The sequence below is a fragment of the Sinocyclocheilus rhinocerous genome, unplaced genomic scaffold (assembly GCF_001515625.1).
Source record: "Sinocyclocheilus rhinocerous isolate Xijiao unplaced genomic scaffold, SAMN03320098_v1.1 scaffold1243, whole genome shotgun sequence".
In the NCBI taxonomy this organism is placed as follows: Eukaryota; Metazoa; Chordata; class Actinopteri; order Cypriniformes; family Cyprinidae; genus Sinocyclocheilus; species Sinocyclocheilus rhinocerous.
This window is the reverse complement of record NW_015626033.1, coordinates 2941047-3013135: the sequence shown is the minus strand read 5'-3', so window position 1 is coordinate 3013135 and position 72089 is coordinate 2941047. Positions and strand designations below refer to the sequence as shown.

The following is a 72089-nucleotide window of genomic DNA, read 5'->3' as shown; positions in this document are numbered from 1 at the left end:
ACAATTCAGCCACACAGGACTCTTTATGAGACTCTTTAGAAAGTTGGACTACAGTAATCGAAGGGAATCTGAGCAAATCTCAGCCTGATAAGGTGCATTTCCTGCTTCTGAATGAACAGCGGGAAGCAGACAGCACTTGTTCAGGTGCCATTTAAGAGGGCCTCCATTGAGGCTGATAATCATCTGGACTCTTAGAGCACCTCAAAAACCTGCCATACGATAACCTTGACTAACAACCCGTCTCGGTCTGTGTAACAAGTGGAGCCATCTAGGGTCAGAGCAGCACAGTAAAAGCTCTGGCTTTGCTCTCCTAATTCTTCTTTATTCACAATTTCATACATTCCTCACCGAAATGTTCTTTAAGTCCCGAGTTTAAGAGTTGGGGGTGTGTCAATGAGAAACATGGCGGAATCGATGGATGCAACGTCTGTAGTTGATGGTAAATTTTTGTTTAAATTGATCGTTTAGTTGTCCTATAAACTTAAATTGGTCATGTTCTTGTTACGCAGCTAGTTAATGAAATCCAAGTAAAAAAATGCTAGCATTTTTGCACCTGTAGGTGAAAAATATTTTGATTTGCCATATTGCATGTTGCATTTAGCTAACAGCTTTTTTTAATCTCTGTATTTTAGCGTTTGTTGATGCTGAAAATCAGTTATACTGGGATCCTGGTCTAAAAAAAATATTAAAAACGCAAAACACACCTGATGCGAATTCTTTGCTCTTCATTTTCTATAAGCAGAGTTAACAGACCCTGTTGTATTTTCTTGTAGTTTATTAAAAGAGAAGGTACACCGCCATCTTGTGCCGACTAAACGGACTTGAACGCACCTGACGTCGTAATTACGACTTGTCAACTCGTAAGTACGAACGTCCCAGGAGGACTTGAACGCAGCATAAGCTTAAGCTTTCACTTTAAATACTTCCTACTTTATCTATGAACAACTCCTCACCCAAGATGCCCTAATTCAGAGGTTTTCAATCTTTTCGATGCTACAGACCCTCAAATATGACCATCCTTGTGTGAGGAACCCCAATCTTAAAATCTAAAAGGTAGTTATATAATATATTTGTATGTAATTTATTTTTATGGTAAATTTTTGTTTAAATTGATAGTTTAGTTGTCCTATAAACTTAAATTGGTCATGTTCTTGTTACGCAGCCAGTTAATGAAATCCAAGTAAAAAAATGCTACCATTTTTGCACCTATAGGTGAAAAATATTTTGATTTGCCATATTACATGTTGCATTTAGCTAACAGCTTTTTTTAATCTCTGTATTTTAGCGTTTGTTGATGCTGAAAATCAGTTATACTGGGATCCTGGTCTAAAAAAAAATATTAAAAACGCAAAACACACCTGATGCGAATTCTTTGCTCATCATTTTCTATAAGCAGAGTTAACAGACCCTGTTGTATTTTCTTGTAATTTATTAAAAGAAGGTACACCGCCATCTTGTGCCGACTAAACGGACTTGAACGCACCTGACGTCGTAATTACGACTTGTCAACTCGTAAGTACGAACGTCCCAGGAGGACTTGAACGCAGCATAAGCTTAAGCTTTCACTTTAATTACTTCCTACTTTATCTATGAACAACTCCTCACCCAAGATGCCCTAATTCAGAGGTTTTCAATCTTTTGGATGCTACAGACCCTCAAATATGACCATCCTTGTGTGAGGATCCCCAATCTTAAAATCTAAAAGGTAGTTATATAATATATTTTTATGTAATTTATTTTTATTTGATGTACATTTTTTTATATAAATTTGTATTTAAATTGGATCAATTTCAATATTTTTTCTCTTACCCATTCCACACTCTCCATGCAGGCCCCTGAGGACCCCAGTTTGAAAACCTCTACCTTAACTATTAACTAAATAGTCTTTTTTATTAGGCCACAAACAAGTCAAAGCTAAAAAACATTCTACAGTTTCATGCATAGCAACCCACAGTGCCAATAACCTTTGAGTCACTATAAATGCACTGAAAACCATTTAATCAAATCAATATCTTTTTGAGTTGCAGGCTACATCAGCTTTCATACTGTTGTATGATATTTTAAACACGCTAAATATATTTATTTGGCACTGCAGAGCTTAAAAGGCAATGCTTGTTAATGGACAAGACACAGGTGTATGCAGCTGCTTGATCCCTATGCAGGGAGCAAATGACCTGAGCAACACTAGACACTTCTATAATCACGAGTGACAGTAAATGAGAAGAGAAGATGAGGATGAAAGGACACAGCATTTAGGTGCCTCCTCCTGAGATCCTTATTTAGCTCACTTATTAGCCTAGTCATTTGTGACAATAATTCATTTGTATAGATTTTGTCACGCATCAATCATTATGGAGAAAACATCATTTTAAGACATCTAGAGTCATATAAATCATTGGTATGTTATGAGAAATTGTTTCAATGTATTTATTACTAGAAGCATCATTGGCTAACATTATATTAATTCATTAACAAAGGGAACGACGTCACTCACGTAGCCGAGAATTGCAGTTGGTTCATTTGTATTATCCTGTAATCTTTTGATTCCATATTAAGCGTAATTTAGATATAATATGCATATTACATTCTTTTATGCATGTTAGTGTAAATTCGATTACACCCAAATTTAATCGAATAAAATTGTTTGCAGTTTTTTTTCCCCATTGTCGCACAATGTTTATATGCAACAAGCCTAAATATTTTCTAGACGTTTTTAGAGAATTGCAGTTGGTTCATTTGTATTATCCTGTAATCTTTTGATTCCATATTAAGCGTAATTTAGATATAATGTGCATATTACATTATTTTATGCATGTTAGTGTAAATTCGATTACACCCAAATTTAATCGAATAAAATTGTTTGGAGTTTTTTTCCCCATTGTCGCACAATGTTTATATGCAACAAGCCTAAATATTTTCTAGACGTTTTTGATTTAAGCAACGAGGTCGATTTAATGCAGAGAACGTGAATCAAACATGTTTCGTTACATTAATCTCCGAAAGCGTGAAATGAAATGACGCGGTTAAACTTTGCTATTACACAATACATTGTAGTACAGTAATAACGCGCGAGACGGCGCAGAAAAATAAAATATCACTCTTGTAATATATTAATGTCCAATGCCGCTGCACCGAAGGTTTTGCATTTAAGGTTTCGGAATAAGACTTTAGCTCAGAGAAATCTTCAAACATTTCTATTTAAAGTTACACTTTAAAAACGCATAGTTCAGGAGTAAATGTCTCACCTCAATGACACTACCGTCCTGTTCTCGCCGCAGGTACTGAAGTGTCCCGAGTCTCTCTAATGCTGTACCTCAGAGAGGGTGCTCTGCTACTTCCGTACTGACTTCATCCTCCAACTTGTCTTGCATTAACTACAGGCATAATTCACCCAAAAATTTAAATTCCCAGAGGTTTCAAAATCAAAGGTCTTTCTTTCATGGAACACATAAGATATTACCGTCTCCTTCACGTTAATAGCATCTTTCTTCATACAATGAAAATGAAAGGGAATGGTTTGACTCCAGTCACCAAACTATGTGGCTAGACTGTTTCACACAAGAAAGTCAGTCATACTAGGTGAATAAATAAAAACACATGGCTTCAAATAAACTTAAGTATTTTTAATCTGCATGAAAAGGCTCACTTGAACAAAACTAGCCTTTGATGAAGAAAAAACTGAATGGCAATGCTGCATAATTCAAGGTTAATAGTTTTTCTACTGAAAATAAAAGCAATAAACATTGTATATAATAAAACAACACCAACAATAACATTGGTGCAATAAAATAAAAATAAAATAATCATGCCTCTCAGAGTATAAAATCTATTTTCTCAAGTGCTGACAAAGACAACAAACATGTTTGACACCACTGATACATTAACTCAAAAAGATGACATTTCACTGATGGAAGAAAAGAAAACTGTCCTGGGCAGCAGTTATTTGTTTTGAACTTGACACTGAAAATGTTGATGAGTTACTATTTGGTTCCACCAACTTGTTTCACGAGGAGGAGAATCAATTTCTCAATATGGTCAATCTGAAAGAGGGAAAAGACTATTAAAAGAAAGAAAACGAGTCGTATGTATGCATAAACTATGCATATTGGCTTGCATTCGCTTTCCAAAAATGTCATGACTTGTGTTTGCAGCTTTCCCAACCTTTTGTTTCAGCTCCAGACAGCAACATGATTGAGGAACTAGAAGGGAAAAAGCAAATAATAATAATAATAATAGTAATAATAATAACATTTGTATTTTAAAGCTCCTAAGAGTACATCAGGTTGCCACTTAGGAAGAAACCAGCAGTTGGTCATGCACTATGCTAAACCACTCAGAATATTCGACTGTTATTGATTGCAAATGTCTTTTTTTTTTACGATGCTCAATCTCTTGCAAGTTATCAGTCTCAGAAACGACATCAATACCCACCATTGCCGTCCTTTGTGCTCGTAATTTTTTGTGGCTCAGTGCATTCCACTGAAGTCATCGTCTTGGACGTGTTTTCTGAAATCAGACATAAATGTTTGACAACTGCTCCCCTGGATATGATGACAAGGCTCCTTTTAAATAACACCGTTGAGTTACAGCTGAGAACACCAGATGGAACAGCACCTGTGCACCAGAATTTCATTGCTAATTAGGGCTGCAGAATTAATCGAATTTCTAATAGCGATTACAATTATGGATGCCACAATTACGTAATCGTTCAAAGTGGCAATTAATTAAATTGTGATAATCGTAATTAATAATCGCAATTACAATTTCAAAGCAATAATCGACAATTATGATTTTTGTCATAATCGTGCAGCCCTATTGCTAATGATCCTGGGCAAATTCCTGCGCAAGCCCTGTAAACACCTACATTACTACACATCTTGCCAACATGAATTCTGCTTAATGTTTAATTCCTCACCTGGTTCCTCAAGCCTGTAGCTGCCACTTAGAGGAGGGGCTTGATCTTCCAGGTCAGGTTTCTCAACATGTGCAGACTGAGGTTGATCTGCGGCCTTGATTGAGCTGATGGTTTGTGTCTGCCTCTGATCTACATCCTTTTTTTCCTCAGCAGCAATGACAGGTGGCTTTGAGTTAGCCTTGCTCTGTCCTTTCTGCAGAGCCCCAAGAATAATGGCATTAATGTCTCTGTTAGTCTGACCAGACTGCTGGGTAAGGGTAAGCAAGTTGGAGGTCCCATCAAAGCCCTGCAGAGATCCCAGGATGCCCCCGCTCAACTGAATCCCAAAGAGTTCCAAAACTTCAGTGGGCCACACTGTAGGGAAGTTCTCTTTACCTGTGAAGAAAAGAAAAAAAAACAACAGGGTCACAATCATGACTCAACATAGCTAAAATAAGAAATCTAAATCTATCCTGTGCCCTACAAGGGTTTTAACATTGGCAATGATTTGTACATTTAGATTAGAGTTCAGGTGCTAGGCTTACCTGCCAGTGCACATCTGACGATCTGGAATGGATGCTGGAGAAGTTCTTTGGTGATGGGAAGGATACTGGAGACAGGGACCGTCTCCATGTTTCCATAATCGGCGTAAATTACATGTGCATGCTTGCTTGTTACTTCCAACACAACAGCTCGGTACCAATTTTTGTCACCTGAATAATCAGAGTTGAATTTGACTGCTTTATGAAAGAACATCTAGGGCAGAGGTGTCAAACTCAATTCCTGGAGAGCCAGAGCCCTGCAGAGTTTAGATTCAACCTTAATTAAACACACCTGATCCAACAAATCAAATCCTTCAGGCTTATTTGAAAACTACTTGGTATGTGTGTTGGACCAGGGTTGGAACAACCCTCCGGCCCTCCAGGAATTGAGTTTGACACCCCTGATCTAGGGGATATTTATAGCACAACCACATCACATAGCATCATACACACTCTCATAAAACCACATCACATAGCATCATACACACTCTCATAAAACCACATCACAAAGCGACATAACTCTCATAAAAACAACATTAAAACATTATGCATAGAATATATAATGTATTAAAAAACACTTTAAAAGTCACTTTTACAGTGGATGGGTGCACCCACTTTTACAGCTATAGTTTAAAAGCTGTGGACTACAGGTGTGTCAGTTTCAGACCTAGAATTACTTGCTTAGCTATGCATTCAACCAATGAATCCTCACTTATTACTTTAAATAGTTATTGGAATGTGCTGCTTAACATTTATAAAAAAAAATTTTTTTTTAAATCTTGTAACAATGTAAGTCTTTACTGCCATTATTTTTTTTATCAACTTATTTTGTCCTTGTTGAAAGAAATTACATTTAGCAAGAAAATCTTACTGAACCCAAACTTTTGAAAGGAACCACAAGTTATAAAATACTGCTGCTTCTTTGAAAATACTTAACATACAGATTAATAACACTACACGTCATGTAAATTTGATGATTCCATAAGCGATAGGTGAAGGTGAAACTGACCTGAGAATTGTGCACAACAAGCGGCTCCTGGTAAAGGGTGGCACTGATTGGGGATTGGCTGTTTGTTGCAGTACTTCGCAACATCAGTCATAACAGCCTTCAGACCCTCCACATTCACTGAGGAGACAAAAATCAGCTGAATGTAAAGCATCATTACTCTAATGGCCATGCTATGCTAGTTATGATAATATAAGAATGATAATAGTTGCTCTAGCTAGACTTTATGCTTTAAATGCTATGCTATGAGTGCACACCTTGTCCAGGATTCATTATGTAAAAGAGACTAGGGCTGATCACTGCTGTCACCCTTGGTTGGAAAGCATCAGTGCAAGACAGCTCCAATGTTTTCCAGTTCAAAGAAAAAGTGCCGACTAGATGACAGTAAACATTTAATCATACACAAGAACAACAATAAAGAAAAATGACTTGCATATTACTAGTAGTAATAGCAATTACAAAACTGTCTTGATAAGATACATATATAAAAGGTTTTAGCATCAGTTATGCTAACTTACTTGATGAGGTTGAACCTTCTGTGTCATTGGCAGCTCCCTTGTTGTTCACTTTCAAAGGCTCTTCAGCAGGTGGACTCTGATCAATGGGTTTAAGGGTGGGCAGATCCTCAATCTGACTGGTGGGTTTAGCTGGCTGCACAGGAGGCTGTTTCACCTGTCTATAAGGTTTAGCCAGGTGCTCCGAGATTAGCACAGCAGCAATGCTTTGTCCGGCGCTTTCCAGCTCCACCCCATAACCCTTCTCAGTGATGGACAGCACTCTGCCACTCAACGGCTGACCGGCACAAAGAGCCTGAAACTTATGTATTGCCTCTTTATTCCACTGACCCTCCACTGCTTCCACTCCTGCACACACATATGTACAATGCCTTTACAATATTATATTCAGAATACATATTTACTTAGTGTAGTTAATGAGTGGAAAAGATTCTATAAAAACACATTTCAAATAATTCATAGGCAAACAGACACCAACAGCGAAACAAACCTGCAAGCCAGCAGCGAATTGCTTGGAAAGGCAGTTTGAGCAGGCTTGGGGTGATGGCCTTTAGATGTGCTGCCTCCACCTCACAAGAGTTCCCATAGTCCACAAAATAAACTCTGGCCTTACCCTCTCCACACACTTCTAATACCATGGCCCTGTACCAGCGGGCATCCCCTTCAAACGGAGCAAAATAATATTGGAAATCAAATCTGTACAATAGTTTATGACAAGATTTTTTTTTTTTTTTTAATACTTGAATTTAGCAAGGATGCATCAATTTGATCAAAACTGACAGTAAAGTCTTCTACAGTATTCTGTTACAAAAGATTACCATTTCAAATAAATGCTGTTCTTTTGAACTTTCTATTTAATCAAAGAATCCTGAAAAAATATCACTGTCTGATTCAATAAAGGAAAAAAGTATCCTTTTTGGTTTGTTTCTGTTTACTTTCGTTGTAAGTGTGTTACTGTGACCATGGTGTTTGCTTCTGAAGGATGAGTCAGTATCACCTGTGAAGAGAGCACAACACGGTTCTCCCACAGTGGGGGTAAAGGAAGCTCTCTCCAATTCACAATGCTTCATGAGCTCATAGGACAGCTCTGTCAGGATATGTGCATCTGCCAGAAATAACAACAAAATACTTCATCACAAACATAAACGTAATGAGTCCCACAAAGTAGAAAAAATAACACTGATGGACAATCGCACCTGCTTTGCTGTAGTTATAACAATAGAATTCATCAAGGCTCTTCAGACTACTGATTACTAGCTCCACCTTCTGGCCATAAGAGAGAAGTTCAGCACAAGTCCACTCCATTTTCTCAACAACAGGTGGACTGAGGGCTAGAGTAAAATTCGAAAATATATATCAATTATCCTTTCAAAAATTATCAGAAATGGCTAAAATAAATCAGTACAAAAGGTTTCTTCACTTACAAGGCATTTCAGGTAAGGAGGCTTGAGTCGGTTCATTTTTCTCTGTCTCCACACTTTCAATGGCAACATAACCCATGTTAACCAACACCTCAGCGGCATTGGTCTGAGGGTCACTAGACTCATCAATCATGGACACCAGAGCCCTACCATCCTTCTTACCCAGAATCTCAACCCGTATGAACCGGTTGCAAACCAGACGTTTCACCATCAAAATGGCCTCCTCTGGCCAGGTGCCTGTTGGAGACTTTATACCTAGAGCAAATAGCTTTGTAAAAATCGACGCGTTTCAGAAAGGCGGGGCATAGAGGAGAAACAATAATGTACAGTATGTGGAAAATAATGTGTTTTTTGAACCTTAAACCACATTTCATTACACCAAATACACAAAATAATGTTCTTTTTAGCAACATCATATGACCCCTTTAATGAATTAAGAAACCTTGCTGGTAATCTCTGACTTTGTCTGCATGCATGCAAATCTGTATATGCTGAGCCAATTAAAAATCAGAAAATGAATAATTGTACTGTACCTTCTAAAGAACAAGGGATTGCTTGAGTTGCCAAAGCCAGCAACTCTTTGCTGATTGGTCGTAGGCGATATAACTCAACCTCCTCAGAGTTTCCAAAGTCTATGTAGCCAACACACACACGATCTTCCGAGGAATATGCTAGAACTTTAGCTCTATACCACTGGTTGTCCTCTGTAACACATGGAAATCACTTCAGAAGACATCACTTTTATGGTGCCTTTTTTAAACAATTCAACAGCACCCAGTCCCTTACACTGTATGTGAAGGAGCACTATGGATATTTGTACATCAATCAAAAGAAAAAGGAAAAATAAATATGAAAAAAAAAAATGTCTGAAGACACTGGACTGACCAGAGAAGAGTGAGCAGCAGACAGTTCCTGGTGCAGGTCTGAAGTTCTCACTGGCCGGAGTTTTTGAGCAGTGCTCCCTTAAGTTCACTTGCAACTGCTGGATTACACCTAAATGCATGAAGATTACATCATACAGTGCACTGAACCTACTGAAAGTACAGCATATATTTTATAAAAAGGCAGAAAATGACAACTGATGATGCTAAAACACTGTACCAACAAAGCTTAAGAACTTTTTCTGAAAGTCTGAGCTCAGGTTTTTTATTAAAGAAATTAACATTTATTCAAGCAAGGATGCATTAAATTGATCAAAAGGGACAGTAAAATACATTTATAATGTTACAGGAGATTTCTATTTCAAATAAATGGTGTTCTAATTTAAAAAACTACTGAAAAAATGTAATAGTCTCCACAAATATTAATCAGCACAACTGTCTTAACATGGATAATAGGAAATGATTCACCAATGAGCACCAAATCAGCATATTTGAATGATTTCTGAAGGATCATTTGAGAATCAAGCTGAAAATTCAGCTTTGCCATCACAGGAAAAAAGTTTTTTTTTTAAATGTTTATTAGAAAAAAAAAAAGTTTTTTACTATTGTATTACATTGACAGTTTATTGTTGTTTTTACTGTGGTTTTGATAAAATAAATGTAGCTTAAATGCAAACATTTTTTATAACGCCTAAAGACCCCAAACTTTTCAGTGGTAATTTATGTGCACTAATGTCATGAAGTAAAAATGACATTGAGATAAAACTGCCTTTTAAACTGAGTTGCAGAAAACTCACTCGCATTTTCAAGCTTCTGACAGAGGATCTCTGAGGGAGACTGGAGGTGGGTGACAATAGCAGTGAATGTGTCACCCAATCCTTGAGTCAACGGTTCTGGAGGCCTGGCTTCAGAGTTCTCATTCTTTCCTCCAGACAAGCGCTTGAAGTTCTCAAAGGATGCTGTCATCAATGAATCTGAAGATAGATGCGAATGGATGAAGTTAAAAAACGTAAAGAATGGAGTGAAACATTTCATGAAAAAGACAAGATAATGAAGCAACTCACTGATGTCATGTTCAGTCTGTGGTTTGACAGGAACGTCCTCCTTTACGGCATAGCCCTGCTCTATCAGGAAAGTGCTCATGTATTTACCTGTGGAATAAATTTAGATTGAAAATCTTGTGTTTCCCGCAAAGCTCTCCAAACAGCCACTGCAATGAACCATGAATGCCCTACCAAGAGTGCTTAGAGGAACATCTACCGCAAGCAGAGCTCCATCATTCATGATATCCAACACTGTGAAGGTGAGACTCTTTCCAGCAATTAACTGCCTAACAGCAATAGTGCATTCGCCTGTCCAACTTCCTGTCAGAGGCTTTACCCCAGCAACACAACACTGCAAAGCCTGTCAGACATAAAAAAGCAGCTTTAGCAAAAGCATAACATAGTGGCATCATAAGTCATTTAACAAGATGGAGCTGTATACACACACACACACACCCACATATACATATATATATATATATATATACACACACACACAGACAGTTGTGGTCAATTTTACATACACTTTGTAGTATCTGCAAAATATTAAATTATTTTACCAAAATAAGAGATCATACAAAATGCATGTTATTTTTTATTTAGTACTGACCTGAACAACATATTTCACAAAAGACGTTTGCATATAGTCCACAAGAGAAACTAATAAATAAAAATTACCCCGTTCAAAAGTTTACATACGTTTGATTCTTAATACTGTGTTGTTACCTGGATGATCCACAGCAGTTTTGTTTTTTGTGATGGTTGTTCATGAGTCCCTTGTTTGTCCTGAACAGTTAAACTGCCCGCTGTTCTTCAGAAAAATCCTCTGGGTCCCAAATTCTGTGTTTTGTTTTTTTCAACTTCTTTGGTTATTTGAACCCTTTCCTACAATGACTGTATGATTTTGAAATCCATCTTTTCGCTCTGAGGACATCTGTGGGACTCATACGCAACTATTACAAAATGTTCAAATGCTCACTGATGCTCCAGAAGGAAACACGATGCATTAAGAGCCTGGAGGTGAAAACATTTTGAATTTGAAGATCAGAGTAAATAGAACTTATTTTGTCTTCTGGGAAACATGCAAGTATCTTCTGTAGCTTCTGAAGGGCAGTACTAAATGGGAAAAAAGATATTTAGGCAAAATAACAAAAATGTACACATCTTCATTCTGTTCAAAAGTTTACACCTCTGGCTCTTAATGCATCATTTTTTCTTCTGAAGCATCAGTGAGCATTTGAACCTTTTGTAACAGTTGCGTATGAATCCCTCATTTGTCCTCAGTGTGAAAAGATGGATCTCAAACCCAATCATTGTTGGAAAGGGTTCAAATACACAAAAAATGCTGGAAAACCAAAGAATTTGTCGACTGACTGAACCTCAGCTCGATACCAGTTCTAAATCAGCATGAAAGAGACCAAACTGAGCACTACAAAACTCACTCCAGTCTATGTTCTGAGATAAATAATTCCACTGTCCTGTTAAGCTGTGCACTGACAGACAGGAACATTAATGCCTATTTCAAAAGGTGTGGATCATCCAGGTAACAACACAGTATTAAGAATCAAGCGCATGTAAACTTGTGAACTGGGTCATTTTTATAAATTCAACTATTAATTTCTCTTGTGGACTATATCTTTTATGTGAAATATCTTATTCATGTCAGTATTCAGGTTAAAAAAATAACATGCATTTTGCATGATCCCTCTTATTTTGTTAAAATAATTAACATTTTGCAGATACTACAAAGTGTATATAAAATTTTTACAACTGTATGTATATATATATATATATATATATATATATGTTTCTATATAAACACACACACGTGTGGAACAAATAATTAATAATAATTATGTAAATTGTTAAAATGAATAATAATGTATTATGGAACGGAGACATAACTTACAAATGGTGGTGCAGCATCAATGTTCTCAGAGAGAGGCCTTATGTTGTCAAGTGTAACATTCTCCTCATTTCCAAAGTCGATGTAAAACACACTAACAACTCTGCGGGCCACATCGACTGACTGAATAAAATAAAAAAATAAAAAAAATAAAAAAAGTGCCTCACCCGATCAAGAGAAAATTTTACAGCACAGAGCTCCCCAATTTCAGGCTTGTACTCAGCAGCAAATGAAGTGCTATAGGCCTTCTGGAGCTCTGTGGTGATGTTTTTCAGGGACTCCATCATCTCCACTGACTGCAGGTGAATGGAGAATTCCCCAGGGTTCCTCAGGTCAATCACTGTACCCTGAAAAAGGATCCTCTGTGAGGTACAATATCTGTTCATGGGTCATAAAGCAATATAGACCTAAACAGAAAAATACCTGTATCTCAGATCCTTTAGAAACAACATTCTTGCGTAAATCACGTCGATACATTCTGTTTGGCTGTACATCAACACAGATTTCCTTTATTTAAAAAAAAGAAAGTGATGCCCACTTATGAAGGAATTAGATGGAATAACTAACTACTGCAAATGTAAGTCACTATAGCAGCCAAAGAAATACCTTAGTTTGAAGGCCACCAAGTCCATTTCCACTTGGCATAGCTGTGGATTCCTTAGTTTTATCACTGATTGAAAAAAGGAGGGGAAAAAGGCATGTTTTCACATTGTGCTTCCAAACCAACACACAAATGACACTAATATAAAACATCTCTGCTTGTACCTGGCAACTTCTGGGATGCTAGGTTTGCAGACATGTCGATGAGCTTTCCAATCCTGAGTCTGACAAGCTACAGAACAGTAGCATGTTTTTTTACAACCAGTGCACCTGAAGTTTCCTAAACAGGATACAAGAAAACATTACTAACAAATGACCTACTCATTCTGCTCATCAAAACCAACAAAAACATAGATGCGCCACTATCAGTGGGCAGGACTCTTTAACATGTGCACTGCAAAAATTGCTTTCCATAACAAATATCTAAAAATTCTTGTATTCTAAAAAAAGATATCAAAATTAAAACATATTAAAGTCAAAATTTTATGATATCTAAGAGGTGTTTATGGACTTTATTAAAATGAGATACTGAAGAGGCTGATAGTATGGAGTTTATGTTTAAAGTTCCCCTATTATTCCATTTGAAATATTGCCTTTCATGCAGAGTGTAATGTAGCTGTATGTGAATGTAAACAATCTGCAAAGTTGTGAAGTCGAAAGTGCACGATAAATATTAAGTTATCGTCTCCCAAAAGAAAGAAGACAGCCTAAACGAGTCGTCAGTAATTCAAATACCACTTCTGTGATGGCTACGTCACAGGGTAAACACATTTGCATAATGCCTGCCTATTTTCTGGCCGCGAACAACCTGACCTGCCCTCAATGTAGCTTGTTCATGTGGTTAACATCATGTGTCCTATGCTGTGAAAGTAAACTTTTATTTTCACTTCCAAAAGATGAGGCTGCAAAGAATCATTGGTTAAAATTCATTTTTTTTCCACTGTACCACATGTACCGTTCTCCACACACGGTTCGGCATACACTAGGACCGCGGTTCAACTTAAATCTGACAATGCATCTGTAATATGGTTTGTTAGAGTTCGGCTAATGCATGTTTCTGTTGATGGATACAAATTCTGGCTTCGCAATACATTACAACAAGAGCGATGAGAGAAAAAAAAACAACTATACTTGGACAAACCAGTCAGTCTTTGTTCAATGCGAGTGCTGTATGCTGGAATAACTGTCATTTATGCCGTCATCACGTGTTGATAGCGCAGGTGAGACCTGAACAGCACCCGTTGCTATCTGTGTTTAAACTAAAAGAGTGAAAAATTTAAGGGGGTCTGAATACTTTCCGTACCCACTGTATATATATATATATATATATATATACACACACACACACATGCTGTTTGAATTTTTCAATTTTCTTTCAACAATGCCAGTGATTTGTTGGGGAAATAATTCAATGCATATACAATGTGTAAATCAAGATAAAATATGTTATTAAAATAAAGATGTTATAAAAAAAATCAAAAAGTTATACTTAAACAAGACAAATATGTCAATTGGGTAAAAAAGTATTTTTCTTACCACATTGACAGATTTTCTGGTTTTAAGCATAGCCTAAATCTGATCACATTTAATAAATATTGGAAGTAATTTTCCTTCTCAAATAAATGTATCTTGATTTAACAATGTTTAGATATTTGTACTGGAAAACAATACAAAATATTGTGTAAGAATTTTTTTTGCAGTGTGACAAAATGACAAAGAAATGTTAAAACACTGAAATCGAGCAAAGTAACCTACCCTGGTGACTGCAGTAATTGCACAGCTTTACCAGTGGGCCCACCATAGACCCTGCTGTCTGGGGGGGAGACAAAAAGTCTCCACACTGCAGAAAAATTAAATACTTTAACTACTACTGAATGCTCTCTGATTTCTGGTCAAAGGGATAGTTCACCCAAATATAAAAATGCTGTCATTATTTACTCACCCTCAAGTTCTTCCAAACCTATATAAATTTATTTCTTCTGCTGAACACTAAAGAAGATATTTTGAAGAATGTGGGTAACCAAACTGTGTCCGGTCCCCATTGAGAAATCCATACAGGTTTGGAAATAAGTGATGACAATTTTTATTTTTGGGTGACCTATTTCTTTAAAGCCTCAAGAGGAAAATATATCAAATATATACACATAGCAATACAACCAATGTTAAAGTATTAAGACATATTAGTTTGAATTTAGGTTTTTGACTTAAAAAATAACTTTATAAGATAAATCTTAATTTTTTTTATACAGATGTTATCACAATACATACATTCTGACTCTTTTTTGCAGAAATCACATTCTCCTTTCGAACAGCATCACCCATAAAACCTAAAGAATTGGAAAAAGAATATGATCTAGATTGTTTTTTTACGACATGCATGTGTAGTGCTCAAAATCATTTCACCCATACCATCTAGCATGTCACTTGCTAGCAGATTTTCTTGAGAGAGCTCGTGAAATGTTGGTGCTGGGCCTCTAGGAGTAAGTGAACTCGGTCCAGTTGCAGGTCTCCTCAAAGGGAGATTGGGTCTCATCAAGGTCTGAGTGAAGGCTCGATTCATTCTTCGTTTGTCTTACTGTGAGGTAAAATACATTGTTAATCAGTACCATGGGTCATTGTGTGTGTAATTGGGATGATGCAAGGCTAGTCAAAAAAAGAGTTTAGCAAACTCTTACATTACACTTGTCTGTCATTTTCAAATGAACCCAGAGACCATAGTTAGCTGGTTCAGGTGCGTTAGATTAGAGCTTCAGATAAGTATATCTCAAGCAAAAGCACTGAAACATAAGGTTTAACGAACGTGGAGGGTCATGTAGGCTATGTCCTGGCATAATACTTATCATTGTGTATAAATATGTCAATACAGCACGCATACGCTTCTCACAGGACTTTCCTTGATAAAACGTAAGTTATATAACTGTTAGTCCCTGAACTAACTAAAAAAATCCAGTGTATTAAATATAATAATGACCGGACTGATTCTGAGCAATTCTGGTTACACGTGGCTTGCTAGGTTAATCGGCAGAGCACGTGTATTATTCATGTATACTCTTCAGTTTGTTACATTTGGTGGGTAATACTTAATACGCAATATGAATAAATACAAGTACCTTTCAACTTTGCCGAATATATTAATGCGGAGATGAAAGATGTTCCTCACTTTGACAGGAGCAGGTCACCGCGCGGTAAAAGGCGAGTGCGCATGCGCAATTGAACGACCTCTTTGAGACCTTAGGACTACACGTGACTGGGGAGCTTTTTTCTGCTTTTCACATTATTTAGGCTGCTAGTACGTAAAAAAGTCAATGCTACGAAATATATTTCGTCAGATTCTCGAAGGAATGTTTTTTGTTATTATTTTTATTTATAAATGTATAAAACCTGCAGATGCACAGATATTGATAAGATATATAAACGAGAACAATAAAAAAGTTAGCCTATACTAATAGATTAAGAGATTAAAATAAAACATCTATATGGTATATTAAAATGAAATTTAAAGTAAATGTTCAAGATAAAATAAGCATTGTGCATAGATTGTAAACATCTCTAAAATAAAACGTAAAACAATTAAAAAACATGGACTTAAAACTGAAGGCTGTAAAGAGTCTTTATTTTTATTTTTTTTGCTGTTCTTTATACACTAATGTTTCAAAATATTGATACAATTCAGATTAGAACTGCACAAAAAAGGTTTCTTCTCTGACAATTTGTAAATGCGATAATTGTGTAAAATAATTTTGTTTTAAATTATTGTCATAATATTCTCTTGATATTAAGTGCTACTGAGTTACACCAAAGCAATTTGTACAACTACTTTCACTTTAAGCTGATTAATCCTGTCAAAATTTGTGAACAACTTCCTCTTAACTTCGCAACTTTCTTTAGGTAAACATTTATTTATGTATTTATTTTAACTGAAGCCTTATTGCAAACTGATATTGCTACTGAGTTTCAGTGAGTTCAGGATGAAGCATCTGCAGATTCTTCAGGTATTTCAGTTCTGTCAGTCAACTATTGTTTCAAGGAAAACTGTGCTGGGTTTTGTTTAACCGGAAAAACCAGCTGTTTCACAATGTGGCAGTGGTTGCAAAACAGCCCATTTATCACAATACATACATTCTGACTCTTTTTTGCAGAAATCACATTCTCCTTTCGAACAGCATCACCCATAAAACCTAAAGAATTGGAAAAAGAATATGATCTAGATTGTTTTTTTACGACATGCATGTGTAGTGCTCAAAATCATTTCACCCATACCATCTAGCATGTCACTTGCTAGCAGATTTTCTTGAGAGAGCTCGTGAAATGTTGGTGCTGGGCCTCTAGGAGTAAGTGAACTCGGTCCAGTTGCAGGTCTCCTCAAAGGGAGATTGGGTCTCATCAAGGTCTGAGTGAAGGCTCGATTCATTCTTCGTTTGTCTTACTGTGAGGTAAAATACATTGTTAATCAGTACCATGGGTCATTGTGTGTGTAATTGGGATGATGCAAGGCTAGTCAAAAAAAGAGTTTAGCAAACTCTTACATTACACTTGTCTGTCATTTTCAAATGAACCCAGAGACCATAGTTAGCTGGTTCAGGTGCGTTAGATTAGAGCTTCAGATAAGTATATCTCAAGCAAAAGCACTGAAACATAAGGTTTAACGAACGTGGAGGGTCATGTAGGCTATGTCCTGGCATAATACTTATCATTGTGTATAAATATGTCAATACAGCACGCATACGCTTCTCACAGGACTTTCCTTGATAAAACGTAAGTTATATAACTGTTAGTCCCTGAACTAACTAAAAAAATCCAGTGTATTAAATATAATAATGACCGGACTGATTCTGAGCAATTCTGGTTACACGTGGCTTGCTAGGTTAATCGGCAGAGCACGTGTATTATTCATGTATACTCTTCAGTTTGTTACATTTGGTGGGTAATACTTAATACGCAATATGAATAAATACAAGTACCTTTCAACTTTGCCGAATATATTAATGCGGAGATGAAAGATGTTCCTCACTTTGACAGGAGCAGGTCACTGCGCGGTAAAAGGCGAGTGCGCATGCGCAATTGAACGACCTCTTTGAGACCTTAGGACTACACGTGACTGGGGAGCTTTTTTCTGCTTTTCACATTATTTAGGCTGCTAGTACGTAAAAAAGTCAATGCTACGAAATATATTTCGTCAGATTCTCGAAGGAATGTTTTTTGTTATTATTTTTATTTATAAATGTATAAAACCTGCAGATGCACAGATATTGATAAGATATATAAACGAGAACAATAAAAAAGTTAGCCTATACTAATAGATTAAGAGATTAAAATAAAACATCTATATGGTATATTAAAATGAAATTTAAAGTAAATGTTCAAGATAAAATAAGCATTGTGCATAGATTGTAAACATCTCTAAAATAAAACTTAAAACAAAAAACATGGACTTAAAACTGAAGGCTGTAAAGAGTCTTTATTTTTATTTTTTTTGCTGTTCTTTATACACTAATGTTTCAAAATATTGATACAATTCAGATTAGAACTGCACAAAAAAGGTTTCTTCTCTGACAATTTGTAAATGCGATAATTGTGTAAAATAATTTTGTTTTAAATTATTGTCATAATATTCTCTTGATATTAAGTGCTACTGAGTTACACCAAAGCAATTTGTACAACTACTTTCACTTTAAGCTGATTAATCCTGTCAAAATTTGTGAACAACTTCCTCTTAACTTCGCAACTTTCTTTAGGTAAACATTTATTTATGTATTTATTTTAACTGAAGCCTTATTGCAAACTGATATTGCTACTGAGCTTCAGTGAGTTCAGGATGAAGCATCTGCAGATTCTTCAGGTATTTCAGTTCTGTCAGTCAACTATTGTTTCAAGGAAAACTGTGCTGGGTTTTGTTTAACCGGAAAAACCAGCTGTTTCACAATGTGGCAGTGGTTGCAAAACAGCCCATTTGAATGGCAGTGAATGGATCGTCTCATTGGAAAGTGTTCGAACCTTAGTCGTAAAGGTGTTTAGAAAGAGGTAAGACGAAGATTTAATCCACATTTGCATCAGTCTTGTTGTGTCAGTTTGCTTTTTAGAGTTGATTGTGCAGAAATAAGCTTTAATAGCACAATTATCTGAGTTGGGTGAACAGGAAGAATGATCTTATTTAGCATTTAGCTTGTGTTTAGCATTTATGCCAGAAAACAAGCACTACAAGTGTTTACATTAATATAACTAAAGTTTACAATTTTGCCAATCTGCACAGGTATATATATAATTGGAATCAAACACAGATATTGCCTTATTAGCTGTTCTCACAAGACACTACAGGAAAAAAACAAACAGACTAGTGGAAAGAAAACATCCAAAATACATATTTAAATTTATTTTATGTATTTGTATCTACAGATTTTAATTGCATGTTTTCTTTAGGTAAACATTTATTTATGTATTTATTTTAACTGAAGCCTTATTGCAAACTGATATTGCTACTGAGCTTCAGTGAGTTCAGGATGAAGCATCTGCAGATTCTTCAGGTATTTCAGTTCTGTCAGTCAACTTTTGTTTCAAGGAAAACTGTGCTGGGTTTTGTTTAACCGGAAAAACCAGCTGTTTCACAATGTGGCAGTGGTTGCAAAACAGCCCATTTGAATGGCAGTGAATGGATCGTCTCATTGGAAAGTGTTCGAACCTTAGTCGTAAAGGTGTTTAGAAAGAGGTAAGACGAAGATTTAATCCACATTTGCATCAGTCTTGTTGTGTCAGTTTGCTTTTTAGAGTTGATTGTGCAGAAATAAGCTTTAATAGCACAATTATCTGAGTTGGGTGAACAGGAAGAATGATCTTATTTAGCATTTAGCTTGTGTTTAGCATTTATGCCAGAAAACAAGCACTACAAGTGTTTACATTAATATAACTAAAGTTTACAATTTTGCCAATCTGCACAGGTATATATATAATTGGAATCAAACACAGATATTGCCTTATTAGCTGTTCTCACAAGACACTACAGGAAAAAAACAAACAGACTAGTGGAAAGAAAACATCCAAAATACATATTTAAATTTATTTTATGTATTTGTCTACAGATTTTAATTGCATGTTTCTTTAAAGGCAGTTTTCTCAAAATGAGCCATAAATCTCTTCAATAGAATTTACACACACCAAACTTTCCAGTTGCATTCCTATCTATATTCTGAGGGGTTTTGCAGGGGGATCTAAGACATAACTTTTTATTACTATAACATCGAGATTTTTTTTTCTTGCTGTTGACAGTAATTTGTGATTTATAGAGTGATAAAAAGGAATATCCAAAATCCCCTCTGTCAAAACCTTTAACTCTATAATGTCAACAAAATGAAATAATAATTTTGATCTTGGCTTGATCCAGTGTTCTAAAAATTTATGAAAATGACTGTATATTTAATTAAATAGTGCCTTGTTTGCATATTAAAAGATTTCATAAACTTGTAATAACTGGGGAAGTATGGTGATACCTGTTAGTTACTATTTTTACCCTGTAGTGTCTTGCATTAAGGTGACACAGATGGCCAGACCATTAAATGTGATTTTATTCAGAAATAAATTCATGTTTTTGCATGTACAGAACTGAGATAAATCCACTAAACAATGAAGAGGCTGAACAGAAGAAATACTCTCAACTTAGTTAAAGAACTAGATGCCTTTCCTAAAGTTCCAGAGAGCTATGTTGAAACATCAGCTTTTGGAGGCACAGGTGAATTTTCACATTTGCTGTCTGAATAGGACAGGTGTTCGCTACAGTACATGTTATTGATTAAGACCTTTTGGTTGTCTTCACCAGTGTCTCTGATTGTATTCATCCTCATGGCACTTCTGACCATCTCAGAGTTTTTTGTATTCCAGGACTCATGGTTGAAATATGAATACGAAGTAGACACAGATTTTACTAGGTGTGTATATTTGCTATGCTTACAGGTGCATATTTATTGAGATTTTGTCAAATACATTTTTTTAAATTAAAAGATCAGATTTTTTTTTTTCTTTTTTCTTTTCATTGTCAGTAAACTGAAGATAAAAATTGACGTCACAGTTGCAATTAAATGTGAAAGTAAGTACATCTTTTATGCATTGGAATTGTTTTTCAACATGTTTCATGTATTAATTATTCGGAATCAACTCATCTCATGTAGAAGCCCTTATTCTTGTCTAGGGGTGGGTGCAGATGTGTTGGATATTACTGGCACTATCATTGCATCAAAGGAACTTAAATATGATCCTGTAAGTAACTTAAAACCATCTACTGAATTTCAGATTTCACTAGACAGCTTATCATAACCAGCAGCAACTATTTCTTTTTCTTTCAGGTCAGCTTTGAGCCCTCTCCACAGAAAAAACTGTGGTATCAGTATGTGTGACATCTTTGTCAGTTATCACTTTAATGCATATTATGGGAAGCTAAAATAAAATGGGGTCCTGACAATATATGTATGCAATTATAGTCTTCATCTGTGATTCTTGTTTTTAAGGATATTACATCAGATTCAAAACCGACTGAGGGAAGAGCGTTCACTTCAAGATGTACTCTTTAAATCAGCGCTGAAAGGATACTTTTCTGACCCAGTTCCACAGTACTGTACATCTGTTTACATTATTATTATAATAATATTCAATCCAATATGTACAGTACGTGGCAGAAAGACTTTTATTAATTTTATTAAGGATTTGATCAAACATGATGAGCTAAGTTTTTCTTAACTTAAGTGTTTCTGCTTTTTTCTTTGCACAGAAATGATTCTCCATCTAATTCCCAGAATGCATGTAGGATACATGGACAAATCTATGTCATTAAAGTGGCGGGGACTTTCCATATCACATTAGGCAAGTAAGTATACACTTTTTTTAGCAACAGAAATACAGCTGTACTCTTATAAAGATGTCTCCTAAGAAATTACGTGTTGATTCTGTGCTCCTAGACCAATTGATACTATCAGAGGTCATGCCCATTTTGCTTCATTAATCAAAAATGAAGGTAAGTTTTACTCACAGTTATTAGGTAAGGTAATTATTTTTTAGATGTATCAAAATATCATTGGAGTCATTTCAGAGATTTTAATTAAATGATCTGGGCCCGTATTCACAAAAAATCTTACTCTTAACTCGCCAATTTAGGAGAAAATCTTAAAAATAATGGAGCGTGTCAGTCCTAAATCTGCCTCGGAACGTAAACATTTTAGAAATATTTGACGATAATGTGATTTTAAAAAGGTATCGCCTTTGGTTTTGGAGGATATCCCAACTTCAAATGTTCCTTTGATTATTTGTTTTCATTAACCAATTGGGCAAGAAGTAACAGCTGTTCGTGCGTCCAGTTTGGTTTTCTTTTTTGTTTGCATGTCTTACTATCAACCAAGAATTATTCTACTCTGTTAATTAAAAGGCTGTTTATATGCATATTCACTAATTTTTTACAAGAAGCATACAGGCTGACAATTAGCTGAACATACACACACACACACACACATATATATATATATATATAGTTTAATTAGTGACACTTAGCCTGCATTTTAAAATCTTTTTTTTGAATGTTGCAATTAGCAGTTTTATTTTAAAACATTCATTTGAATATGGCAACATAATATTGAGCTCTTCAATATTTCTATGAATAAATATTTGACAGAGACTATCAGCCAATCACTGTGTGCATAGTTAGTAAGCAAGCTGACATCATCCATAGCAACGAGGTCAAACCCCTCCCTTTCTCTTAGCTTAAGACTTCTCTCTATTCCTTAGTAAATGTTTGTCTCAGCAGCTTTGTGAATAGGTTTTAAGAGAAAACTCTTAGCTAAAAACTTTTACTGCTGTTTAGGAGAACTCTTAGTGGTAAGATGTTTTGTGAATACGGGCCCTGGTTGTCAAGGCATAAACCATTTACATTTAAAGACAAATTTTATTAACTTGTCATGTAATTCTTTAGATATTCACTAGATGGAGGACTCTAAATTTGCAAGAAAAATTGTAAATATAATTTTATAATTCACATGTAAAGGAAATTCTGTTCTTTTCTATTGTTGACATTAATGCATGCAAATTCTTACATTCATTTGCCTTGTCTCTCTCATTTCTCTAGTTGCTCTTAACTTCTCACATCGGATAGATTATTTATCTTTTGGAAACGATGTTCCTGGACACATCAATCCCCTTGATGGCACAGAAAAAATTACATTAGAGCGTAGGTATTTTTTGTTATATATTTCAATGTTTGTCCAACATAACCCACAGCACAATATGCAGTCAGAATCTATATTAGATTGCTTTCAAATTATGTATGCAAATATGCAAATAAATTGAAATGTAGAATAAGTCGAGAATGCCTGTTTCTACATGCAATACACTTACCAACACTTTTTTTTTTTTCTTCAGAAAATATGCTGTTTCAGTATTTTATCACAGTTGTGCCCACCAAGCTGCACACATCAGGTGTTTCAGTGAACATGCATCAGTTTTCTGTTACAGAACGGGTAGGTTCTAGAGTATTTGTGCCCTGTGCATGCATTTGTACAAGTGTGTGAAAGTGTGTGTTGCTGATGGTCATGTTGCCTGTCATATAGGAGCGGGTTGTAAGCAATAAGAAAGGCAGTCATGGTGTATCTGGGATCTTTATTAAATATAAACTGAGTCCATTAATGGTAAGGGTGAGAGAGGAGCATATGCCTCTCTCTGTGTTTCTTGTGAGACTGTGTGGCATCGTTGGAGGAATCTTTTCAACTTCAGGTAACCTTCACATGTTATAAAGTAAATATAAAAGTAAATCGATTACAGCAGATGATTATATTGTATATGGTAGTCATTTAAAATATTATTAAACATATTCTCAAGGTTATAAAATGCATTATCAGAGTGTTGTTAGCAAATCATAGCCAAACATGGCTTCATAGGCTTTTCTTGTCCTGTGCTTCTTGACACAGGTCTGCTCCACAGATTGATTGGGTATTTTGTTGACATTATCTGCTGTTGCTTTAGACTTGGAGCAGATCAATCCAAGGAGGTGAGTCACTACTAAGTCATGATGCATGATTTACTTTTGAAAATAAGACAAAGTATATCTATGAATAATGTGCTGATCTAATTGAGTTTTGTGTTTTTTCAGGGTTCTCCCTGATTAGGACCGCCTGGAACATTTTACTTGTATTTATTTAGCGACATTTATATAAAGCGAAAAATGAGAAGCATAAATAAGTCCTGGATGGTAGCCTATAAACAGATTATTTAGTTTACAACTGCAATTACATATTATGCCATTCGCAATGCTTAATGGGATTGTAGTTCTTTCCATCATTAAAGCCGTTAAGAACATGGTCTTATACGTTTGTCTTTTTTTTTTTTTTTTTTTTTTTACAAATACTTTTTATTTGTTTCATTGTTTATAACTCTCTGGTCTTAACGGGCTGCTCAAGACTGACACCTACAGACTGTTTTAACATATAATTGTAATTATTAAAACGTTTAAAATATTGTATATTTAGAAACTCATATTTAGTGTATTTAGTTAATATACAAATTATATAATTTAGTGTTTATATAAGATAAGTGGCTTTTTTGGCATGGTAAAACAAATCTATAAGTATATAAATGTGTATACAAATTTAACACTGCATATTTATTTTATATACAATCTACTGTATGTAAAAAGTATATGAAGAATAGTTTTGAGCTTCTGATGTTTAGTTGTTATGCTTTGATTGCTTTATCTCTGTTTTAGTTTAGTTTTAATTCATGTTGATTAACTCTGAAAAATCATGCAATTAATTGAGATTAAATATTTTAATAAACTGATTATAAATTGAAACCAAACTTTTACAGATTCCATAATCCTCAATTTGACTGAAAAATTAATTTAAAAATGTATAATTATTATATGCTGTACATCTCTCCAACTTACCCGTATACATAAGACTGTGATCTTCTGAACATCAGGCCAATCTGCTGCTGTCCAGAAACAGGTGGTTTGTCTTCGTCTGGCATCTCAGCTGAGACCTGTCCACTATGGGAAGACCCTACCAGTAGTTGTGAAGTACCAGTGGCGTATCTCTCAGCATCAAAAGTATATGAAGAATAGTTTTGAGCTTCTGATGTTTAGTTGTTATGCTTTGATTGCTTTATCTCTGTTTTAGTTTAGTTTTAATTCATGTTGATTAACTCTGAAAAATCATGCAATTAATTGAGATTAAATATTTTAATAAACTGATTATAAATTGAAACCAAACTTTTACAGATTCCATAATCCTCAATTTGACTGAAAAATTAATTTAAAAATGTATAATTATTATATGCTGTACATCTCTCCAACTTACCCGTATACATAAGACTGTGATCTTCTGAACATCAGGCCAATCTGCTGCTGTCCAGAATCAGGTGGTTTGTCTTCGTCTGGCATCTCAGCTGAGACCTGTCCACTATGGGAAGACCCTACCAGTAGTTGTGAAGTACCAGTGGCGTAGCTCTCAGCATCACTGATGCACACAAGCCCTCACAGCACGTCAAGCTGCAAACCGTGCAAGGGACCCTAACCTTCTCTAACCCAACTGTTTAAACCAACTGCAAATCAACCAACCACTCATAACTAACAGCCACGTAGCAATGCACGAAAAACACTCAGAGGAGGCCAGCAACTGCAAAACAACATCCTAACAACCGCACAGAGAAGCTTGGCAAAACCATGTGAACGCACAGAAAACCACTCAAAACATCCTGACAACCATGTAGCAAAGCGCTAAACACCAGAACATGTGCTGAAAATTTACTCTACAAACTAAAAACTTACAAATGAAATTTACTCTACAAACAAAAACTTACTATATAACTATACAGTATTTACATACTTCAGGCTCCATGTGACACTGTGATGACTCAGTGTCTGGGCTTCTTTCTTCTGGGCTCCTCAGGCAGGGGCTCTTCACTGATGTCCACGTGAATTTGAGGAGCAAAGCTTCTGTTGTTTGTGGAGAAGCTTTCAGTGATCAGGATGCGTCCATCAGGCTGTTTTGTCTCTACCAGTGAGGGGCAGTTGAGTGTCTTCCACAGACGCTGCTTAATCTTCAGTGCAGCTCAAGGCTGTAGGGACGGCGTCGACCACAGAGTGTCTTCATCACGGGCTCAGCCACAGAGTGTCTTCATCACGGGCTCAGCCACAGAGTGGTAAATGTCCTGGTAGCCCTGGATGCTGCAGCCGTGAATGGAGACAGACTCTTCCTGCTGACACAGAGGTGTCACTGAAGAGACTGATCCTGCTGGACAGATGTCGGGAAGGACAGCAGCATTCTTTAGGTAGCGCTCTTCCAGACCGCTGGGTCTTCGAGCTTTCGCAGAGATGCAGCTGTAAGAGAGGTCCAACCTGATTACAGCTGTGAATTCTCACATGGGTCTCGAATGGAAGAGACGCCCTCCACTACAAAGCCCCTCAGGTGTGGGACGAGCCCTGGTTCTTCTTGTGCGACGCTGCTCCATGCTAATGAATCAAGAAAAACTTTACAAACTCAACAAATTACTGAGACACACCAAATTGTAGAGTTGTGAAGAGCTTGTAGCAGAGCTTGATCAGGATTTAAGGCTTCAGGAACAGTTGTGTTGATTTTCAAATATCAACTCAAGCTGCTGTGCTGACATAGAATGTTGAGATTCATTTGAACGTAAACGACACTTGATGTCATCAATAAGGCAATTAGAGCAGCATGAGATCTATGTTACATATACTGTGTGATTCTTTATTACAATTATCATCCTCATTTACAGTTTTATATGAATCTGTGTGTTGAATGAATCTTTTAAGTGAATGAATCATTCTTTCACTGAATCATACCTTTTATTCACTGAACTGAACATTTTTGATGGCTTTTCTTTCCTCCACAGACAGACTATAAGCCGATAACATTTGAGTGCAGCCTGTGAAGTAGCATTTCACTGTGAATCTACTGAACAAATCTGTGTTTGAAGCCTGAATGAGTCTTGTTTGCACATATGCACATACATATTGTTGTTCACATTATTATTTGTTTTTTAACCTTTTGTTGTCCTTTTTCTAGCTTGTTAAATGTCTAGTAGCTGACTAAATGAAGCAAAAACAACAGATCTGCTCATATTATGTAATTAATTCTGTTTTTAACGTGTCTAGATTTACAGACACCAAGGACAAACAGAAACTTGAGGTTGTGAATAACTTGAAGAAAATTGAAGTGCTTGAAGAATAAACATGCAGAGGTTCTGGCAAGATTTATATAGTGTTTTTCAATCATTAATACCATTTGATTGGTCATATGGTTTAGATTTTTCTCTCATTAAAAATATGTGTATATAGCCTATGTATACATACACATACTGTACATACATACATACATACATACAGTTGTCACCTCCAAGAGGACCAACACAAACTAGTAATTTTTCTTGTTTTTAAGAGTCAAGGGTATTCTTGCACTCCTTAAAATAAATAAATAAAGATTATTTATTGATTTATTTTTAATGAGAGAAAATTCTAAGGGGGGAAAAATGGGGAGGCTCTTGCTGGAGGATTCGGTAGAGACTGAGGTGAGAAGAATGAATAGAGACTACTTGAGTGTTCATAACTGTTGTAATGATCAACTATTATCTTTGTAACAAAAATCACTTGAATTACTTTGGAAACATGTTTGAAAAGAAAAAGGCAATAGAACCTGGCTAAAGCAGAGCAGGACATGGAAAGAAAGAAAGCCAACTTTAAAGCTGGCAGGGTGCTTGGAGTGAGTAAAGTCCCTGATATTCCTCCCCCTGAAGTCTTTTGAAAAACTGGTGCTGGCCCACCTGAAGGACATCACTGGACCCTTGCTGGATCTTCTTCAGTTTGCCTACAGAGCAAACAGGTCTGTGGACGATGCAGTCAACATGGGACTGCATTATGTTCTGCAACATCTAGACAGACCAGGGACTTATGTGAGGATCCTGTTCGTGGACTTCAGCTCGGCCTTTAACACCATCATCCCAAACCTCCTCCTGCCCAAACTAACTCAGCTCTCCGTGCCCACCTCCGTCTGTCAGTGGATCAACAGCTTCCTGACAGACAGACAGCTTATTTGTATATATTATCTTATTATTTTCCTCACATTCAAAGTGCTACAATACAATATAAAAAAAGAAATCAAATAATAATTGTATATAAAAAATTTTGAATTGTGACAGTATTTTCATGAGATTTAAACACATTTCCCATTAAAATCTCATTACTGTATTCCATCCAGATGTTTAAATATTTTAGTTTTTATTTCTTATTATTACAGTAATGAAAATAGTCCTGCCCAGACACAATTATTTTTAATTAATTAAAAAAATACAAATATTAGCATACATTAAAGGCTTTAAAGAGCATGACATATAGACATACAAAAATATTTTTATAACTTCTGTACTTTCAAAATTATATTTAATTGTTTATAATATTTTAAATTGATATTTCTAATTTTTTGAAATCGAATTACATGAGTCATGATAATTAGGCGAATGTGCATAATTAAAAATAATCTCATGAAAATAATATTAGATGGCAAAATATCTGTATTTTTCTCAAAAGTTGTTTACTTTTCTTTAAGCAAAATATTATAGATTTTTTGGGGGGTGAACCTTAACACATGTTTTGTCAGGTTTAATGTGATTCAGACATTTCACACAAGCACAAAGCAGCACAAAGCAATATAAACACAGACCTGTGGAGTGCCTGTTAACATCCAGAATCTCCTGTGACTCTGGAGGAACATCTGGATCGGGACATAACGACTGGCTGTTTTCTCGATTCAAATGACTCTCCCATCCCGACCGGATCACATCTTTATCGGACTCGGTCCACAGCAGCGAGTACGGATGCTTCTGATTGATGTGCCTCTTGATGGTGCTTAACTTCAGGGTGGCCAGTGAACTGCCACACACCATGCAGATCATCCCTTGTCTCTGTGGGTCGAAGTCCATGAGGTACTCGCTGCGCCAGTACTCATGGTAATAGCGCCGGTGGTCTCGGCCAGGTGTGTGCTTTGATGGAGGAGGGTCTTTTGTAGATGGTCCTGGGATTGGAGACAGAAGGAAAGGAGAGTCTGCGTTCTCTGAGACACACCAGTAACTGGTGCTTGGGGAGCATACAGAGGTGACAGGAACGTCCTGGCTGTTATGAGATGTGAGACCATTGGTCATGTCCTCTTGACCTGTGGAGGACACAAAGAGAGAGTGTCACTGATGAAGTATAATGTGAAATATAAAATACCGGAGATATATATAAAATGATGGAGATGAATATTAAGTGAAAATGTATTTCTGTCAGCACTTTTTGTGCATAAATGTTTTTTTTTTTTTTTTTTTTTAAATCTATAGGTATATTCAGAACATACAATATGTTATACTGGACAAAAATTATTTATTATCATTACTTAAATAGGACTGTTGCTGATAGACTAAAGGTCATTCTAAAGTTAGAAACTTTATAGGAAAATGTGAAAATTGTGTATTTTGGAATTTCAAAATATGAACGTTATTTTGTGATATACAAATTATTTAATATATATAACAAATATTAAAAATGTTGTCATGATTATTATAAAATGTTATATAATGTTAAAGTGTTTTTGTCTACAAGCCCATTTGTGCATACATCTATGAAAAATCTGTCAGCACATATTCAAATCACTATTATTGTAAATATTAAGCAGTAGTAGTGTTTTAATTTTTATATTGTTGATCTCAAAAGACAACAAAGCTAGTAATCTCATCAGACAATGCAAATTATTTTGTATTTCAGAAAAATATTTAAAAATATTAACGACTGGTGAGTATTATATATATGTCAATTTATATATTTTTATTCCTTTTTACTTGTTCTATTTTTTTTATTTTTTACTATCTGTGTTTTTTGTTCTGTCACTGTCATTCTGTTACACTGTGGAAGCTTCTGTCACGAAAACAAATTCCTCGTATGTGTAAACATACCTGGCAATAAAGCTCAAGCTCATTCTTCTTCAGCTCCTTCTTCTTTCTGTAGATGTAGCCTAATGTAATATATCCTGCAATGGACTGGCTCTTTATTTTCTATATTTTTATGTGTACACATTACACATCTTGCTCAATGTTGTCCTCCAAATACCGATGGCTTTAAAACAAATGTAGTCAATGTATCTACAGTATAAATATATATTCATCGACAAAACAGAAATAGCCTGGTTACAGTAAACCTAGAAGAGGCAACAGCCCTTAAAGTAAACCATACATAACGTCCAGGTAGTTGATGTAATGACCATTTGGTTTTGTTAGATGATAGCCAGAACACTTATGTTCGCCAGTACTTTTACTCACCGATATTTTAACACGTCTTCGGGTCAAATAATCTTAATTACTACATGGTTTTACACAAAATGTGGCTCCCCCTGTCGGCGGTATTTGACCCTGCGTGCTGCTTAACTGGCTGCTGCCCGTCTCGGAGTTCTTAATTCTTCGCTATCAATGCGTTCAGGGGCCATATTGTTGATGTGTCACCTCGGGAGGAGATCACTCACACGGACTTGACTCTCACTATTTATCACGGCAGCTGGTGTATGGCATTTTAAATGGATTTAACATAACTGGTAAGTCACATATTTAAACTGAAATATCCAGATCTCAATTACAAAAGCGAATGTTTATTTAATTAGCCTGAAAGCTAAGTCAGTGGGTGAACTCAATGGCAGCTGGCTGATACACAATTATTGTCAGTGTTATATACTTACAATTTATAGAATTATTTAATACACTCTTATACATCATGATAACAATCGAAATGCTTTGTAAGAATCGATTATGGCTGTTAAAACTCATCTGATCAGCTTGTGAATGTTATCAAAGGACTAGGTCTCCAGCACACAGCTATTTTTGTGTGTTTTTGTATTTTTAAGCATTTCAGTAATTGACCGTTCTGTATTGACAGTATCTGTTTTAATTTGAGTGGACAAAGCAGATGTTTTCTCATAAACACGTACACTGTGATATAGTTGGACAAGTTAGCCGATATGCTAAAGCTAACTCCACTTGTGTGGGAACGGCAGTATCTGTCACCGAACTTATCGCCTCAAAATGAGTAATAAAATGATCGTTACAGCTCTTATTTGCTGTCATTCCTCTTTTAGTGATGTTTACAGTTAAATAGCGTGTGTGGTGCGAGAAAAGGTGGCAGTGCTGGTTTTCGTGGGCTGAGCACTGTCCATCCTCCCCATAGAGAATTACAGAAGAGATACACTAACAACATTGTGTGTGAGATGAAAGATAACGAAAAAAAGACAGATCAAATACAGATAAGAAAGAGGGGAAAAAAGGAAGTTAACCTGGCCAGGAAATTGCTTCACTCATTAAGACTCCTGTGAGTCAAAAGCTGTTTTCAAAAAAATCTAACCTTACCTAAAAGTGTGATGAGGTTTGTCATCCATTTAACAGCTTTTTGAAGTATTTCATTGAGTGTCAGTGAGTGAGAAATACTAAACGTTCCAGTTTGGTGCTAGATGACAGTGGAGAATGTCTGCTTGGAGAGATGCATGAGAAGCAGGTGACCTTTAAAGTTTTAGTTATTGGCAGCAGCACATCTTGTCCTACTACAGACAAGTCTTGTTTCTCAATTTTTATGTGTTTACTTTGCAAGATTACATTTTATTAAGGATATTAAAATAATGATTTATTACTTCATGATGGGAAACTGTAACTTGCTGTAAACCTTCCCTGATAGCACAAGTACATCACAGAGACGTTTGCATTTAAATCTGCAAGACATTTTTTAGAGTGTTTGCTCATCTGCAATACGTCTATAGGACGTTTCCTATCAGATGTCAAATAGGCGTTTAGAAAATGTCTTTAAGATGTTTATGATTTAGAATGTATGTAAAACTGACATCTTAAACACTTATGTTCGCCAGTACTTTTACTCACCGATATTTTAACACGTCTTCGGGTCAAATAATCTTAATTACTACATGGTTTTACACAAAATGTGGCTCCCCCTGTCGGCGGTATTTGACCCTGCGTGCTGCTTAACTGGCTGCTGCCCGTCTCGGAGTTCTTAATTCTTCGCTATCAATGCGTTCAGGGGCCATATTGTTGATGTGTCACCTCGGGAGGAGATCACTCACACGGACTTGACTCTCACTATTTATCACGGCAGCTGGTGTATGGCATTTTAAATGGATTTAACATAACTGGTAAGTCACATATTTAAACTGAAATATCCAGATCTCAATTACAAAAGCGAATGTTTATTTAATTAGCCTGAAAGCTAAGTCAGTGGGTGAACTCAATGGCAGCTGGCTGATACACAATTATTGTCAGTGTTATATACTTACAATTTATAGAATTATTTAATACACTCTTATACATCATGATAACAATCGAAATGCTTTGTAAGAATCGATTATGGCTGTTAAAACTCATCTGATCAGCTTGTGAATGTTATCAAAGGACTAGGTCTCCAGCACACAGCTATTTTTGTGTGTTTTTGTATTTTTAAGCATTTCAGTAATTGACCGTTCTGTATTGACAGTATCTGTTTTAATTTGAGTGGACAAAGCAGATGTTTTCTCATAAACACGTACACTGTGATATAGTTGGACAAGTTAGCCGATATGCTAAAGCTAACTCCACTTGTGTGGGAACGGCAGTATCTGTCACCGAACTTATCGCCTCAAAATGAGTAATAAAATGATCGTTACAGCTCTTATTTGCTGTCATTCCTCTTTTAGTGATGTTTACAGTTAAATAGCGTGTGTGGTGCGAGAAAAGGTGGCAGTGCTGGTTTTCGTGGGCTGAGCACTGTCCATCCTCCCCATAGAGAATTACAGAAGAGATACACTAACAACATTATGTGTGAGATGAAAGATAACGAAAAAAAGACAGATCAAATACAGATAAGAAAGAGGGGAAAAAAGGAAGTTAACCTGGCCAGGAAATTGCTTCACTCATTAAGACTCCTGTGAGTCAAAAGCTGTTTTCAAAAAAATCTAACCTTACCTAAAAGTGTGATGAGGTTTGTCATCCATTTAACAGCTTTTTGAAGTATTTCATTGAGTGTCAGTGAGTGAGAAATACTAAACGTTCCAGTTTGGTGCTAGATGACAGTGGAGAATGTCTGCTTGGAGAGATGCATGAGAAGCAGGTGACCTTTAAAGTTTTAGTTATTGGCAGCAGCACATCTTGTCCTACTACAGACAAGTCTTGTTTCTCAATTTTTATGTGTTTACTTTGCAAGATTACATTTTATTAAGGATATTAAAATAATGATTTATTACTTCATGATGGGAAACTGTAACTTGCTGTAAACCTTCCCTGATAGCACAAGTACATCACAGAGACGTTTGCATTTAAATCTGCAAGACATTTTTGTGTGTGTTTGCTCATCTGCAATACGTCTATAGGACGTTTCCTATCAGATGTCAAATAGGCGTTTAGAAAATGTCTTTAAGATGTTTATGATTTAGAATGTATGTAAAACTGACATCTTAAAGACGTCACACACACACACACACACACACACACAGTGTAAGTAAAATAAAATGTATTCTTGCAAAGTACATACATACTGATTGAGAAACAAGACTTGTCTTTAGAAGGACAAGATGTGCGGCTGCCAATAACTAAATCTTTAAAGGTCACCTCACCTGCATATATATATATATATATGTGTGTATTGTATACTTAACATTTATTGGTGTAAAAATAGAATATCATCCAAACAAAAAGGGATATACTGCGTTTCCCACCTGTAAAACATTCCCACACTTAAAGAGGCTTAAAGGGGTCATATGATGTTGCTAAAAAGAACATTATTTTGTGTATTTGGTGTAATGAAATGTGTTTATGCGGCTTAAGGTTAACAAAACACATTATTTTCCACATACTGTACATTATTGTTTCTCCTCTATGCCCCGCCTTTTTGAAACGCGTCGATTTTTACAAAGCTCATCGGTCTGAAAAAGCGAGGTGTGCTGTGATTGGCCAGCTATCCAGTGCGTTGTGATTGGCCGAATACCTCAAGCGTGAGCCGGAAATGTTACGCCCCTCACCATACTGTTGATGCCGTGTCCGGCCGGAGCGACGAGACATAAACATTAAAACCCATTATAAACGAGGCATTTGTTGTATCCAGTGGGGACATAATTACGGATTTTAATGACTTACACTGTCTTTTTACGCGTGGCATCGCGCCGCGTAAACATAAAACCATGTCTGCATTTGTGATCTGAGAAATGACAAACAAGCAGCACTACTCTACACTGCTCAAAACTCGCGTTTGAATCGTCAGTTGCAAATTCTTTATATATAAAAAACGTACTTGCAGTCTGTGAGTCAGAACAGACGGCATTGTAGTCTATGCTACCAGGATCAGGAAACAGTAGTCCTCCATAAAATGCACACATCTGAATATTTGGGTTGAACTGTTCTGGAACAGTGTTGTAAATACAACTTAACCACTGATTTCTAGTCGTGTCCTCATTTGGAAGGCCAAACAAAGTAGTTTCGCTTTCACGACGAAACACAGCGTCACACATGGCGGCCTTGAGTGAGCGGAGCCCGGCTTGAGTGAGCGGAGGCCGGTGGGCTTGCGGCAGTAAAGAATATCTCTTTGGATTTGAGACTTTAGTCTTTGCAACTTTACAGATCTTCTTTATGCACCAAGAGCTTGTAACACTCCAAAGAGAAAGGAAAAATTGAAATCGCATCATATGACCCCTTTTTTTTTCTTCTTAAAGAGAAAAGATCCTGCAACACAAGGATTAAAAAAAATGATCCTTATGTGGGCTCAAGGCGCTCAGGCCAAGGTCCATTCTTGCACACTGGTTAACTCTCACAGTGAGCTCCTAAAATAGGCCTATATTGTAACACTCATCCTGATAGTATTCATAACACATTCTTGATTATCCTGCTGGAGAGCTTCTGCCCCAGTTTCACTCATTCAGTGTGAATCACACAGTGTTTTTTTCCTCAGTGCCAAACAGCATTCCCTTTTGTGCGCTCCAGTGTCATCTATAGGCATTTAGCTGGGAATGCAGTTATCCACTGAATGCGAATACAATGACGTATTAGGCAAGTAGGGTGTGAAAGGTGTAAGGCCACCTTAGTTTCACAATACTGGCATCACAAAACTGCCTACAGGTGGAAGGAGAGCCGTGTTCCTATTTTACGAGGGAGTACCACACCTCCATCATGGAAATGTGTGGGCTGAGACAGTTAATTTAGTAAATTACTACTTGCTCTATTAATGGCAGTGACCCAACAGCAGGTGTAACGAGACTGATTGCATAAACATTGTACACAACTTCACAACAACATCTTTATTTATTTATCACATATCTTTATTTCCTGGTGCTAGAAGGACATCTAATAATGTAAAATATTCATATGAATGTTTTGCTTTATTTGACCTGGTGATCCCTTGAAAGATATTTTTTTATGGTGGCTTCTTGTTGTTGATCATAAAAGTCACGTTTTTGGTGTTCCATTGGTGATGGAATGGTGATAGCAAGAGGAGATTCTTACCTGTGATTAAAATTACGCTTAAAGGTCTTCCAAATACACACAGAAAATAATAATAAAAAAAGAGTTAAGTTATGAAATTTTATTATTAAAGTACCCCTAGTATGCCATTTGGAATATTGCCTTTCATGCAGTATGTAATGTAGCTGTATGTGAATGTAAATGATCTGCAAAGTTTTAAAGCCAAAAGTCCATGATAAATAAAGTTTTTGTCTCCCAAAAGAAAGAATCGACTCTGAACAGCCTAAACGAGTAATTCGAATCCCACTTCATGGTGTAACACATTTGTATAATGGCTGCCTATTTTCTACATTGGCTGGCCGCGAGCAAGTTGACCCACCTTGAACACTGTAGCTTTTTTGTGTGGTTAGCATCATGTCGAAAAGACACTGTGTCCTACGAAGTGAAAATAAATTTGTTTTATTTTCACTTCCAGAAGATGAGGCTGCAAAGAATCAGTGGTTAAAATTCTTTTTTTCCACTGTACCACAGCAGTACAACCCCAGACTTTGTTCCCGTCATTTTACTGATGACTACTTCTCTAATATCGGGGAGTTCAATGCGGGATTCACAAAACGCTTGCTCTTGAAAGATGGCTCAGTACCTAGTTTATTAGGACCAGCTGGCTTCACTGAATCACAACCTGTAAGTATGATAAATAATAGATGTTTATATTTTCTATCGAGCGATCAAAATATGGAACTATGGCAATGAGCGTATAGTTTCTGACACGCTCTGTACGCGGTAGACCAATCATAACAGACTGGGCCATCTGACCAATCAGAGCAGAGTAGGATTCGAGAGTAAATTCGAGAATCGCTGGAAAGTGAGGTGATATTAAATGCATATTTTGAGAACCTTGCATTAATGTAAACCTGTTGTAGGCGACTCCAAAAATAATATTATGAACCTTAAAAATGGCACTTTAATAGGGGCACTTTAACATAATTTTACACCAGTGTCACCCACAGAATTCTTTTTTTTTTTTGCAGCCCTCTGCCCATTTTAGTAACATAATTAATTACATTTTTAACTAAACAGCAATAAATAAATAATTTAATTTATTATAAAAAATATTTTCAGGATTTTCTTTAGCTAAGCCTATATATATATCATTATATGAATAACCAGTCAGTAATTATGCTGAATTAAAAAGTGAGTCGGATGGTAGGAAGCTGCATTGTTTTGAGTTTTACGTGCATGTGACTGAATTTTGTGTGTTGTGTTTTCCAGTGCCAGTAGCTGAAGGAGGTCATGAAGCCATCGGACTGTCACAGCGAACTGACCCCTGCCTCTCACCCATCCCAAAGTTCAGAGGTCAGCATGGTTCTGGAAGGGTCAAACGATGTCCTCAGCAGTGGGGGTGAATCTGATTTAAAAGAACAGGAGGAAGACACTGAGCTGGATAGTCTTGAGCTGGATGGTACTCTTTCAGATAGTGTGGACAGAGAAGGTCAGAGACCAGACATGCACATGGAGGTCCAGCGAGATGAAGGACTTGGAGAACATGCCCTGGGTGATGGGAACACTAGCTGTGACAGTGGAACAGCCTCCATTGATGATGCCAGGTCTCCACCAGCTGTTCACGACAGTGCTGTGGAATCACTTCCTGCTGTTCTCGATGGAGAACTCGAATGTTCTGGCCTTGAAGAACCAGCGGAGGTGGTTCCAGAATCAGAAGGTAGGACTCACAATGAAGTTGAGGAATCTTCTCCGTCTGTTCTGAATGGGACAGATGATATTTCATCCACACATATGTTCAATGGGCCAACTGACCTTAACAGAACTCCTTTGACTCCAACAACTCCAGATTTTGTTTCAGTACCCCAAAACTCGCAATCCAACTCCAACTTGAACCCATATGACACGGACTGCAGCAGGAAACTGTTGTCTGAGATCCAGCGCTCTCTGTCTCAGGAGTCTCTGCTGGATGAGCTGGAGGATGAGCTGTTGAACAGTCAGTCAGATGGCATGCGCAAGGGAAGTCCTCCCAATGGGCTTCAGAAGGACCAGAACTCCATGGTTCTATTTGAGAAGTGTGTACAATACAAGTACTCCCAACAGGAGAAAGCCATCAAGAGGTAGGCTGTTGATTAATAGCTCACTTCAATCAGCTCTCGAGAGGTTATAGTCCATTGCTGTTTGATTTATAGCAGCAGGAGATGGTAAATCATTAGTTTAATTTGACATTCTTACCTGCATGAAAATTACACTTCACTGTCTTTCATTGCCAGTGTGTGGCAATATTCACACATTGACCCCCCGTAAACGTCAGCTAATCAAGGGAAATGAGTTCATGAATTATCAGGATTATATAAGTTTCTATAAAATAGATAATTTTTTTAATATTATAATAGAAATATGTTTTGTCCTCCACACGTTTTTGTAAAATATTTAATCATTTTTTAAAAATAATAAAAATATTATTTATAATATATATATTTATAATATTTAATCTATTATAAAATATATTTTGGATTTTAAGTTTAACTAGGCCTATTATTATATGAATAATTAATTACCCAGTAATTATACTTAATTTAATTGAGTCCGATGTTAATTTGCATACACACAGACAGTTTTGGGAGTAGTGAATGATTTGTTAGGATGATTCAAAACAATTCTGTAGTCTGTTGTGGGTCTTTTTGACTGTTTCATTGAAAGAACAGGCAAAGATTTATGAATCAAACTACGATGTTTGTGCTTTGTGTTTGTTTTTGCATCCAGCTACTGAAGACCATGCAATAGAATGACATTGGCTTTGTCTTATTTCATGATTCATTGCCTGTTTAACTCATTACATTTAATTCAGACTGCTGTTTCACAACTCTGGTGAAATATGATTTCTTTTGCTATGGTGCTAATGCTGCTGATTATTTTATGCTGTGATCAACCTTCGCCTGTCTGCTCTAAAACCCCCTCCTGTTCTGGCTTCATTAATTTTTGCAAGGGCATCTGGCTGACTTACATATTGGAACCGGTCCGCAGCTCTGCTGTGCTTGGCCTGCTGTTAATATTGTCTGATGGGTGATGCTCACAGACACCTGTTCCCTCTGCTAATATCACATGGTCTTTTCTACATTGACACATATTGGTGCCTAATACTTTACTGAAAACAATTAGTTGTTGTCCTTGATGTGGTTTAGATCAACAGTTTTATACAAGAATTCTTCTCATTGACAAGCAAATAACAGATGGACACAACAGAAGCAGTGTTATTTCACAGTACAACAGCTCCAGCGTGTTACAATGAGCTAGCATTGGTAGTGACAGCTAGTAACTGTTTTTCAGATTACTTGATGAGAATAAGAAACATCAGGAGCTGATTCTGGGCATCTGCTCTGAGAAAGACAACATGAGGGATGAGCTGAAGAAGAGGATGGAGACAGAGAAACAACATCTTTGCACCATTAAGAAAGTAATGGCAACCATAAATTGTTTGTGTGTGTGTGTCTTCATTTTTTTTTTTTTTGATAACCTGACTATCTATTTGTCCAACCATGAATACAAGGAAGCGTTCAAGAAACATTGTTGTAAAGATTAAACAGTTTAACTTGAAATTTGCTTTAATTTTCATATATTGTCCAAAGGTTATGTATATACGCTACTGAAAGTTTGAAGTCAATTAGAATAAATTGGAGTCAAATTTTTTTTTTAATGTTTATGAAAGAAGTCTCTATTGCTCACCAAGGCTGCATTTATTTAATCAAAAATACATTAAAACAGTAATATTGTGAAATATTATTACAATTTAAGACAAGTGTTTCTATTTGAATATATTTTAAAATGTAATTTATTTGTGTGATGGCAAAGCTGAATTTTCAGCAGCCATAACTCCAGTCTTAAATGTCACATGATCACTCTAATGTTCTGATTTGGTGCTCAAGAAACATTTCTTATTATTATTATTATAGGCCTAAATGTTGAAAACAGTTGTGCTGCTTAATATTTTTGATACATTTCTTTCAGGATTCTTTGGTGTATAGAAATGTTTGTTTAGATCAATTTAATGCATCCCTACTGAATCATTTCTTTCAGGAAAAAAAATCCTAATGACCCCAAACCCTTGAACAGTCGTGTATATCCATGCTCTCATTACTACTCATTTCTAGTGTATCCAGATTTTAGGTATGTTCAGCTCAATGGCATTATTTGTTATTTAAATGCCTTTTCAGTATGTGGATGGCCATCCATGACTGTGCCTTGTTGCACTGATTAGAGAACACTTGTTTGCTGAAGCGCTTTCATCCGATTCTGGAAAAGCGGGTTTGTTTGAGAGTGACTCCAGGCTAAGAGAGACCGTAGTTTCGCTCAATCAGAAAGAGCCCCATGTCACAGAAGGTAATAGCACAGATCAAACAGAGCGGCCTTTGGGGGGGAAACAGGTTGAGAAACCATAATTAAGTGTTGCAGTAATGATGATGTGGAACTAATGTGTGCATTTTGCTGTCATGGTTTCTCCTCATAGTCAGAACAGGCATCTGAGGCCACACCGCCAAATCCTTCATCTGAATGACACCTTGCCTGTCTGTTTACTTTCATTCAATAGTAGCGCTGTGAAGAAGACTGAACACTTGGTTCTTACACATGGTTGCCAGAAAGGGAACTGTTTATTTTTTGAAACGTGAATAGAGCCTTTGTCACTTACTTAAATTTTAGTTTGAATCTATTTTCATAAGCTGTCCAGATTTTGACATTTAAATGAAGACTCGGGTCATATTAACTCGCTGAGTGTGTAAACACTGATCTATTTCAGATTAGCTACTGTCTGTCAGAGCTGCCTCTTTTGTCGTCATTATGAATATGTTTATGGTTACCACAGTCACGTCCTTTTAACTGTTTCCCTCTCTTGTTTCACCAGTTTGAAAGCCGGTTGGAGGAACTTATGAAGGAATTAAAAGACTCCAGAGACAAATTGGTTCACCAGGATCAGGCCGCTAAAAATGCCATCCAGCAGTTGCAGAGGGAGATGACCTATCGACTTGAACAGGTGAGAGGTCATCGCCATGGAGACACTCCAAACAAAGCCTTTCTTGCATAAGAGCACTGGCTAAATTACTTCTAAATCAGTCTGTGCTCTTTGTGTAGCAGCGTCTTTAAAATGAAATCATGTCAGTCTTGCAATCTTGTTTGCACAAAGTGAAAGAGGGTCATTAGGATGTCAAGTGCTGGGTTTTCATTTGTCTTTTTGTCCTCATCCTTTTTTATTCCACACAACTGTGGGTAAATGTAAAGTCCAGAATTCAGATATTGAGGACTATGTCATAAAAATTTGGAAAGAGCTGTGTTTGTTTTGGCAGGACTTCAAACAGCCCCTCACTCTCATGTAAACTCCTCAGTCAAGTGCGAGGGCCTCTCTTTTGCTCTTTCACTGTCATTAGACACATCAAATATGTCCAAGTTTTCATAGAATGGTGTGCTGTATATTCGGGCTGGTAACTCGATGGTTATAGGTTCTGATCTCACATGATCCATAAACAATGTTTGTTCATGTGTTAACAGGCCAATAAGAAATGTGAGGAGGCACGGCAGGAGAAGGAGACAATGGTGATGAAGTACGTTCGAGGCGAAAAGGAAGCTCTGGACCTGCGGAGGGAAAAGGAACAGCTGGAGAAGAAGCTACGGGAGGCCACATCAGAAGTAGACAAACAGGCCCGGCGGGGAAACACACTGGCCCAAGAGAAAGGACGTCTGCAGCAGCTTTATGACGCCAAGGTCATACATGAAAATACAGTTTACCTTGATGCTTGATATGGTGTGTGAATCTACAGTATGCACTGATTGTGTCTAGGTTCTCAGGAGTGTTTGTCTTTGATTACTTTTCTATAGGAGAATGAAGTGACGAGACTTTCCCGTGAACTGGAGAAAGTCAAGGAAGAAATCAGTTCTCATGTCATCAAAGTAAAGTGGGCACAGAACAAGCTGAAGAGCGAAACAGATGCTCACAAGGTAAGCCAGAGAACACTGTGAATAAAGACTGTTCACACTAAGCATGAATTCTAACAGTAACTAAAACTATAAAATTTTAATAGTCATTCTAATTCTATGAGAATACTATCTATATCTCAGCTATAACACTAACAACACAGAGGAATGATATCGTTGGAATTACTTTTGGAATGATTTTTCCAGGTGAAGAACGTTGAAAAACATTGACAGCCAATCAGAATACACCCAATTTGAAAAAGCCTGTCCATTTAAAGCAGCAGAAGGCATTAAAAACAGCACTTATAATAAAAAGAATGTTATAATCCGTTAGTATGGACGCTAATATAGTTAACGTTATAGTTATGTTTATAGTAGCTGTGAACAGGTCTTTAGAAATGCACTCACTCTTTTATGATAGGGCACATTATTATAGCAGCCATGATCTAGCCAAAGGCCTGACTTCAATGTTGACGAAGAGGAACGTTAATTTCCACTGTTTATCCAGCTCGTTAAGGGCACAACAACATTTTCCCCCCAAAATTTTCACATAAGATTATTTAAAGGAACACTCCACTATTTTTGAAAATAGGCTCATTTTCCAAATCCCCTAGAGTTAAACAGTTGAGTTTTACCGTTTTTGAATCCATTCAGCCGATCTCCGGGTCTGGCGGTAGCACTTTTAGCTGTAGCTTAGCATAGATCATTGAATCTGATTAGACCGTTAGCATCTCGCTCAAAAATGACCAAAGAGTTTCGATATTTTTCCTATTTAAAACTTGACTCTTCTGTAGTTACATCGTGTACTAAGACCGACGGAAAATGAAAAGTTACGATTTTCTAGGCCGATATGGCTAGGAACTATACTCTCATTCCGGCGTAATAATCAAGGAACTTTGCTGCCATACCATGGGTGCAGCAGGCGCAATGATATTACGCAGCGCCTGAAAATAGTCCCCAGCACGCTCCCTGTGCAAGCAGGTGGTCACATTGGTTATGTTGACAGAAGTTAGCCTATTTTCAGGTGCTGCGTAATTTGTCAACTTTTAATTTTCCGTCGGTCTTAGTACATGATGTAACTACAGAAGAGTCAAGTTTCACTCTAGGGTAGTTGGAAAATGAGCCTATTTTCAAAAATAGTGGAGTGTTTCTTTAAAAATAGATCCAGTTTTATTGTAAAGTCACTCCAATTGAAGGGATTAGTGTAACTACTTAAATATGTCATTTATAATGTAAAAAAATGTATATAACTATCAAAACTTAAATAACTATAAGACTTAAATTTTACATTTAAATTTAAAATTGTCATTTTCTAACAATTGCGTCCAGTTTGGTTTTGGCAAAAAATTTAAATTTTGGTGCATGACTATATGTATACAGTATTTTAGAGTATTATTTATAGAATGTATTAATATTTTGAGTTAGGATTTATTTTATAAGATCAATTTTCATTTTCATTTTAGTATAAATAATTTTGTTATGTGTTTTTGTCATTGTTTTTCTTATAGTTACATATAGCTTTAATTTATTTTTATTGCAGTTTTAGTCATTTTTGCACTTCAACTAAAGCATATTTATAAGTATTAGTATTAGTAGTAGGTTTTTCATCTAATATTTTATTTTATTTGAGTTTTGTTACAGTTAATGAAAATTATTTTTAATAGTTTTAGTTAACAATAACAACAGTGTATTGCTGATGTCACTTTATTGAGATGTCTCTTTAATAACAGGAAACAAAAGACAGACTAAGAGAAACGACTGCCAAGCTGACGCAAGCAAAGGAGGAGACTGAACAGATTCGCAAAAACTGCCAGGACATGATCCGCACATACCAGGTACTGTTTACATATAATGGCATGAAACCAATACTGCCCACAAGAGGGCACCATATACAAACATATGCCCTGCATGTAGAATGCAAAACATGAGTTGGAGAGTGGCTTATCTTCATCTGTGGGGTATAGCTAATTTGCCGTTTCTGTTGCTTGTTATAAACTTCAGTGATTATACTCTCTCTCTCTGTCTCCTGCAGGAGTCTGAGGAGATTAAGTCAAATGAATTGGATGCAAAGCTGCGAGAGACCAAAGGAGAGCTGGAGAAGCAAAAACAAGAGCAGACAGACCAGCTAGAGGTGCAGTTTCACTTAATTTACTCTCAGATTCTCTTGAGTCAAAATCATTTTAAGAGCATAAACGTAAGACAATTAAGAAAAACCCCTATCCAGATTGTTTGAATGATATCAGTATATTTTTGTCCAGCAGGTACTGTCATATTATAAAGCCCTAATGACATCAGTTTCTTCATTTATAATCAAGTAATGTGCTTCAGTAGAGAATGGAGGCCTCGTAAAAGTTACCTTTCGGGGGGGCAGGTGTTTGTTCATATTACACCTCATATGTCTTTGGTTTGCTTCTTTTAGCGGTTCTGCCACTGGGCCTCTGAGATAAACTGTTTGGCCCGTATGGCACTTTGCCACCTGCTTTTAAATGTATTTAGGAGTAAATGAGCCTCCATTCACCAAGCGTCATTAGTACCTGAGGCCGACAATGAGAGTGTGTACTTCCTTATCAATGAGTCGCCCCTGTGCAAGAAATAGTGCCATTTGCATTATTAACATAGTGTTGCCTAGCAGGCGTCCTCTGCTGATTGTGATTACAATAATGAATAATGGCGATGCAGTGTGCGAAAGGAGGGGTTTTCATGGTCATCTTGTTTGATTGGCAGATGCACAAAGCTAAGATTAAGGAGTTGGAGGATCTGAAGAGAACTTTTAAAGAAGGCATAGATGAGCTGACCACCCTGCGGACCAAGGTGGAAACTCATTTCTAAAGATAACACTATGAAATGACTCTGTGTAAGAGTACATTATTCTGACGCTTTGGCACTCACTCTGGCCCTCAGGTTAAGTGTCTAGAGGACGAACGGCCCCGCTGGGAAGACGAACTCTGCAAATACAGAGAGATCATTAACAGACAGAAGGCTGAGATCCAGAAACAGAGGGAAAAACTCACCACCATCACTACACTAGAGGAGCAGCACCAGAGGTCTGAACACTTGTGCCTGCAGCAACCTACCACCGACCATGTCTATTATTAGTTCAGCTGCCAGAGCTTCTCATAGAGCCTAAGCTGTACACTGCAGCATACACTGATCATTAGGACTAGTTTTTTAGGTCTTGAAATGAGATTCATTTGTTGAGACTGAAGTTGTAACAATACCAATACTAGTGAATTTTTTTTTAAACCAATTTCAAAATTAATTTTCTATTGAACATAATCCTTTTAACTATTTTCAAAGTGTAGTATTAATGCCAATAAAATTAACAAATTGAACCTAACTGTAAAGTGTTACCATTAATTAACATTGAACATATCATGAACTATAAACAATGAACAATTTCTAAATAATGTATTAATCTAGGTATACATGTTCTAAAAATATTATAAATATTGATAAATAAACTGTGCTAAATATACTATAGTTAATTGTTAATTCATGTTTGTCCATATAAATGGAAAGAATTGTATAATAAATAACAAATAATTATATACAGACACACACACACACACACACACACATATATATATATAATATTGAAGTTATCTTGAAGATTAATAAATGTTGTAAATAATTATTTAAAATGTTGCTATTAATTGTTCATTGTTGATAATAGTATATAATACATTAAAATAATAGTATAAAGCCTTTAAAAAAATAAAGTAAACATTAAGTAATAAAATGAAGCTCAAAGAAAAAAAAACTGTATGACATTAAATAGACTAGTGTTGTTATTGTTAACTAAAATAAACATTATTAAAAATGCGTTGTTAATAATTGTTGTTAATTGAAATAAAGCTAAAATAAAATAAATATTAGATAAAAAAGACTAACTGATCTGAAATAAAATGTTACGGTGAAGTACTAAAATCACCTAAATAAAATTATTTAAACTGCAATAAAATAAATAAAAATACATATCTATATAAAAAACAATAACGATGACAAAAACACAACAAAATTACTAATATTAATAAAAAAGTTAAAAACTAAAAATAATGCTAATGCAATACACCATAACACTGGACTTTACTCCCATTGCTCAGCCTTATTTTTGTTTATGTGCATATAAATATGCAGTCTTCTCTACTCTATAATAATTCTGATAACACTATAGACTTTGTTCTCGTTAGCATGTTTGAATGCAATCTGCATCCCACTTTCAGATCCTTAGACCTATTAATTTTGCCATGCTTCTGTTGAGCATGGAGCATCTGTACATCAGCCTGACCTTGAGTGATCTCCCAGCGGTTGGTGGACCCTGCTGACGCAGGAACTGCAGGTGGATGTGAATCCACTATAGTGTGATCACACGGGCCCCTGCAGCACCGACAGAATAATTCATACCTCCGTGGCCGCCTCACAGGGGCTGCTCTGATTTCACTTCTGGTGGCCACATAAATGTGTCATTCAGCCTTATTAGCTCATTCTTATTTTGAGGGTATTTAAAAACTCTGCTGCAGATGAGTTATGTGTATTCCCAAGAATGACACACCTTGTCTTTAGTGTATTGATTTAGAGCAGTGGTCTCAAACTCAAGGAGGGCCACAGCTCTGCAGGGCTTATCTCCAACCAGCTCCAACTCGCACCTGCTTGGAAGTTTCTAGTAATCCTGAAGACCTTGATTAGCTGGATCAGGTGTGTTTGATTAGGGTTGGAAGCAAAACTGTGCAGAGCTGTGGCCCTTCAGGAATTGAGTTTGAGACCACTGATTTAGAGCCTTCAGTCTGACACTTTTATGGTCTATGCAGTCATTTGGTCAGGTGGGAATACTGGTACACCATTATGATAAAACTAGACAAGGGTGGAACTGAAATCACTTAAATAGCACGGCCTGTACACGTGTTGGTCCTCGTGTCTGATGTGCATGTGTCTTTTTTTAGGGATGATCAGGAGATTGCATCCTTACGGGAGGAGGTGGAGAATCTGAACTCCCAGATCACTGACTTGCAGAGGGACATTGAAGGAAGCAGGACAAGAGAGGCGGAGCTACTGGGCTTTACTGAGAAATTGACCAGTAAAAATGCTCAGCTGCAGTCTGAGAGCAACAGCTTACAAGCCCAGCTGGACAGATTGAACAGCACCTCTAGAGAGCTGCACAGCAAACTAGAGGAGACCGAGAGAACCCTCTCTGAGACGGTAAGACGTTTGCTTGTGTTAAACTGCTCTATCAGTGTTGGGGAGGTTTCTTGGAAACCGTACCATGCCAAGTAACAAGCTACTTGCAATTAAAAGTAGTTGAACTACAGCCAAGCAACTCTCAAAGTAGTTGGCTACAGTACAAGGCACTAATAAAAATATTAAAATCTACATTTATTCAAGCTGTTTAAAAGGTTAATATCTTAATTATATAATTATCAGATCATTTATTAAAACTGTCCGCAATATTTATTTGGCATACAAACATTTCTCTTAATTAGGGGAGAGCATGAAGCAAATGTAGACTAAATGCAATTAATAATAAATAATCATTTTTATATCTGAAGTGAAAATATTTCCAAACAGCAATATTTAATGAAATGTATTCACCACAGAAAAGGAGCCGTAAAATGCCACTTAGGAACACTACTGAGTAATGACTGAAATTAAACTATAATGATCTAATTTATTACAATGAGCCCTTGCAATGAAACAAATCAGATTACTTATCACTAGCTACAATGCTACCTGCTGGAATAAATAGATAAATTCTTTGTTTGCTACTGGAAAACCTACACTATTATCGAAATAGCTAGGATATTGTCACATTACTGAAAACGTTGATTGCGTCGCTACTTTTGGTTGGTTACATCCTAACAGTGTGCACTAGTTTGACATAAGACATCTATATAAGTGTATTGACTGACCAGTTAAATTACAGATACACACACAAAACTTTGGCATGTTTTAGATGCCTTTCATTTTGAAGCATTTTGTGTATGTTTTCAGATGGACAGATTGAAGAAAGAGGAAAAACAAAGGCAGGAGGAAGTTCTGGCATTGCAGACAGAGAGAACAACACTACAGACCGAGACATCACAACTAAAGACACGTGTGGAGGAATTACGAGACGATCTGGTCACTCAGAAGAGAAAACAGGCAGCCAACATCAAAGACCTCACCAAGCAGCTCACGCAGGGTTAGCGCTTTTCACAAGCAGCTCAAATCATTTTCACTATTTATTGATTTACATTTATTTCTGTGGATTGATTTATTTTATTATTCTTTATTGCTGATTCGTTATTTATATATTTTATTTATTTTATTTTATTGTTTTTATATTGAGGCCAGAAATAGTGAGAAAATGTGATCTCAAATGCAACCACATGTTTTTGCAAAACAAGCTTTTCATGGTCAAGAAGGATGGTAAGCATCAAACTGGCTTGGAACCCAGATTTTACCCTAGCCACCAAAATTAACAAAGATGTTTACTGGAAATATAAATAAATAAACAAAAAATAGAATTTGTTAATTTTAAGTGGCTATATATACATATAGATATTTAAGACAAAGGTATATTAGTGGTCTCGGTCTGTTGCATAGTTTGTTCATGTTTTCAGAGGATGAGAGCATGTCACACAACAGGTCCATGCTGGCATCTTCCTAATTTGGCTCGCTTCTACCAAGTAACTCCAGCCAAAATAATGTTGGACGGACAACCTTTGACGTCAATATGGGAAACATTCTCCTCCCTTTTAAAAATGTTTTAATTTTTTATCCTAAATATGCACAATTGTAAGTTTAGTTTCATTTAGCATTGCTTTTTTCTCATGCTGTTTTATCAGAGCAACCCCGCGACCCATTTTTGGTTTGCAATACGACCCTCCAATTAAAAACCACTGATTCGAATGATTTTAATGCAAAATGAAAGACAATAAAGTAACAAATCATAACACGATTACAAAAAATGGCTATATCTTTCCACTCTCATATTGTTTTTCTCCTCTGTGTCTAGATGTCTTAACTAGAATTCGATTTATTATTTTAATAGGCTCGCATTGAGTTACTTCTCCACGCTCCCAGGAGCCCACAGGCTCTGTTAGTAATTATCAAGCCATATTGACGCTCTCGGTGGAGCAGACTGACGTTCAATGCAGACAGATTGAGTTTATGTATCTGTGCCTGACTGTAGCCACAGGAAAGGCTAGGTTAGGGCACAAGACTGTTTCATAGTGTCTTTTCTTTGAGAGAAGAGACAAGGGAGTAGAGTGTGCACCATGAGACTCTCTTTAGTGTCAGAGGAGGCATACAGTACGTGAAGGTATTTTTAAACAAATCTATTTTTTTCCTCTCCTTTGGGTCCCCGTGATCTTCAGTATCTTTTCAAGGTCTGCATGTTAAATGTGAACCTAAATTCTGCATAGTTGACGGATACTGCAGATGTGACTGGTGGGTGGTCATTTTCTGGTGGGTCATACCCCCCTTCCGGCAAGTGCAGCACTAGTATGAGGCACTGAGCGGTACAAGCACTCAGTCATTGGCCCATTACCGTTACTGAGGTGTCTTGTCTCTGCCAGGAGTGTGTGTGTGTGTGTGTGTTTGTCAGTATAAGAGAAAGAAAGAACTTATTGTGTGATTGTGCTCTTGTGTAGCTCGTAAGAAGCTGGAGCAGGTGGAGAATGGAGGATGTGATCGAGAGGGCAGCAGCATGGGCAGCCGCTCCAGTTCTTCAGGTACATCTATTTAACACTTCATTAGAGATGTTGAGAGTGACACACACTTTTATCTTTTCTTCATGAGGCCTATATATAATGCATTATAAAAGAACTCATAATGCCTTATACAACCTCTTTTTAGACCTCTTGCTCATGTGATGTTCCTTAATTACAAAAAATATTATCCATATGCTTTTCATAAATAGTTGGAAGCACAGTTATATTTTATAATGCTTATCTATTTACATGAGAACCTTTTAAGAGCATAATCCAATGAACCACATAATGAACACATGAAATTGGGTCTTGTAATGCATTATACTTTTGAAAGGGCTAACTATGAATAAGTTATGTAAGTTATTATGAAGGTCCACATATATTCAAATAGAAAAGTGTTATTTTAAACTGTAATAATATTTTATGATATTACGTTTTTTTAAGGTTTATGATCAAAAATGCAGCTTTGGTGAGCATAAAAGACTGTGTGTGTGTGTGTGTGTGTGTGAAATATGTATGTATGTATGTATGTAATGTTTCTGGGTCAGTACAGATTAAGTTACATCAACATCATTGCACTGTCTGAATCTGACAATCCAAAAAAGCAAAAATTAAAAGTATAGTATCACACTTACAATGGATATGTAAAGTTATATCCAGTCTTTCAACATATAGAAAAGTAGTTCCACTTAATAATGGACACTTTAGGTATGTATAAAACTAAAATACTGAGAAGTTTTACTAAAAAAAAAATCATGTAAATGCTTTAACACAAATCTAATCTTAATATTTATGCATTTAAACCCTCTGGAATGCTGACCTGGTTTACTTTCTTGTAAGTGTGTTACTGTAACCTGCAATTTTTGAGACACGAGTCAAAATTAATTTCTGTGGTGATCATTGTTACTAGCAGCATTTGCAGCATAAATCTTAACCCAGAATGTTCTTCTAATCTTAGTGCCAATTTTCTTTTCTTTGTTGTTTGTAATATTGCTCTTATAGTGTAACTGTAGCTGCAAAATGTTTTTTAGGCTCTTTAAATGCACGGGGCAGCAGTATGGATGATCGCTCTCCAGAGAATCAGTCCGGTTCATCAGTGGTAGTGGTGGATAGCTTCCCTGAGGTGGACAAAGCTGTGCTGGTGGATCGCATCGTGCGGTTGCAGAAAGCACACGCTCGTAAGAACGAGAAGATTGAATTCATGGAGGACCACATTAAGCAGTTGGTGGAGGAGATCAGGAAAAAGACAAAGTGAGTGAGAGCGAAGACAGAGTGGAAGGTAAAAGACGATGGAGAAAAGCTCCTTTGCTCCCATCCCAAAGCTTAATTTGACATTTACAAATGAGCTTGAAGCTGCCTAGGTGACGTTGATATATATATATATATATATATATATATATATTCTTATGTGCCCAAAGTTGTGATGAAGGACACCAAATGGAAGCCATGAGTTTAATTGAAAATTAATAATGTAGAGGGATACAGTGGCACCAGAAAGCATTTGGGCACTTATGCCACACTGAAAAATGTATGAATGTCTAATAAAATATCATTATTTTTCAATGAATATAGCACAAATTTGCCCTCACAAAAATACAGGAATAGCCAAACCCATTAATTAAAACACAAGTTTGGCATGTAGTTTGTTTAATATTTAACACTGTTATATTCAAGCAATTTTAAGTGTCCAAACATTTCTGTTGCCACTATAGAGTAGCTCTGAGCTCATGGTTTGGAGAATTTCTCAGTGCTGCCTCTCCTTTCCGTCTGGTTGCATTTGGCAGGTCATTGTCCTTCTCTTGCATCCTCTCTTTCTCTTATTTTTCTCTTTATTTTTCTTTTGTTGGGCTTTTTTTCCTTTATTTATTTGTCTAGAGCTTCCGGACCAAGGCTTGTATCTTGTCTGACTTTCATTACAAAAGGAAATCTGGCAGACATTCATCTTTTTCTTTCACACACACACACACACACACTGAGTGTGTGACATAGAGGTCTTGGCATTGATATTTCTTGCGGGATTGATGCGTCACCGAGATTGCTAATGATGCCTGATACATATTCATACGCACCTTCATACACAAGGAATCAGGCCGCCTATGCCCATTTCACCACAGGAAAAAAGCATCTTTTTGCTAAACAAAGTGAATGGTCTTAGAGAATGAGAGCACTTTGATTTTGTCTTTGGATGAGATAAATAATTTAATATGCCGCAGAAGACTGCGAGTTGGGTTGCCGCCACCGCTCTGGACATAAATGTCTGTCCCTTTCTTGTCACTTGAGTAATGATAGGCCTTGAATCGGTCTACCTGCACTAACCCACATTCATTAGTTCTACTCAAAGACACATCCCATTGAAGTCAGGTTTAATTTAGCCTCCTTAACGGATCTTTAGCCATTACATGCAGCTGAGCTGAGTCCAAATTCGCCAAGCAGTGGAATGTTTCCCAGTGTTTATCGACTGTTGCCGTTCGAGTGATTCTTTGACACACGGCAAGGTTAGATCTGGCTGGTATATCATTCAAGGCTCAGTGGAAATTGATTACAGCATAAAACTGAGGTTGATTTAATAACGCTTCCTTGATTTAACATTGTGAATACACCTAGCTGAGGATTTCCATTTATCTCTGAAGTGATAAACCTAAGTATGCTCACTGCGCCTCTCATCAAGGGCGGTTAGAGGAAATCGCTGATGTTCTGGAATTTGTACCAAGTGCTGTTGGATTTGCATATGATTAATTATTATTGGAATGGTGCATAAATCGTTCTATATTTAGTGGTGATTGCTAAAATTGCCTAACTTAAACTTGAGCATGAACAAATCATATGGCTTGGTGTGGAGTGGTATGCTATTACTTTTTGAGATTTTTGTCCAGCGGATGATGAAATGTGTGGGGAAAAAATTATTGAATGTTCAGACTCTGAACTCCTCGGATTGACGTGGCTTCCCTGGGGACTCCAGTGATATCGAAGGACCAGAATATCATCGGAACAATGAAAATCATAGAAATAATGTCAGGTGAATGCCAACATTGTGGCAGTTTTGCACAGACAAGCATCATTTTCAGAAACTTTAATAATGTAGTTTGAGATTGTATTATTGTATGAAATGACTGGAAAGGCTGGTAACTGATATGGGCATTTTTTTTGTCCCATATATATCTTTTGATCAACACTTTTGCGTCTTGATTGAAACAGGAATACGCTGTCTAGATTTATCTTTGATATTAGCTTTGATTTGATATGATCTTTGATATGAGCTCTCATCTTTACTCATGCTTCAGCTGTAGTGCTGGAAACTCACAATCCTCATGAAATAAACATAAAGATTCACATTTTGTCTTTTGATTTCTTGATTGAAGACAAGCTTAGAATTCACATGTACAAACAGACTGTCAAATCCCAACTTACTTTATTTCGCCCTATGTCTCGTGTCTGTTTTTCCACACTCTCCTGGTGTTCCTGCTGTCTATCTTTCAGTTTTTCAGCATCTAGGCTGTGAGAATCAGGCCATGCCACTGCGCTTAAGCTGAAACTGTGATCTCTTTTATACAAATAGATCTGCAAATCAAAATGTCAGAGTGGTGTCAGAGCTGTGGCACATAGTGTAGTATCTGTTGTCCAGCCTGGGTCATGTCCCGATCCAATTCTCCAAAACTCTTTCCCTCAAGTTTTTTTTTTTGTACAATTTATTTTATTTCGAACTATTAAAAATACAAAAGGAAAAAACACATAATAAATATACAAATGAGTCCCAATAAACAAAAACAAAAATACAAATTTTTTAAACATATATTCAACCTGTTCGAAATAAAAAAAAGGGAAGGTAGAATCACTAGGCTTATTAAATCCTACCCTCAGAAATTACCGATACCAAATCACAATCAGCCATAATAAATCAGACATACCATTTTGAATAATACAGAAATACTAGTCCAAATTACGTCCTACTTTATCTATCTATTATGATAAAGAAGACAAACAGAAACAAAATCAAGCAGCATTAACAACAATGTTGAAATTCTCACTCACCCCCCACTTCTGTATTTATCAAAAATAAATCTTTTATACCTTCTCTTCTTTTAAATTGCAACATATTAACACTTTCTTTGATATATCCGTTTAATATATTCCACGATATCACCCCACAAATTGAAATACACATACTTTTGAGTTTTGTCCATGCATTTTGCTGTCTCATATTTAAAGCCCCTCTCAAGTTTACTGTCAGTTCTCCACTTTCCTATGTAATAAAAGTCAATAAAAAGTTAGAATGGCAGTGGATTACTACTATATTGTGTTGGAAAAAGGGGCAGGTTACAATGAATTCCAGTTAAACAATGTATGGGTGTGCATGCATGTTTAGTTAGTTAACTTTTTAATTTCTTTGTGTTTTGTTAAATACTACCATTATGGAGCTGGGGTCCACTTGGACCCCATATTAGTGAGACGTAAGTTATTCATTTTTATATTTTCTTTATTTTATATGTGTCTGTGTACATATATGTGTGGGTGTTCATCCTTTATGTAGCATCAGCACATCACAGAGACTTTATTTGCGAAGCATATGCAAACTTTCCCCGTCTTCCATCCCGTCTCTCTGATAAATAACCGCTTTGAGACATTTTGAGTAATCAGGATTTAAAAAAAAAAAAAAGTTTATTTGATAAATGCCCTAGTGTGTTCATTTCAGATTCAGACAGTGAAATGAAAGTGAATTCATCAATTCAGAAAGCACTTTAGTTTTTTCAGAAAGCACACTAGTTTTTTTTTGTTCTTAGGCAGAAACCTTTAGCCTCATGTCCTCTAATGTATTTGTCTCGAGCATTGGTCTGAAGAAACCATTAGAATCTAATTCTGTCTTTATTTGGGCCATGCGTCACTGCAGAGAAAATAGATTTGAAATAGCGGTGGCTAAAGAGAGAACTCTTTCCTGGAGACTAAAAGATCACTACATCATCCTTTATAGAAAACCACACAGGTTTTTTTTTTTTTTTTTTCTTTCTCCCTTTTCTATTCCAGCATATTAAATGGACAACAATAGTGAATGGAGATGATAATTACTTAAGATTTCCACCTGCTCGCCACTGTGGTTCAAATTGAAGCACTTAAAGCTGAATTATGTCTTTTATAACTTAAGGCTTTTTTAAGATCTCCAAAACTCTGGGTATAAAGTGTGTTCTCCTATAGGTTTTTTTTAAAAATTTTTTTTTTTACATCAATTAGGGATTGACATTTTGGTTGTGATTTGAACTAGGAAATGTTAAATAATATGTATCGTTGTTATTATTATTATGGGCATTAGAATTTTTCTTTGTGCTTATTTTTTTTAATATATACTCCTAATTCCAAATTTAGTGAAATGCTGTCATCTCTTTTTCTGTGCTCTGGTGTATTTTTATTTCTTTGAGCCTTGTTTTCATTCAGGTAAAGTTATATATAACATTCCACCCTTGTTAAGGACTTTTATGCAAGGCCATACTATGATTTCCATTTAATTTGATTAATTGAAAACCAATCTGTAATATACTTTCTTTCATGAAAAAGCCTTTAACCAAAAAACCTTTCAGTCTTAAATCAAAATCAAGAATATAGTCCCTTATCTGCACTTAGTAGATGACCACTACATAAATTCACTAATTAAAACAGGCTAATTGATTTTTTTTTTTTTCAAGAAGTACTCCTGCAAAAGTGACAATGACATGAAAAGCTTTTTCAATGAAATGAGTGTCACGTTAAATAAAACTTATGAGACAGGCTGGCTGAGATTTAGCTGTTCAAAGCCTTCTAATCTGTTATTTGTGAAACTCATTTATCATCTAGAGTGAAAGAGAGAGACACTGATGATGTGGATACCGCTAATGGGGTCCAAAAGGCTGCCGTCTTTCCCTCCTCTGTCCCTGGATTTGTTAGTAACGTCACCTTTTACCTCCTCGCTGAGGTTTATGGTGTGACAATGGCCCTTATCCTTGAGATTTCATTGACACTTAAAATTGCTGTGTGTGCATGTACATATATGCTATTCAACGCATGATGCAATTAAAACGTTCTGTTTTAAAAAATTTCCTGTAGGATTATCCAAAGTTACTTGCTTAGAGAAGAGTCTGGAGCATTGTCTTCAGAAGCCTCGGATTTTAACAAAGCCCACCTGAGCCGGAGGGGAGGTATCATGGCGTCATTGTACACCTCCCACCCTGCCGATAGCGGCCTCACTCTCGACCTCTCACTGGAAATCAACCGCAAACTCCAGGCTGTGCTAGAGGACACCCTGCTCAAAAACATCACACTGAAGGTATAAGTCACCATCCACATCCACATCATCCACCCCATGAAATCAAAATGGGAGTTTCATGGCTTGTAGGGCATGTCTGTTAGTTTCAAAGCCATTTATATGCTCGTATACACTGGGCGAAAAATTATATCATATCAAGAATTGTGATAAAGTTTATGTTGATAATGATGATAAGCCCTGGACATTTTTACTCAATGTGGATTAATCTAACAGCCTATCACACACAGCAGAAATAGACAAAACAACAGTCAGTCAGTGCTTGTCGCTAATAAGTCTCTGTGTGAATGAGAGGTTTTGTGATGCTCACTGTTTTCAGCATCTGCCATCTCAATATATAAGGACAGTCCATGTGAACTAACTTCATCTCCAGAGCTGCTCCTAGAGTCACTTCACAAGCATTTCCCCATTTTATTTGAGAAGAAACTACTGTCAAATGCACACTGAAACTGAAAGCTCTTCATGACAAACTGTCAAAATAAAAGTTTGGTTTAACTTGAAGAAATTATGACAAAAATATATTACTAAATGAAATAAAACAAAATAAAAATGTAATTATTAATGATAATAAATTATTATTTTTTAATTTTTGTTTGTTGCCCAGCTCTAGTATACACTTGAAGGTGTGATCACATTAACCAAAAAGGTCCATTGTATATAGCGCCGCGACTTACAAAGCACCATTCCCACAAAAGTCACTTTGAAACCACATAGCTTTCTGTTTGTCAACGCAGTGAATTTGCATGGTCAACATGAATACGAGCAAAATATGCATTAACTATTGTGCCATTACACAAAACTCAAAATTGCGCTGCTTTCACCTTAAAAGTTGATTTACGCAGATTCATGGCTGTACAAAACAAGTGGCGAGCCCAGTATTAAAATTCTGTAAGACAATAATTATTTTCATGTTATAGCCAATGTTAAAATGTCATAATATTTTGTCTAAATAAATTTTAAATGAAACACTTTAATCAAAAATCAGTCATTTTGAATGCTACGAGTGGATTTAGGCAACACAACATTATAATGTACAGTAAAAAAATAAAAATTTGATATTTGGATTACTAAGCATTGGATGACGGCAAAGGTATTATGTACAATATCTAAAAATTATCGATGCCAATAAATATTTAGTATCAGCCAGTAACTCGTATGGTACCAATATTTTGTTTATTCCTAGACGAGCCCCTTAATGTGTCCCACTCAAACCTCCTGATTCAACAGGAAGTACATCAACACCTAAGAGTAAACTGCACTCGTCAAGTGATTTCACGGGGTCTCTATCTCCTTTCACAGCATACTTTTTTTTTTTTTTGAGCAAATATTGATATATTTATGTTAGTATTGAGTTCCACAATGGCATCCGCTGATGTACAGTAATTGCAATTATTAAACTAAGCTTCTGCAAAACTAGATTCCTGGTGATCAGAAGAAAAGCAAATTTGGTGGTGATGGATGACTGTTGAATAACTGGGCAAATTGCCATGCTGGCAGTGACCATTTCTCGGTTATAGAGCCGCATCCAGGTCACAACAGGGACAGCAGCTTTCCTGTTTTGAGGGAGCGCATCAGCGGGGAGATCAGAGAAATTAATAAAGTATGTTTTGAGGACAGTGCGCAAGGGGAACGCAGAGCTCCATTCAAAGCATAATGGCAGGATTACGATCTTAGGATGAGATGAAGTATCAGCCAGTAACTCGTATGGTACCAATATTTTGTTTATTCCTAGACGAGCCCCTTAATGTGTCCCACTCAAACCTCCTGATTCAACAGGAAGTACATCAACACCTAAGAGTAAACTGCACTCGTCAAGTGATTTCACGGGGTCTCTATGTCCTTTCACAGCATACTTTTTTTTTTTTTGAGCAAATATTGATATATTTATGTTAGTATTGAGTTCCACAATGGCATCCGCTGATGTACAGTAATTGCAATTATTAAACTAAGCTTCTGCAAAACTAGATTCCTGGTGATCAGAAGAAAAGCAAATTTGGTGGTGATGGATGACTGTTGAATAACTGGGCAAATTGCCATGCTGGCAGTGACCATTTCTCGGTTATAGAGCCGCATCCAGGTCACAACAGGGACAGCAGCTTTCCTGTTTTGAGGGAGCGCATCAGCGGGGAGATCAGAGAAATTAATAAAGTATGTTTTGAGGACAGTGCGCAAGGGGAACGCAGAGCTCCATTCAAAGCACAATGGCAGGATTGCGGTCTTAGCATGAGATGAGCAGGAAATCAGACGGTTTCGAAGCAAAACTGCCTGAAATTGCCTGATTATCCTAGCTTACAGGCTCGCTTCTCTCAGATGTGCCTCTTTTTGCTTTCTGTGTATATGAATTGAATGGCAGTGAAAATAATAGCATTAGTCCTCACAGCTGTCTGATTTGTTTCTCTCGCTACAGGAGAATCTCCAAACGCTGGGTTCGGAGATCGAACGACTAATTAAACAGCAAAGGGTGCCAGATGACATAGCCGGAAGGAAGTGAAGTCAGTCGAGGGGAAGGATGTTACAATAAATAGCACACACTGTACGACTGAGCCCGTTACGAAACGATTTACTTTGTTTGGTATCAAAACAGTGCTCTTTTCATCAGACAAGTTCAGTCTGTTTTATACACTGGAGGCACAGTTCAAAATAAGGACTGAACTGCGCTAAGGAAACTTACGGGACAAATGACTGGAACGCAATAAGATTACCAAGAACCTGTGCCCACTTTTCTTCACGTTGTGCCCAACGTCCAACTGTCCTCTCTTCGCCGTCCCGCCTCACCTGTGCCTTGATGACTCAGTTCATCAGGTTCAGAGCAGAACTGCAGTCCTAAATCCCAACGACCTGGTGTATGAAGTTGAGTAGATGAATGACTATTCTCATAAATGTGACCCCATGTTCTTTTGAAGAACGAAATGTGCTGGACTAATGGAGACCCGTGGATTCTGCAGCTCTTTAGAGGCTTTCAGAGGCTTTTTCTCTATTAATTGCACCGCAGGTTAATGGCCGCTCCTCGTCGCTCTCATTTCCCCCTCATGCAAACGTGCCAATTAATGAATGTATTATGTAATGAGAAGGACTAATCCCACACGCTCTGACCCAGGAGTGTGGGCAACATTCCCTGTTCGAGCTGCTGCTAGGTTACCGCTACACCCGGATAGCATTATCTTTTGCAAAGCGCTTAGGCGAGAGGGGCCATGCCAAAAAACACAGCTCTTGCTCTGTCTCATTATGAAGTTAAACACATTCATTTGAATGAATAACTACATCTCAGAAATTTTGATACATTTAGGGCTAGTCTTAAGGGGGCTTGCGGTTCGTTCTATCTGGATTAAGTTGTAATTAAATCAGTTTGTTATCCCCCCCCTTCTGCTTTTCTACCTCTGCTTAGGTTTTCTGTAGAAACAACCTTGTAATAATTTTTATTTTTATGTTCCAGCTTTTTTTTTTTAATTAATGTTTTTCTTGTGTATGACGTTCTGATGCTGCTTTTGAAGAGCCCGATGCTCCCCAAAGAAACGTAGAGTGTAAAATCCCTGTGAAATGAAGGAGACATTATAAATATTAAGGGAATAGTGCAATTTTAACCCCCCTCTTTGTTTGTTCAACTGAGCCGTAATCGCCCCGGCCAGTGTCCCATCTGAGACTCCAGCAAAATATCCCATTAGCATCCAATTCCGTGGTAATGTAACCATATGGTACACAACATTGTGCAGAGTTGAATCCATACCAGCCGATGAATTGCGACTACCTGAGGCATCACTGGTCTGCTTCTCCTTCCGTCCCTTCTTGCAGTGGTGCATGATGAAGGATCGCCCTGTGGGATGCTGCTGATGGATTTTTTTACGTTCACCTTTAAAGCTTATAAGGCAGATGTGTGATGATTGGCAGATCTCAGCCGGTTTACCATCCAATTTAGTGCCATTCTCAGTCTTCTGGGTTTTCTCACGTTTGAGCCGCTATTGAAAGTAAAATCATGCCCATGTGATAAAGGATTTATAATAACTTGACATACTGCAATATAAGCGTGTCAGGGTCATATTAGCTGTTCTAACACTGAGAGCCTGTGCTGTAGCTCTCAGCACTCCCAAATCACAAACACATTGCAGACATTCCAGAAAACGCTGAATGAAGGAAATTATGCAATGCTAGCAGAAAAATAAGCATTTACACGGAGCCCTTAATAGCGAAATGAAGACTCTGATCTGTTGATAATTTCAGTGTACTTTACATTCATAATTTATTTAATGTCTCAAAATATAAGAAAGATATCTTGGAGTATGTATGTATGTTTGTGAATGGTGAATTGGAAATGATGAGAAAAAGAAAAAAATCGTGTTGATTCTGTTTCTGGTCGGTCATTTGTGCTCTGCTTGATTGTATAGTGAGTGAAACTGTGATTATAAATTTGTAGATATATTGTACAATGGTCCAGTGTTTTTAAACTTCTGGAGTCTACTGTATATATGAAGTTTAAAGGGGATTAAAATGAAAATATTATAATTGGAAGTCATTTTCATTTGTTTTACATTTTTAATCTATTTCCTATATAAAAATATTTATATTTTGTAGCTATATTTTATTATAATTATAATTTGTATTATTTCATTACAAATATTTAATTTATTTTCTACTACTTTGCTACTTTTACATTATATTTATATTATTTTTTATTACTTTTAAATATTTTAATATTTCGGTATCTTGCATTTATTTATATTTAATTTATTTTTAAATTATATAATTTATAGATGTTTTTATAAAATACCAGAAAAATCTAGCAAAATTCTGGTTTCATGCATATCAACAGTGAATGATATACTGTAGGAGGATTGTTTTCTCCTCCCTAATAAAACCAACTATATGTTTGCCACCATAACTATTCTCGATTAAATGGTTGCATTTTATTACTCCATTTAATCTTGCATTTTTCCTGTTGTCTGCAGCCCTGTCAGCTCTGCTGCCCATTTTCAATGATTTACGAGACTTATGGGTCAGTGGTCACTCACTGGGTGTGTGAGTGCATAAACCACGTGTCTCCCCCGACCAATTTTACCTGCATTGCTGAAAGTAACATTATGTAACAGTAGCAGGTGATGTCCAAAACCAGCAGTTTCTGTATACTGGGCCTTGACTTTTCGTTCCTCTTTCCCACAAAACACACAGAAACAGAAACAACAGAGCACTGGTATTGGGCTGTTTAACATAAAGAAAAGCTCTCAGAATTTTATTACAAAACTAGTAATAATAACGTAAACGACTTTTTCGAATGCACATTGCATCTACCCCAATTAACTGATATTTTTAGGCAAACTGCTGCATTACACTGAGTACTGGAAACTCACTTTAGAAAAGTAATTTAGGTGGTGCATTTCCTGTTGGCTTCAACCTGCACTAATAATAGACGTATTTACACAAATGGCTGAATGTGTTTATCAAACAGAAGCTCTGTCTACATGAAATGCACACAAGTTTTTTTGCCATCTGAAGAAACCTCCTACATGTACAGCAATATCATTTTACAAACAGCTCAACTTTTAAAACTTAAACTCTGCAACTCTTCCTCTACTCCTCTGTCTTTTATATTGGACACTTGTACCCTGCTTGCTTTAAATTCATCTCACCTGTGTGGCATTTCAGAGTCTGCTGGAGGTGTTGAGAGATGGCAGGTTAAAACATTCTGTATATGGCAAAGAGCCATTGCGTAAACTCAAATCAGCGCCTATTTTTAGCACCTCAACATAACGTGCTCCGAGACTTTTATCAACCTTGAAACCCCCAGAGAATTCATGAGCCTCGTTCAATGCTTCAATCTGCGAGGTCTTGTCGTGAGCAACAGCAATGTTTGTGAGGTTGTCTGCCCACATGTTTTGCAAATATGTCTCTACGTAAATATAATCAGATTCAAATTCTTATTTTTAGAAAATAGCATTTTTTTCCCCATTAAAATGTCTTTATCTGACCGAACCTAAAAAGCACTAAACAGGACAATATTACTCGGCCAAATTACATCATGTTTCATGTCACGTTCATGTTTTTTTTTCTTTGTCTTTTGCCGAAAACACTTTTAATTTAGTAAATATTTTGTCATATCATAGTCGTCATGGCACGCCATTTTATATTGCGTCTAATTTGCCAAACGAAAATAACGTTTTTGTTGGCAAGTAGAAAATTAAACACTAGCTATACATGTATTTACTCCTGAAGTAATATTTTAATGAGAACACTAACAATGTATTATTATTTTATTTATTTATTGGTATATTTTACGCGATTCAGTGAGTTATACGGAGTGCGTATTCACAACGTGATTTACATATTAGGTCACGTGAAACGTTAATTCGTACGAGTAAATTCACCTGCACTTGACATTTTAAAATATGTAAGTACTTAATTGTAATATTACGTTTATGTGTATTATATAGGCTGAGTTATTTAACCCTCCAGCGGTTTTACAGGATGTCCGTTCTCTTTCAGCTTCACTTCGCGTGTAGAGTTTCCTTGTTTTTTTATTTTATTTAAGATTATATTTTATTTAAGTCGTTTAATGGTCATGTTTTCTTCTGGTTTTCGTTCTGGTGACGAAGTAAAAAAAAAAACCTTCCGGTGTTGAGCCCAATTTCGACCCCCTGCCGATGGCCTACCTGATTGCCTGAGTCGCTACCTGATTGCCTAATACTAACCCCTCCCCCACACCTACTCCTAAACCTACCAAGCCTAGGGGGAGTAATAATCTGGCGGACGGGCAGAGTGGTGGTGGGCGGTCAGAACTGGGCACAACACCGGTGTTGTGCCGAATTCTGCACCCATGCCAGTTTAGTGTCATAAATCTAATTTTGGCCCATAAAAAGGATTATCATAGTTTTCATCACACACTTCACAGTACAGTAAGTGTGAGTGTGGATAAAGTGACCCGAAAGCGCCCTTCAGAAAAGGTGTTGAATGGAAACTACGACACTGGATTGAATGGATGGCAGCCAGTCGTGCACAGGTGGATATAATAAGTGGATGCCGTTCTCTGAACACCTCATAAGGCAATTATGTTTTAGTATTAACCATGTAAGCTGTTGGCTAACTTAAGAGGGAAAAAATTTGTGTTTTATCGCCATGATGTGCCCTTGGCAGCCATTGGCTGACATAAAACAACATGTTTAAAGATTGTTGCCGCTCCAGACCAAGTGACCCTTAACTGAACGAAAGATGTGTAATGGCAGTCAAAGCTCAGAAAACTTTTTGAACTTGCCCACCAACTGCTATTAATAGACACTTAACGTTTTTTAAGTAAGCAAATGCACCTTTCACTGATCACAGTGAGCTAATCCTTTCTACTTACAGGTCAATGTGCGTTTCAGTGCGATTCTCCTGATTTGAGCACAGCAGCATTTGAGCCTCCAAGCAAATAAAAGCAGGCCCACATTGGGTCATTATGTAAAGAGTCATCAGAGAATGCTAAACTAAGAATAAGCTTTCTGATTAATGAAGCAGATTCAATGCTGATAAAGAAACCAAAGCCCAATCACATGTGCAGCATTTGTTTCAACACAAGGGCCCTCATCTGTCACGTCTGTCCGGATACATATTCCTGCCAAGCAAACGGTTACTAATATCAAGGTGACATGCAGCCAGGAGCGTATTCATGATGTGGGCAGTGTTGTTGTTGTGTATTAGCACAGGTAATCACATTTAAATAAGGTGCATTAGCCGAAGCGATACGGACATATTGTATTCTGCAAACCTGAGGCGGTTTTAAATGTGAGAGGGCTCTGGGGATAGCTCAGAGCAGTAATGCATTTTAAAGCATCCAACCTCTTGTAATTAATAGCACACAACTGTTAGTTCAAATAAAATGTATTACCTAAAAGCTTTTTTTTCGAAGCACAAGGCATTTGACATCTGGTTATATCTGATTTTTCTAGAAGGAATGAAATTATACAAAACAGGGCCTCAAACTGTTTTTGTATAAAGGTCATTTTTTAAATAAGGAAAAGTATAATTATATTATAAACAATATATTATAAATAATTTTAAAATGCAATTTAATATATTTTAAAATGTAATTTATTCCTGTGATGTCGAAGCTAAATCTTCAGCCATTTCTCCAGTCTTCAGTGTCACATGATCTTTCAGAAATCATTCTAATATGCTGATTTGATGCTCAAGTAACATTTCTTTTTATTATCAATGTTGAAAGTAGCTGTACTGCTTAATATTTTTGTGGAAACCGCGATACATTACCATTTTAAAGTTTGGGGGCATTGCATTTACTAGAAAATAGGAATTTGCTTTTATTCAGCAAAGATGCATTCATTTGATCAAATGTGGCAGTAACTTTTATAATGTTACAATTTTCTATGTCAAATAAACGCTGTTCTTTTGAACTTTCTATTCATCAAAAAATCCTGAAAAAAAATTGCATCACGGTTTCCAGAAAAAAATATGAAGCAGCACAACTGGTTTCAACATTGATAATGATAATAAATGTTTCCACAGCACTAAATCAGCATATTAGAATGATTTCTGAAGGATCATGTAATGATCCTGAATGATGCTGAAAATTCAGCTTTGCCATTACGGGAATAAATTACATTTTAAAAGATATTAAACTAGAAAACAGTTATTTTAAATTGTAATAATGTTTCACAATGTTACTATTTTTACTGTATTTTAATAAAATAAATGCAACTTTAATGAGCATAAGAGATTTCAAAAACATTAAAAAATCTTCTAAACTTTTGGCTGCCAAACATTGTCAGTGTACCAGTAGCTAACACCAGCACAGACCAGAGGAAGGAAACCAGGAAATCACACTAACCAATATATTGAAATAATTTACCACATAATTGCATCATGTTCATCAGCGTTAACTGTGATGCTCTGAGCTGTAAAATGATTTAAGCTGGACTTCACTTTTAACAAATACCCTTAATTGCTTTTTGTTTTTTACTTGCATGCATTTTATTCATGGAAGGCATAAGGAAAGTTGAACTGCAGAAAATTTGAATTTCCATATTTTCCTAAAGCCCTTGCTAACACTCCAATGATGCGGGAAATTATACCATTAGGAGAAATCTTAAGAACCAAGGGACACACACTCTGCACCTCAACACATACTGTTTGTTTGCACATGTGAAATGACGCCGTGCCGTGTTATTTTTACAGTCCAATTCAGGTCTGAAATGGTGGAAAACCCAACAGTGATGCAAGTACAGCAATCAGATCAAACTAAATGAGGTCAGCGCATAAATATTTAAGGCAAGCTCTAATGGGAGGCCTTTGGTAGACATTAGCCATGTTGAAAAGGACTGTTTTTTACTTTCAATCAACTGCAGATGAGAATAATTCACATATTGAGATGTAATCCGCAACTGTTTAGATAAAATAGTTAAAGATCTGCTGACATAAAATTGTTCCCTCATTTCAGTAAGTACGTCTGAAACATTTTGCCATGAAAAAAACAAACAACATACTGAAATCCCAACAGATGGCGATGATCTTCATGACAAATTATAAAGTAATTACAAAAGCAATGTGCCTTTTCACAATATCACATTTTATTGCACGCTAGCCAACTTGACGTCAACATGATGAATCTTGTACAATACTTTACATGAGGCACTGGTACATAAATTATTTCTGTAAAAATGTGAAGTTCGGGACAATATATTCATAACAAAACCTGCCCAAAATATGTCTACAGATAAATCAATCTAGTAACACATATAACTGGTAGAAATTTGAAATGAATGGAAAATGCAAGAGGTTCATTGCCCCATGCAGCTCACATCTGACACAAATAAGGTGCAAATCACAAGTTTATTTAACATTATTTTATCACATTGCACGCTTTTTCATATATGCTGTACAATGCATCAAATAAATACTGTACATTTTAACATTTGTTTAATATAAACAACTTCCTCGTACAATTTGCACATTATACAGGTATGAGGTAAAACAAGATTTAATATCACACAGAATAAAACATTCCAATAAACAATGTAAAGGCTTAAAGACTGAAAACATTGCTATGAAGAATGAAAAACATTGTTTCAACACACCACTGCTTCAGTCAGTCCAAACTGACATTTATTACTGCTAAATACTGAATGGTTTGTATTTAAAAAGATTTCAGTTTTTGCAATTCAACTCTTGTGAATGTTTTGAACCCATTTAATCCCACATTAATACATTTGCTTTTGAGAATGTGGGATCTAAAAAGGTTTTATTTTCGTGTCTGTATTTTACAAAAACTTTTCAACAATATATGAAGGTCTTGATTTAATGTGATAATTTTTAAACAGCTGGTTTAAACAGTCACATGATCAGAGCTGTTTAATTTCAGTTTGCTCCTCTGCATATATGATAAATATAATATTTAATTAGTCTATTATTAATGCATTTTTAAAAAAAAGTCTCATTTGAATTATATCAATAGATGTAAACATGCCCAAACATATCATTTTGAACAACTAATTGTTACATAATAAAACATTCCAATAAACAATGTAAAGGCTTAAAGACTGAAAACATTGCTATGAAGAATGAAAAACATTGTTTCAACACACCACTGCTTCAGTCAGTCCAAACTGACATTTATTACTGCTAAATACTGAATGGTTTGTATTTAAAAAGATTTCAGTTTTTGCAATTCAACTCTTGTGAATGTTTTGAACCCATTTAATCCCACATTAATACATTTGCTTTTGAGAATGTGGGATCTAAAAAGGTTTTATTTTCGTGTCTGTATTTTACAAAAACTTTTCAACAATATATGAAGGTCTTGATTTAATGTGATAATTTTTAAACAGCTGGTTTAAACAGTCACATGATCAGAGTTGTTTAATTTCAGTTTGCTCCTCTGCATATATGATAAATATAATATTTAATTAGTCTATTATTAATGCATTTAAAGAAAAAAGTCTCATTTGAATTATATCAATAGATGTAAACGTGCCCAAACATATCATTTTGAACAACTAATTGTTACATTAATTGAAACAGAAATGTATGCATGTAGCCTCGAATTACCTTTTTCGGCACAATTGTTGAATAGTAAAAAATATAAAATGCTTCATTGTAACTTGTTTGGTTTTACTAACAGCAATCTGACTGTAGTTACTCATCGGTTACAATAGTGTCAGGCCAAAAAAAAAAAAAAAAAAGAACTTTTCATTTTCAGTTTAGCAGTTTGCTTCAAAGCCTTCTCCAAATATATAGGCTATGCTAATTTAACTGGGAAAACTAGATTTAAATGGCGCCTGAGAAACAGTGTCTCTTCCGCTGCTCGGTACGCTTTCAACTCGTTTTTTTTGTCTTGAGCAAGACTGTACGACATTCACATTACATGATTTGACTGATTTTTACGTAGAAAGGGCGACAGCACACCACATTAAAAGAAATGATCATTCATGTTTTCATAACCGCTGGCCAAATTCAAAAATTAAACTAAAATTAAATCATCTTTGAGAGCAAGGAGGCCCCTGGTGTTTCGGGGGCCCTACGCAGCTTGCGTATTTTGCGTATAGGGAGGATCGGCTCTAACAATTAGTTCCGGTCCTTGAATTTGATTGGCTGAGCTGCTTTCCAAAAGTACTGAATTCATAACGGCACTTGGACTTTTCACTGTTTGTATCACTCCGCTTATTCGTGTTCATGGAGGAGCAGGTCGAAGTGGAAGCGGAGCGAGTGCGCGTGTTTTTTTCTTGATCCACGATCGCTCGGAGCGGGGAGTAAAACCCGGAGCGGAGTGCTTACAGAACGCGTTGGGTGGGGGAGGGGAAATCTATGTCGCTCTGCTCCACCCATATATTTAGTTTGTGCGTTGCTTGGCGATAGTACAAAATAAGCTTAGATTTTTTTGTTCTGGTACTATTTTCGTTGACGAAGAAGAAATGTAGGACTGGTAATTTTTTCTTTGAAACGTAGATGTCATATTAATTGTTTATCGAACAAGCAATATCACGCTTTCAGCGTGGTCGTAATTACCTGATATGAATACTCCTGCTCGTGTAATATTGATTAAATAGTCACGGTTGTACTTTTACAGCTGAGACTCTGAATGGGATATCCTGCCGTTCCTCTCCAGACTGCAGTCGCTGCTGTCCGCGCCGTTACAGTCCGACCACGTTCCAAGCATGCTCTGCTCCACTGAGTTCCCAAAGCCCCCGGTGCAGCGCGACAGATCGCACGAGCTCACGTGCAGCCTGCGTTCCGCCTGCCTAGGACAAAACAACAGCCTCTTGAAGGCTTTCCTGAAGTCGGGACTCCGACAGTATATGATGGGGTTGAAGGCGGAGTTCACGTACCCCAGCCAGTTCAAAAACACGAAGAGCTCCTTATCCACCATCTGTGCGCAAAACACCCGCACCACGTTAACGATGAAGAACGGCAGCCAGCAGAGAGTGAACGTTCCCATGATTATTCCCAACGTTTTCAGAGCCTTCTGTTCTTTTAAAGCCAGGATCTTGGTGGTTCGTTTTCGGTTAGGTTTGCAATTAGTACCATGATTGTTGTAGAACCTTCCCTCACATTTGTTGATTTTGTTCATCTGTTGTTTGGCTTCTCTATACACTCTGGCATATACGAATATCATGACTATTAAAGGGATGTAAAACGATATAATAGAGGAGGAGATGGCATATGCGCGGTTGGTGATGAAGTCACAGCACTCGGGATTGCCGTAGCACGCTGTCTCTTCGCTGTCCCGGGACCAGTGCATTAGGATGGGTGGAAATGACACCAGAGCTGATATAGCCCACACCCCACAAACCACCACCTTGGCTCGTGCTTTTGTTAAAAGACTTTGATAGCGAAACGGAGAGATGATGGCGATATACCTGTCTATTGCAATTACGCACAGGGTCTCGATGCTCGCCGTGACGCAAAGTACATCAACAGATATCCAGAATTCACAGAAGAACGATCCATACATCCAGGCTCCTCTAACCTCCAAGGCTGCACCAAATGGCACTACCAGTAACCCCATGATGAGGTCTGCGCACGCCAGAGACACGATGAAAATATTGGTGTGCGTCTGGAGCCTCTGATTCCGGGCTATGGCGACTATAACCAGTATATTTCCCACTACAATGATGAATACTATCAGACCCATGATGATTCCCATGCCCACAAGCCACTGTTCTGATAAATTAAGATCCACCGTGGCGCGTATAGAGTCATTGCTGTAGTTTACGGACGGTAAACCGTCTCCCATGGTGTGGAGAAATTAAGCGCGTTCATTCAGAACTTCAAGTCCTGTGTGGAGCGCTTCCATCCGCGCGGACAAATACAACGGTGATGTCACAGGGGTGCACAGCCAATGGCGCTGCATTTCTAAATTGTAAGTCTTAACTATCCGATAAACACAAAGCGCCGCGCAAAAACAAAACTCCTTGGTCCTACCCAAGTGAGGACATTGCGCTGCGCTTTTACGCATGGTAATTACAGAACTGGTAGCAAACCGCACATGTTACAGAGGGGTCCAAAAGTTTGAGAGCACGTGTTTTTCACCTTTGAACTGGGAAATAAACGGAAAGTTTAAGGATTTTAAAAGTGTAAGACAGTATTGGCAGTATGTCAGTAATGCCATAAAATTAACATAAACACCTCAATGTACATAACTACTAATAAAAAAGTGATATTAAAGTTTTAAATACAATCTAAAGAAAGGTCTGTGCAAATAATTTTGTGAATGCCCCTTTTGAGAATTGGACTACTTTTTATTAAGAATAATAAAATAATGTTTCACTAATATTTTACATATAATTCTGTACTGTGTAATTTATACATTTTACATCTAAAAATCTTTTTACAGTGCTTCACAGAAAAATGTAGGCAATTAAAAATAACAATTTTGGTAACACTTTACTTTAAGCCTTTATGTATAATGCATTATAAAGTAAATGTAGTTTTAATGCATTAATTATGCCTTATAATGCATTGTACAATCTCATGAATAATTGTAACAACAGTTAATACATTATAACACTTATCAAGTCATTGCTACATTTTAAATTCGGTTATAATTATTTACAACAAGATAAAATGTATTACAACGCACATTATCCTCCAGTTTCACAGACGAGGCTTAAGGCTAGTCCCAGACTAAAATGCATGTTTGAGCTGTCTCAACTGAAAATATCTTGCTCTGACATATCTTAAAATATGTCAGTGCCATTGCTCTATATATATATATATATATATATATATATATATTGTATATAGTGTATGTATATATATTAATACATATCACTAATCACTTTGAAGTGATGACACTAATCACTTATGAAGTGGCTTATGCCATCCGAAATATTACATTTACCCAGTCATGTGCTACAATGCTTTGAGGTTATAGAACAGCAACAATCATTTGCTGAATCATTTGATCCTCTTATCTCTGTGTGAATGGATTTTTAACCATAAAATTATATTTTAATACTTCAGCAGAATTATATAAATTGCATACTTTTATCTACTTTCATGCTTTTTACATTAGAACCATACTTGTGCTGTTATGTGCTACACTTGAAACATTTATATTTCACAAAATCCCTTTATAGTGGAAAAAGGTTCTTTAGGAAGGGCATCCGGCGTAAAACGTGCCAAATCAGTTGTGCGGATCACTCCGCTGTGGCGACCCCTAATGAAAGGGAGCAAGCCGAAGGAAGAGAGAGAGTGGAAAAAGGTTCTTTAGATATTAATAATGTTCTTCAAACTATAAAAAATGGTTCTTTGGGGAACCGACAATTGTTCTATACGTTTTCTTCTAAGGCATTTTTATAAAAGCTGCTTAAATACCTTCATTTAACTAAGGCCTAGTCCTGGCTTAAGCTAAGCCCCGTCTGTGAAACCGGACCTATGAATAATTACAATGCATTATACCCCTTAATAACCCTTTACAATGCATTATAGCCTACATGAAGGCTTTAAGTAAAGTGTTACCACAATTGTATGTAAAACGTGCCAAATCAGTTGTGCGGATCACTCCGCTGTGGCGACCCCTAATGAAAGGGAGCAAGCCGAAGGAAGAGAGAGAGTGGAAAAAGGTTCTTTAGATATTAATAATGTTCTTCAAACTATAAAAAATGGTTCTTTGGGGAACCGACAATTGTTCTATAGCATCGCTGCGAGATCCCCCTTTGAAACATTTATTTTTAAGAGTGTAAACTCATGTAAACGTCAGTGCAGACTTCACCAACATCTGGAAAATAATATGCAACAACACTGCCTGACAGCACAATGCAATTACAGGGCCCCTGGACAGATACGGTGCATGATTGCAAACTTCACAATGCTCGATTCAGTTGTTCTATAAACGTGCCCCGGCACTTTCCTGGACCAATCACCACCAGCCAAGCTATAAAAAGAGCCAACAGTGGGCCACTTGCTTTCCTTATGAAAACGAATCAGCCCAGGCAAGAGGTGTTTTTCTAGCAGTAGGAAGCTGTTACTGTAGATAAGGTCATAATTGCCCCTCCTTATAGCTGGGACACAGGCAGGCACATTAGACTAATGCTGCCGCTACAGTAGGGCTGGGTGGTATATCGTTACCGCGGAATAAAGTGTCAGTCGTTAGAGATTTTGCTATATCGTGTATTCTGCGGTATGCAAATATATCTGCGTAACATAGTACTACTAAAAAGTTATATACACCTTGGAGTGACAAGGAAACATGCATGAATGAGCAAATAAAGAGTGGGATGCACTTGATAGTTATTAAGTGCAATAAGCAGTGAAAAAGAACTCAATGCGGTGCTCGTGCTGACTGACACACACACTGAGAAAGCACCTCTTTCAGACAGCAAGCGATCGCCAATTTGGGACTTGCATGATGTCTAATAAAATTATTAAGCGCAATAAGCAGTGAAAAAGAACTCAATCCACTGCTCGCGCTGACTGACACACAGCCGAAGCGCGCGCACTGAAAGCCCCTCTCTCAGACAGCATGTGATCCAAAAACAGATCTCTTTCGTGCTTGAATGGTCAAATACGCACACAATTATGTCAATATGCCCGTCGTGTGGAGTATTCGCGTAAACACAGTCGGTTATGTGTTAAATAAACGTAAATAGTCGGGTGAAAACCGGATGTGTATCAGTTTGGATCGTGCAGTTGGTCTTAAAGGGACAGCAGTCTAATTTACCTGCTGCTGGAGATATTTGCATAATGCGCCCAAATGTGCACGCATAGAAAGAAGGCGTGGTTTCAGTAACTGCAGTTAGTGTTGAAGCAGCCATGTCAGGGAGACGCTGTGTGTTTCTTGGCGAAAGCAAACGCACTTTATTTGGCCTTCCGAAAGTAGATGCATTTAGGAATCTTTAAGATCACTTACAACAGAACAGCAATGCATTTTATGGACGACCGTTTCGTGAACCTAGGAGAGGAAGTAATTCTGACTTTGCTATAATCTGGCACTGAATCAGCTACTGTTTTGTTATTAGTATTTTAATTTGCTTCTTTTTCTTATTTTTAATAACAAAAAAAAAAAAATAGCCATATCGAGATATATATCCTTATCGTGAAATAAAAATTCTCATACAGTGAAATAAGATTTTGGTTGCCTACCTCTCTACGCTACAGAATTTCTCTCTCGTTCTCTTTTACATTCCAGCATTGTAGAACAGCACTCTGACCTTTTCTTGCTTTATTCTTTAAAAAAACCCAACCGCATTAGCAGTCCCAAAAATAAAGGGATATTTGATATTGTCTGCACCGACATGTAATAACGTAGGGTCGGTACCTACACACTTTCAACCCTTTTTGTCATTGTTTGATCCATCAGATAAAGTCCTGGGACTCTTGTGAACGGAATGATCTCACTATTTGTAAGTGAGCGAAAGGAAGTCTACTCATGTTGCATGGCTACATG

The 72089-nt window shown here is 36.7% G+C and overlaps 3 protein-coding genes and 1 pseudogene across 7 annotated transcripts; 2 read left to right on the top strand and 2 right to left on the bottom strand.

Moving 5' to 3' along the window:
• Positions 1-3687: 3687 nt before the first annotated feature.
• LOC107708149 (tudor domain-containing protein 1-like) lies at positions 3688-17848 on the bottom strand. The gene is made up of 28 exons (XM_016512316.1): positions 17770-17848; positions 17069-17234; positions 16928-16986; positions 15218-15380; positions 15077-15135; positions 14564-14648; positions 12974-13088; positions 12815-12878; positions 12632-12715; positions 12376-12555; positions 12212-12331; positions 10495-10663; positions 10324-10410; positions 10057-10233; positions 9264-9371; positions 8912-9082; positions 8382-8633; positions 8154-8288; positions 7955-8062; positions 7448-7618; positions 6961-7305; positions 6700-6816; positions 6446-6562; positions 5440-5607; positions 4916-5290; positions 4432-4506; positions 4162-4199; positions 3688-4040 (listed from the first exon to the last, which is right to left on the bottom strand). Exons 2-28 carry the CDS (start codon positions 17217-17219, stop codon positions 3981-3983), a joined length of 3753 nt encoding a protein of 1250 aa, XP_016367802.1. The 5' UTR covers positions 17220-17234; positions 17770-17848; the 3' UTR covers positions 3688-3980.
• Positions 17169-24225, top strand: LOC107707918 (endoplasmic reticulum-Golgi intermediate compartment protein 2-like). Of its 2 annotated transcripts, none has more exons than XM_016512052.1 (14): positions 17169-17241; positions 20400-20528; positions 20616-20724; positions 20836-20882; positions 20985-21052; positions 21139-21179; positions 21301-21402; positions 21561-21656; positions 21748-21803; positions 22905-23006; positions 23198-23295; positions 23386-23548; positions 23743-23822; positions 23925-24225. In XM_016512052.1, exons 2-14 carry the CDS (start codon positions 20423-20425, stop codon positions 23934-23936), a joined length of 1080 nt encoding a protein of 359 aa, XP_016367538.1. In that variant the 5' UTR covers positions 17169-17241; positions 20400-20422; the 3' UTR covers positions 23937-24225. The 2 variants fall into 2 exon arrangements, with proteins under 2 accessions (XP_016367538.1, XP_016367530.1); XM_016512044.1 differs by lacking the exon at positions 17169-17241 and adding an exon at positions 19436-19511.
• Positions 24226-30289: 6064 nt separating this feature from the next.
• Positions 30290-59717, top strand: ccdc186 (coiled-coil domain-containing protein 186). 4 transcript variants are annotated; one of them, XM_016512005.1, is made up of 16 exons: positions 30290-30405; positions 36563-37410; positions 38621-38747; positions 40191-40319; positions 40832-41044; positions 41159-41278; positions 42985-43089; positions 43287-43385; positions 43979-44065; positions 44156-44298; positions 46195-46450; positions 47240-47429; positions 48883-48963; positions 49974-50193; positions 55012-55231; positions 57636-59717. In XM_016512005.1, the coding sequence occupies exons 2-16, from the start codon at positions 36584-36586 to the stop codon at positions 57717-57719; spliced, it is 2901 nt and encodes a 966-aa protein (XP_016367491.1). In that variant the 5' UTR covers positions 30290-30405; positions 36563-36583; the 3' UTR covers positions 57720-59717. The 4 variants fall into 4 exon arrangements, with proteins under 4 accessions (XP_016367491.1, XP_016367483.1, XP_016367507.1 ...); XM_016511997.1 differs by lacking the exon at positions 30290-30405 and adding an exon at positions 31886-32001; XM_016512012.1 differs by lacking the exon at positions 30290-30405 and adding an exon at positions 35951-35974.
• Positions 59718-66769: 7052 nt separating this feature from the next.
• Positions 66770-68495, bottom strand: LOC107707910 (beta-1 adrenergic receptor-like; annotated as a pseudogene).
• Positions 68496-72089: the final 3594 nt, after the last annotated feature.

Coding starts and splice junctions, on each gene's coding strand:
- LOC107708149 (XM_016512316.1), bottom strand. CDS start 17,219: ATGAATCGAGCCTTCACTCAGACCTTGATGAGACCCAATCTCCCTTTG. Junction 12,879..12,973: donor AGCATCCCAGAAGTTGCCAG/GTACAAGCAGAG, acceptor TTTTTCAATCAG/TGATAAAACTAAGGAATCCA. Junction 12,716..12,814: donor TTGGTGGCCTTCAAACTAAG/GTATTTCTTTGG, acceptor TTTTAAATAAAG/GAAATCTGTGTTGATGTACA.
- ccdc186 (XM_016512005.1), top strand. CDS start 36,584: ATGAAGCCATCGGACTGTCACAGCGAACTGACCCCTGCCTCTCACCCA. Junction 41,045..41,158: donor AGCAGCTTTATGACGCCAAG/GTCATACATGAA, acceptor ACTTTTCTATAG/GAGAATGAAGTGACGAGACT. Junction 41,279..42,984: donor GCGAAACAGATGCTCACAAG/GTAAGCCAGAGA, acceptor CTTTAATAACAG/GAAACAAAAGACAGACTAAG.
- LOC107707918 (XM_016512052.1), top strand. CDS start 20,423: ATGAAGAGGCTGAACAGAAGAAATACTCTCAACTTAGTTAAAGAACTA. Junction 21,053..21,138: donor AGGAACTTAAATATGATCCT/GTAAGTAACTTA, acceptor TTTTTCTTTCAG/GTCAGCTTTGAGCCCTCTCC. Junction 23,296..23,385: donor AGTTTTCTGTTACAGAACGG/GTAGGTTCTAGA, acceptor CCTGTCATATAG/GAGCGGGTTGTAAGCAATAA.